The sequence below is a fragment of the Girardinichthys multiradiatus genome, chromosome 1 (assembly GCF_021462225.1).
Source record: "Girardinichthys multiradiatus isolate DD_20200921_A chromosome 1, DD_fGirMul_XY1, whole genome shotgun sequence".
NCBI lineage: Eukaryota > Metazoa > Chordata > Actinopteri > Cyprinodontiformes > Goodeidae > Girardinichthys > Girardinichthys multiradiatus.
In genome coordinates this window covers 7,858,300-7,930,388 of record NC_061794.1, presented here as the reverse complement: position 1 = coordinate 7,930,388, position 72,089 = coordinate 7,858,300, and the positions used below count along the sequence as shown (strand labels likewise).

Below are 72,089 nucleotides of genomic sequence, written 5' to 3'. Positions count from 1 at the left end.
ACAAAGAAACTCACATAAAGAAATAAGAACCACAGGAACAAGGTGAACACACACCTCAAGGAAAGTTATATTTCACAATTAAGCAAGAACTGAGAACTATAATCAAAGCCATAAACTAAAGACTACAACTACATCAGAATATCAAAAACATTTAACTACAATAAAACTACAAAATGAACACAAAACCAAAGTCCAAAGGAATGCTTTCAGTGGGTGCCTTGGCTAGAAACGCCATAGCTAACCCTAACCTGGATTGAGTTGAACCTTGCAGGTATTCAAACCAGAATTCTTCTAATATTTATTTTTGGTGAGACCAGTGTGGTTCATCATGCCTCACTGATCCTGGAGATTTTAGGTATTCATTCAAGGAAAATCAGAAATGACTGTTTTGAAAATCTCTGTAATTATGACCATGTTTTTAAAAACCTGGACTACAAGGAACACAATTTATTCAGTGTATATTTGTGATGCTTACAGTAAACTAACCAGCTTATTAGTAGTTATTGTTTCCTGCTGAATAGCACCTGACTGGCATTATTTAACTTGCCAAGCCTAAGACCGAGACTGTGGGTCAGCAGCAGATATTCTAACTAGATGCAAAACCAAGCTAATCATGTCAGCTCTTGAGAAAAAAGGAAATGTGTTGAACAACACACAGAATGAAAAGCAACATGCATAAATAAATGTCTTTCAACAGAAAACCAAATGCAGAATTAATCAGGAAGAAGCAAAAGGTCATTAGCCAGTTACACAGCAGGGGGCAACTATTCATAACTGATTCCCAGTTATTTGACACCTTTTTAAGATGAGCTAGACCCCATTTACTCATATTTTGTTCACTAAGTTGTTAAGACGTGACCGAAAAGTTTAGTTTGATTTAAAATTTCCAACAGAGGTTTGTAGCATCTTTCAAGGGTGTATTAAGAAAACTAAATCTCTATTTGTTGATTATTTTGTTTGAGAAGAAAGAAGAGAAGGAGATATTGAGAAAGAAAAGAGGAACAGCACAGAACTATCACTCAACTTCCTGTTAACAGGGAAAATGGATTTAAACAGATACCCATGCTGCCAAAGGTACTTCACTTAAGACCAGGAACACTCCATGTGATGAGCAAGTTTATTTTAGAACTATAGCTGCATTTCCCTACAGGTTATCCTCTGATTCTGTTTATCTTTTGAACTAACCAAGAATTATGTTCAACTGATCCCAGTCATCACTTTGGTGGAACTTGCTCCCATTATCATAAATACAAGACGTATAGAAACATGTCACATCACACAAGGTGATGCTATGACCAAAAAGTAGCCACTGTCAGAACTGTGGGAACTCTGAGAATGGCACTGTTGGATGTTGAATCAATTTGAAACAAGAATTCTTCTATGGATTTATGACTTGATTTCAGAGAAAAATATTGACTGCATGTTTTTAATTGAAATTTGGCTCAACACAGAACTAATCATTCAGGCCTTGCTGCCTAACTACAATTTTACATTTTCAGTCTGAGATGAAAGAAAAGTAGGAGGTTCAGCAACCATCCTCCATAGTAAAAGACATTTCTCTTGTTAATTAGACCTCATTTAAATATCACAGTTTTACTTTTACCAATTCTCCTATATGATGTTTTACGGTTTACAGGTTTACAGACCACTCAAATACTGTGCCTCTTTTATTTCTGGCTTCTCTGATTTAGTACCTTTTGTCCACAAAAAATCTTCCTGAATCATCTAAGGTGATTTTAATTTAAACAACAACAACCAGTCACATCCTTTATCATCTGAATTTTTGAACCTGATAAATTTGATAAATTTATGTAAAATGTTTGCCAACCTACTCACAGCAGAAACTAAATCTTAGTAATAACCCATGATTTGTCTCTTTCATATCAGATGCTGGGACATTACTGTGTCTATTTTACCTTCTTGGTTTAACAGTAGAACTAAATTTGCCATTGATTCTGTGGCTCCTGAAAAATAAAAGCAATAAATACAAAACCTAAACCTCCCAGGGACTAGACAATTAAAAAGAAGCTGTGGAAAATTCAGAAAACAAAATAGAGGAAGATTATCAATAAATTACCAATTTTTACTGAATATTTGGGATTATATACAATCAATCAGTAAAGCAAGTGAGGCATAAAACAGTCTAAGAACTTTGTTCTCAGTCTTTGGTGCTCTAACCAAACCAGCTGCCACAGGGTCCACCTGAATGTTCATGAAATCAAACTGGGACAAATCTGAAGCTCACTTTAGTGGTAAGATATGACATGTGATCTATCTCAATGAAAGAAATAGAACTATCATTACCTCAGAGTCATTGTTGGTTGGTGAGGAAACACTTGAGAGTTTTGGCCTGATAAATGTTGAAATGCTAACAGTTACTTCTAAATTAAAACAGAAAGTAGCTTTTTAGATCCAGTACCCGCATCCTTTTTTTAAAATCTATCTCTTTTTAAAATGGTCTTAATGTTGTAAAAATCTTCCTAACTGCTTTTAGGACAGCCTTTATATTTTGGACCAATTTCTAACCAACCTTTTAAATTTAGGAATATATTTACTATGTAGATATAGATATTTTATTCCTTCTATGTCTGACTTTTGAACAGGCATGGCATGCAGCTTTGTGGGTCAGCGACATTCTGGTCCACAGTTTAAGCCAGCTGGTGGTTGTTATGCACCACAACCTTGTATGCCAACCGCCAGAAAACGACAAGGAAAAGGCAATGTGGGGTCCTTGATCGTGGCTTCATAAGTTACTACCTTGGGAGCTCATGCTTGCTCACAGTACAATGACTTTGTGGTGAACAGATGAGTGACTTAAGGAAGATGGCTTCGTCAAAAATACATAAAGTGGACCATATCACACATTTGAAGATGAATGTACAGAAGCACACGCTTTCTGTAGGGTGTAAGGCCAGTCTGCTTTATATGTTCTGAATCAATTTAAAGAGACATTATGAAACTTAACATAGGAACTTCAACCAAAGCCATCCGCTGAGGTCTGACTGTAGGACAAGAAGAATAAATGAACTGATGGGATAGAATGAGCGAGCTACACGGCTGATATCAGTCTCTCACAGTACAATAGTGAGCATACGAGTGTTCACTGCGAGTACAGTGGATTTTGGGAAAACACAAAAGCTTTTCACTGACTGGGAAATGATCAGAGGGCATGGAAGCTATGGCACAAACACTTTTAGATGGAAAAGAAGGACAACAACTTAAGGAAAAGGTTTACCAAATTGCCCTGCCTGCCACAAGCACAACAAGCAGAGCAGAACTGTTCTACCAAGATGTACAGACCCAGCTCGACTGTGTCATTCAAAGTGAGTTTAATATTGGTCCATAAATTGGATTGCAGTTTTCTGTTCAGCAGATGATTTCATGGGCATATGAATAATTGATCAGTAGTTAAAAAACAAAAACTCTAGTGTTACTTAAATGTAAAAAAAAAAAAAAAAGAAAGAAAATATATTTGTCAGTTGATTTAAAATGTTTGGACCCCAAAGTATTTGGATGATGGAGGTAGTGGACCTCCTGTTAGTTTAGTTGGGGACCCCTGACCTAAACTATGGTATGCCACAAGGCTCAATTTCTGGTCCCACACATTTTAATCTTTACATATTACATAAGATGGATATTGGGTCTTTCAAAATTAACATGATACATTATTGAATTAAACACTTGAGTTGTTCTCACTAACCAGAAAGCAGAAGGCAACGGCGTGACAGTAATCTGCTGGAGCCTGGCATCCGTCAGGCCAGGTGTCTGTAGGCTGGTCTGTGTTTGAGGGGGAAAACCGTTTGGATCAAGAGGAGATGTTTGATGGTAAAAGATGAAAGCTTGAATATGTCAGAGGAAATTCTCAGGCTCATCAAGTAGGAGATCTTATATTGATGGATAACTCCACACCACAGCATGGCAGAAGGCTGTGAAGACCGGCACATCTTTTTTTTAATTTTTGTATTGCAATACAAATGTTATAACTAATGCAAACACACTTAATTTATGATTTGTTTCTTCTTAGGAAAGCAAGAATTTTTACCAAACAGTGCCCGTTGAATTTTATCTATGATGTTTAGCCTTGAATTTAGGTAAGGCTTATTGTGTGACTCTCAGGGTAAATTTAAAACTAAAATATGATCCTCAGTTTAAAAGAGTAAACTACTACTTATTCCTGTTGATCTAACATCGGTGGATCATTACAGTTACTGGGATGTCATCTATAAATTTATGTATTGTTATTTAGATTTTCATAAGAACTTCAACAAAAATGTAAAAGAAACACTGGTAGTATGTTGGTGTAGATTCTCAGTCATCCAGGACATGGCGAAACCTGAATGACTCAGAATCTTCACCAACATAATGAGACGCACTTTGGTAAGGATCCCCCAGGAGCACTGTGGGAGTATGAGAAGATGTCATTGAAATTTTCAGACTACAGCAACCACCTATATTTCAGTCTCAAGTCTACAATCAAAGGACATGAAGCAGAATAAATTCTTCGTAAAACGCAGGCCAAGCTGCTTAGAGAGAAAGCACTGGAAGTATAACAAGCTATTTTTAGCTGGCAAGTTAGTCAGGCTATTGGCTCTGGTAGAGCTTGCAGTTGGTTAATTTACAGGCAAGTTGCACATACTGCATCTTGCTAAATAAACTTTCAAAACAGCATTACCTTTGTTGAATAAAATACTGTTTTCTTAAGAACTTTTCTGATAATTATTTTTGGTTTATTACTTCTGTTTGCAAGCGCAATAATGTATAATCTTTCAGTGTTGCATGTGGCAAAGTTCTGCTGCAGGCTCTCAGAGTAAGTCAGTCTAGCCTCCACATACAGAAGAATGTGGGAGGAGCTTCTTTTCTTGAGCAAAAACAACACTGCCTTAAATCAGGTACAGAACCTGCCTTGGTAATGATGATTGCGTATCCTTGATTGACACAGAATAAATGTTATGAACCCACTAAATGACAGAAAGAGACGAAGAGTAAAGACACAATGACGGAAACCTGCTGTTTTAAGTAACAGTGAATATTTTAAAATAAAAACACCTGATATTTCTGCCAAAGAACTGCACTTTACTGCGCACAATGACATTTGTTTCTGTGGAGTCAATTTTACTCTAAAATAGTGAGTTTTTATAAATTAATCCAGGGTCTTTGCACAAATTTAAAAGTACGTCTCTTTTTTACATCTATTTTTGAGTAAAGGCTGTTGGTCCAACTTTTCCTCTTTTTTTATTTTTTGAAAGAGTAGTCTTTCTTGTCTGCTTCTTTGTTTTGAAAACAAAAATAACAATAATAAGACAAAAAAAACATAGCTCACAAAATCTTAGACAAAACAAAATGTGGGAAAACAGAAGAAATATAGGAAGTTAAAAACATAGAAATAGATTAGGAGTTTCTTTGCTTAAAGAAAATACAACTTGATCTATATTTTTTTCAAGACTGCTTTCACAGTCTCTATAATGTGCTAGTTTTGTTCATCCTGGTACTCAGTTTTCTTATTTTTGGGTTTAGAATTTCAGCACAGTTAATCACTTTGAGACACAACATCTTGTTTTCCTTGAGATTTTGGCTTAAGTTTTTTTCCTCTTAGGGGAACTCAGATTAAAAGGTTTGAGAACCACTGCATTAAAATGGCCTTAAACTATAAAGTGGCCTGACGGACAAACAACATTAAACTTTATTACCTTATATTGAAACTACTAAACACTTCATATGTAATTGGAGCCAGGCTGGTTTATTTTTAACAGCTTTCATGGTCAACTGAAATTAACTTGTCATTGTAAAAGGCAGAGGTGAAAGAGATATATGCCAAGTTCATTTTTTAAACCTTAGAATACCTTGATATCGATAACTCAGCCAGTTACATTAAAATGTTCAGTCTGTAACATTTGGGGTTTGAAAACACAGAGTAATTGCGGCTACTTGCCCTGCAGATGAATAGCAGCGGATGTTTATGGCTGGTCTTATGTTGTGCATCCCTTTGACAGGTTCTTTTTCTAAATTAATGCCACAATAATCAAGTTGTAGAATTCAGCATCAAATTATTTTTAATATTTCATATCTGTTGTATAGTTAGGGTCAGACAAACCTCTTTCATTGTAGGATTTTTACATATCTATAAGATTTAAATAACTTAAGAACTTCTTAAAGATCAGGGCCCGTATTCAGAAAGATTCTCCATCCTCTCAGAGAGCTCCTAACTTAGCCTAAAAATTCCTGCCAAGGAGTTTTAGCTTAAGAGTAATTCAGTTCGCTGCTGAGAGCGACTCTGAGCAAGGAGACAATAACAATTCCTATCTTAGTGAGGAGGTGTGGTTGACCCGGTTGCTAGGTATGATGCTGTCCTCTAAGAGTTGTGATTGGTTGTTGAAATGGACACAAACAAAAAACAAATGTGCTGCTAGTAATTACTGCTGAGAAATTAACTGATCATATAATTTAGATTGGATTAAGAAATTTGTAAATCATGATGATGAAACTTAGCTAAATTAAATTAATTGTCACACACCAAAATATTTGAACCTTATTTGCATGCTCATTAGTATTTTGATTTGCTTATTGTTTTGTTTAATCACCATGCTGGTCATTGTCCTAAATTATCTATTTCATATTAGTGTGGACACTCAGATGTCAACATTTTACCATGATCTCTTTCTTGTATAAAGAGGTTTGATTCGGTAAAACGACCAAAACAAAATGGAGACAAAAAGGTGGAGAAAACTGAACTGGACAGAGGAGCAGAGCCTGCTGGTGGAGGAGAATACAGGCGTATTGAAAGGTAGATTTGGTCCCGGGATCACAAAGAAAACACAAACTTCCTTGGGAGCACACTGCTGAGCATATCCATGCATCGCTCCCTCTGCCTTAACGCACCAGCCTGGAATGTGAGGAGCTCTAGTACCTGCTGCAATCAGAAGCTGGAGAGGAGATTGCAGCAGATCAGAGAACTTCTCTGCTGCCCGGTGGGTATTGATGACCAATTAGGCTTAGGTTACTGACATCATGTACAATACACCACTTAATACTTATTTACCTCAATTATATCTTCCTTCTATATATATAGTGTTTAGATTATTGTACTTTATCTTGTCTAGAGAGTGTATTATGTTTATATATACATTTTTCGACAAGCATTTTACAGTCTGTAAATAATATTTAAATGTTTCTGTACTATATTGTTGTAATTTTTTTTCACTCTTCATTCATCATTTTTTTTTTTTATCATTTATTTATCCTTCCTGTTATTAACTTACTAGAGGTGCACCTTTAACCTGTTCTGTTGAAACAACTTAATTTCCTACTAGGGGGATGATAAAGTTAATCTTATCACTATATATATAATTATATGATTGTTATAGAAGTTGCTCATTTATCCGACTATTTATAGGGTGGATCCCTGTGCAATCGAGCCGGTAGTGTCTTATTAATTCGCTGTCATTCATTTGTAACTTTTCTCTTACTGAGGGAAAATTATAAGAAAAATCTTAGGATTTGAGAATTTTTTTAAATGACATCACTATGAGCTACATTTAGTCTTAGCATTCTTTGTGAAAAGGGCTCTAATCATCGTTATTATGTCCTAATAAATAAATCTCTAGGAGTGACAGAGGGGCGTATTTTCTGTTCACCATTACTACCTACTGTCACAGAATTAAAACCGTCACTTATTTATAAGTAGCTTTTGCTCTTCAGCCAATTGGAAAAAAAGAAATGTAAGCCCCTGCATACCTCTGAGAGTTTAAGTGGCTGAAACAAGATTAACAGCTATGACACACTCCATTAGCGCCAAGGGCTGGTGAATTGTGCTGTCATAGATACCATTGTTGTGTGAGTCACAGATGAGTACTACAGATTTGTTTCTATACAGAGTGAGGAACAAAAATTGTACAAACAGATTTTGAATATTCTTAACCAACAGATGATAGCTTTAGAATATTTGTATTCAGATTAAAGATTATATATGATGTAAATCATGAGCAAAGTCCACTATGATTTTATAGATTTGTTGTTGTTTTTTTTTTTTTTTTGTTTGTTTCTTTCTACCGTGTCCTGTCTGGCAGAGTAGCACTCAGAATTGTTGTCTAAGTGCCAAGAAAAAGCCCAACAGATTTACTTTCACAAGTGGAGCATTACAGCTAACGCTTTAAAGCTCTGCTTGATATTCATAAAAATAAACTTTATTAGAAACTGCTTTCGATTATTTCAATTGTTATGGACATGGAGACAGAAATGCAAAGGAAAAAGAAGAAGCACAAAAGAGAGAGAGGGGGCAAAAAGGAAAAGGGGAGAGAAGAAGAATAGAACAAAGAAAGAAGGATGAAGAGAATACAAAACAACACACTGCTTGCTTCTACACCTGCAGAAACGTTCACATTACCAGCTTTTTTACCGAAAGGTGCACAGTACTTATGAATGCAAGGTGTATTTAGTGGTAAATGCAGCTCAGTATAGACCATTTGTGTATCTGTTAACACCTGAATCTAAACAATTCAATTCAATTCAAAGATACTTTATTGATCCCCGAGGGGAAATTAGAATTCCAGTACAACCCATCCAAACATACATCATGACACAAGACAAGGGGGGGACGGGTCACCGAGGCTTTGCTCCCCACTCACAGGCGCTGCCTTGCTAGATGAGAAAAGAGGCCACATTTGGTAAGTAGAGGGAAAAATCATATTTCACACTTTATCCTTAGCAGGATACAGTTTGAGATTGCAAAAAACCTCAGCACAAAGAAGCAACAAGTTTACAACACAACATCATGCCGGGAACGGTGAAGGTGGTGTGAGGAGGTGCATGTGTTTATCTTGAGCATCTGTGTGTGTGCGAGTGAGTGTGTGCAAGTAAGTCCATGAAGCACTGTCACAGAGGCCATTGTCCTTGATGGTATGTTGGAATGTTCATCAACCAGCCACAAAGTTCTGAGCAGGTCCACAGATGTCCTCAGGGAAGGGAGGGGACAGAGGGAACAGAGCGTCATGTTTACATAACTTCAAGGAGAGGTTGAAGATAGCCAGCCATCAAGGCCGTGCAGGGGAGCCAGATTCAGAAAAACAATGATTTGGGTTAAGCTGACTCTTAATTTTCCGTCAGCCTTGAGAGTCTTGCTGGTGCTTCTCAAAGGCGAATCCAAACAGCCAAATTCCTGGTGCTTTCCGCCAGATCCGAGCGAACAACTTCCTCCAAGATTTATCCCATTTCACCCCTGAGTCCAGGAACCACAACCTGCCTGTGATCCTGTATAAGGATCACATCCAGTCTGCGATTCAGCTCACGTAACATCTCAGTCTGAGTGCTGATCGCCCTGAAGATCCCATCACACATGCCAGGCAGCCTCACAATTGCCAGAACAGCTGCTGACGTTTTCCGAATTTCTCAATATGCCAGGTAACCGCTGACTCCAAAAAGCAGAAATCCTGATATCAAACATCCAATTATATACACATCTTCCACATCCTCGACTGACATTATCGACAGACACACAATCCTCCACTTCTGTCAGGAGTCCATCGTGTATCCAGAGGAAAACATCCCGCCCGGACATGTTGGGCTCTCCTTCACCCCTGTCTCCTCGTCGAGAAAATTTGGTCAATTGCATTGAGAGACCAGCTGAGCAAATCCATAACTCAGAATTTGGAAGATATGCAAAAAGAGGTTCCAAAAAGAAGACAAGACACAGAGCTGAAGCAGTGGGTCTGAGTGTGAGCACGCATGTGCATACAAGGTCTCTCCATAAAAATATGCAATAGTGAGTGTGAAGAGCCACATACCCGCCTCACTGGACCAAGGACAGATACGGAGGAGATCCGAGCCACAGACATCCAAAGGCCTCCCAGAGCACAGGAACCACAGGAGAACCACCGCCGGGACTACAGTAACCCCGAAAGAGAGGAGCAGGGGAGAATCCCAGAGGAACCATCCATCAGCCACAATGCAGAAGCCCCAGGGAGCTGCAGCGACGAACCCACAGGCCCCGCCGGCAGCCGTCTACGCCCGAGCAGATCCAGCCATGGACCCAGAGACCCTAGACACCAGGACATATCACTCCCCAAGCAGAGGCCCGACCGAGCCCAGGGGTCCAGTGCCCAGGCAAGCAGCCATCAGGAGTGAGCCAGCACACACCAAAGCACCCAGCCCCGGATACCGAGAACCACAAGTACACCGGCGGGCAGAGATACCAACCATCGGCAGGTAGTGTGGCGGGAGGGAATAGGCCCCACATTCGATGGGGGCCTAAACTGATCCAGGAGAGGGAGCAGCCCAAGACCCAACCTGACGCAAAAAACAGGCACACAATCACAATCACACATTCCCCCCCTCATGCGTACACATAAAAACACTTACACCCACGCACCCAAAGTAAAACAACAATGGACATCGCACACTCACTCACACTCCCCATACATACTCTATACTCCCAGGTCCAGATGCCAATACCCCCACCTGAGCGACCCCAGCCCGAAACCCCGAACCCCCGCCCCGAACCCAGTCCCCAACCATCCCATCCTCATCCGGGGAGGGGGCCATATACAAAAGAGGGGTCTACATGGTCCAAACAAGCCCGCCAACCAGAGCCACCAAAGAATAAAATAATCCCAACCCTCAATGAATTCCGATCCCAACCCCATGAGCCCTCCACCTCCAATGAACCCAACATGAATCTTCCCACTGGGCCACCCCCAACGAGGACACATATATCAAACACATGTCCCCAAACCCAAACGCCATGAGTCACCCCGCCACAGCACATGGGCACAGTCCCACAGGAGAGCTTCATCCCCGAAAAGCCGACGAAGCAACACCCACACAGTGCAAGCTCCACACACAGCCCCACTCCAGGCACCCCACTGCCCCCACCACACAGCGCGCCGCGACAGCAAGGCAAGGGCACTGCGCAATGCCGCCCCAGCCCCCGCCCACAGGCGCAACAGGGCAGACACCGAGCTCACAACGGAGCCCCCAACCCCACACCAAGACAGGACAAACTCACCCGGCAAAAGGTCCCCAGCCAGCGTCAAGCACTTGGGGCAGACGTCCCCCACCGTGCCCCTGCAACCACACAGACACACCATATCACTGCCACTGAAACCATAGCCCAGGTAGAAACATTATCCAGCTCAGTTCTACCATCGCTGCTAACCTGATCCAGATGCCGGTGACCCCACATCCCATAAGAGGACACAACCCCCTCACCCCACACGCTACATTTGGGTTTAAACAGATGAAAGAGCAGCATAATAATCCACAACACCCCAAATTTAACAATTTGCTCATTATATCGGCTCAGGCCCTACATACATTTTCTAAATAGATTTTATTGGGTCTTACAAGGAATCATTTCAGTAAAACAACTCAATATAACCCAAGTTCCTCGTACTCGTCGTCTTCCGCTTATCCGGGACTGGGTCGCGGGGGCAGCAGATTCAGCAGAGACACCCAGGCGTCCCTCTCCCCAGACACCTCCTCCAGCTCCTCCGGGAGGAGCCCAAGTCATTCCCAGGCCAGTCGAGAGACATGGTCCCTCCAGTGTGTCCTGGGCCTCTTCCCAGAGGGAGGTGCCTGAAACACCTCCCGAGGAAGGCGTCCAGGAGGCATCCGGTAAAGATGCCCGAGCCACCTCAACTGGCTCCTCTCGATGTGGAGGAGCAGCGGCACTACTCCGAGCCCCTCCCGGATGGCCGAGCTCCTCAATCTATCTCTAAGGGAGTGCCCGGCCACCCTACGAAGGAAGCTCATTTCAGCCGCTTGTATCCGGGATCTTGTTCTTTCGGTCATGACCCAAAGTTCATGGCCATAGGTGAGGGTAGGAACGTAGACCGACCGGTAAATCGAGAGCTTCGCTTTTCGGCTCAGCTCTCTCTTCACCACAACGGACCGGCACAGTGCCCCCATTACTGCAGCAGCCGCACCGATCCGTCTGTCAATCTCCCGCTCCATTTTTCCCTCACTCGTGCACAAGACCCCGAGATACATTACAGAAGTTTGGACACACCTTTTCATTCAAAGAGTTTTCTTTATTTTCATGACTATGAATATTGTAGCTTCACACTGAAGGCATCAAAACTATGAATTAACACATGTGGAATTATATACTGAACAAAAAAGTGTGAAACAACTGAAAATATGTCTTATATTCTAGGTTCATCAAAGTAGCCACCTTTTGCACCCCAGCGCATGCTGTAGGTCTTGGGTAGAGGGGACCAGCAGGACCACGTCATCTGCAAAAGAAGAGACGAAATCCACTGGTCCCCAAACTAGATATCCTCCGGCCCTTGGCTGCATCTAGAAATCCTGTCCATAAAAGTTATGAACAGGACCGGTGACAAAGGGCGGCCCTGCCGGAGTCCAACATGCAACGGGAACAGGTCCGACTTAGTGCCGGCAATGCGGACCAAACTCCTGCTCCACTTGTACAGGGACCGGATGGCCCCTAATAAAGGGCCCCCGATTCCATACTCCTGGAGCAACCCCTCAGGGCATCACGAGGGACACAGTCGAATGCTTTCTCCAGGTCCATAAAACACATGTGGACCAGTTGGGCAAACTCCCATGAACCCTCGAGTATCCTGTAGAGAGTATAGAGCTGGTCCAGTGTTCCACGGCCGTACTCTCCTCTCCAATACCCTGGTGTAGGTCTTACCAGGGAGGCTGAGGAGTGTGATCTCCCTGTCATTGGAACACACCCTCCGGTCACCCTTCTTATGAATGAGGACCACCACCCCAGTCTGCCAGTCCAAAGGCACTGTCCCCGACCGCCTTGCAATGTTGAAGAGGCGTGTCAACCATGACAGCCCCACAACACAAACAGAGATTTGAGGTACTCATCCACCCCCGAAGCCCTGCCACCACGGAGCTTTTTAACCACCTCGGTGACGTCAGCCTGGGTGATGAAAGAGTCCAACCCTGAGTCCCCAGCCTCTGTTTCCACCAGGGAATGCGTGATACCCTGGCGTAGGCCTTACCAGCGAGGCTGAGGAGTGTGATCCCCCTGTAGTTGGAACACACCCTCCGGACCACCACCCCAGTCTGCCAGTCCAGAGGCACTGTCCCCGACCGCCACGCAATGTTGAAGAGGTCTGTCAACCATGACAGCCCTACAACATCCAGAGACTTGAGGTACTCAGGGCGGATCTCATCCACCCCCGAAGCCTTGCCACCGCGGTGCTTTTTAACCACCTTGGTGACTTCAGCCTGGGTGATGAAAGAGTCCAACCCCGAGTCCCCAGCCTCTGTTTCCACCAGGGAATGCGTGATGGCAGGATTGAGGAGATCCTCGAAGTACTCCTTCCACCACCAGATAATGTCCTCGGTCGAGATCAGCAGCCTCCCACATCCACTGTAAACAGTGTTGGCAAAGCACTGCTTCCCCCTCCTGAGGCGCCGGACGGTTTGCCAGAATCGCTTCAAGGCCAACCAGTAGTCCTTCTCCATGGCCTCACCGAACTCCTCTCAGGCCCGAGGGTTTGCCTCTGCCACAGCCCGGGCCATGGCACGCTTGGGCTCACGATACCCGTCAGCCACCTCAGGAGTCCCACAAGCCAACCACAGCCGATAGGACTCCTTCTTCAGCTTGACAGCGTCCCTTACTGCCGGTGTCCACCACCGGGTTCTGGGATTGCCGCCGCGACAGACACCACAGACCTTACAGTTCCCAATGCAGGTGGTGGGCCCACTAGGGGATGGCCCCGCGTCTCTTGTTTGGGCCTGGCCCGGCCGGGTCCCGCAAGGAGCAACCTGGCCACCAGGTTCTCTCTGGCGAGTCCCGACCCCAGGCCTGGCTCCAGGGTGGAACCCCGGCTCCGCCGTACCGGGCGACATCATGTCCCTTGATCTATTTGTCCTCATGAAGGATTCTTGCATTATCATTGTGTAACTTCCACACTCAAGGCGCTGGCTGGCTGGCTGAACTTTTAGACAATAAAAGGAAATAAAATCTGAAAGTACAAATACTTTCCCATATTTTTCAAGATTTGTCCAGATTGTAAAATAATCATGTATAAAAGTTTGTTGACAAAATGTATTCATGCCAGCTGTAATTCTGCTGAATCCATACAGGAAGTACTCTGCTTGCCAGGAAATTACTCTAAAACAGGGTTGGTAAAAAGATTAATCACTGTAGAAGAACTGTGATCATTTGGGTTCAGCAAATGTATTACAGTAAAGAGCCCCAGAGTATCATATGAAACAGGTACTTATTAAAGAATGCTCAATGAAAACCTTTATTGATTAAGCAGGGTATTTACTGAACTATGACAATTCCTTCTACTGTAGAGATGCATCTGTGATGCTGTTGTTGCTGTGTGAGCACTGAGTAACCATTTACATTTTGCACATGCACTGCACCAAGGTAAAATCAGCATGTGGTTAAAGTGGTTGTGATTACCTGCAAAATGCGCAGCATCCCTGCATAGCAGTATAAATAAATGAAGAATGCATAGGGGAAGGAAAAAAAAAATTAAATTGCAATGGAATAGCAATTGTAAGATATAAAAAGAGAATTTATTTACATATAATGCCTAAAAAGCAATTTTATTTGTTATTGATAGCCCCTAAAAACGCATCACTAGGTGATTTGCTAATACAGAGAGCCACAGTTACAAAGGCAAAAAAGAAAACGACTTGTTCAACTTATAATGCATTGCACTGCAGGGAAAGCCTGGGGCCTTTGGCTGCCAGAACACTGGAGATAATGGGTTGTTGATTCAAACACAATTGCTTGCTGGGTACTACTTCCTGCTGAAAGATGTACTGCAAATGCGGGCCATTAAGAGTGCTAGCAGAATTAGCAGAGGGTCTCTGAGGATAAGCATTTGGTGATTTAAAACTGGTCTGTTTCTCTGCTTTTTGTCTGTTTTACTGAAAGAATAATGGGAATGGTTGTGAACCTTCAGTCTGTATGGTTTTTAATTTGATTTGTCAAAGTCTCTTTTCTGCATCACAAACATCTGACATTTCTTACACGGGTGTGTATATTTTTCAGAGCCCATGTAAACGGAGGTCTGTACAGAATTTGGAGCCTGGGACTGTTAAGTCAACTATTCTGGGTGCCACTCCTCTCCATTAAAGCATATGATAGGAAAAGGAGGCATGAAATAGATTTACTATAGAATAATGCACCTGTTAGGTCAGACCTCTGTTTTCCTCAAAGACATTACTCAGATACAGTTCGTTTCCTGCAGATAGTTTTCAGCCCTACTTCTTTCACCCTCGTCCTCCAATTGTCCCCTGTGACAGTTTCCTGTAAGGACACAAGGAGTGTGTCCTTACTGTGCTGAAATATAACACGTTTTCAGCTTCGGCCTTCAGTTGGGAGCCTATTTTGTGCTTGAATGATTCATATGTTTGAGTTAATTGACTTAAGAAAGAAAATATTCAGAAAATGTTTATGGTGAAGCACTAGATGAAAATAAAAAAGAAACTAAAATTTAAAGCGCTTAAGAAGCTTGCTGAAAAAACATTTAAAGGGTACATATCAGGCAAAATCAAATTTCTTTTTGCCCCTACTTGACGTCTGTAGGAGTTTTCTCATTTGGGTTGTATGTTTTAATCCATTCAGTTATGTTAGGTTTTTTGAACTGTTACGTCACAATATTTCCTGCAGAACTGCTAAACAAGGTCATGGACCTCCAGCAGATCAATTTCACGTACCCAACATTTTTATTTCCCGCTCTGATTTTGCACTCCAAGCTCAAGTATGCTGAAGCTGCAAAAGGATAAGTCTAACTGTTTGGTTTTTGGGTGTATTAACCTACAATTCATTACACCAGCCCCAGCATCAGAACCTCTTAGAAGTGCCTGGTTAAATTCTATTTTTCATTGAAATGTTCCCATATCAATGGGGAAAATCCTCTTTATCTGCATGAAGAACTTCAAGGACGAGTTCTTCAGCAACCTCTGCCAGTATCAAGTATCATTTGCTGAAAGACTTCCTCAGATTAAGCGGTCAGTTCCTTATGCCGGTGAAAACGACAGACACAAAAAAGCATGAAGCTGCAAATAACGCTAACATGACAACAAACTTTATTTTAGGCATGAATTGATTGTGTGTAGATATCACATCCTGGCCATTGTGCTGATAGCAGTAGCATCGTACCTTCTGCTTATGTTAGAGCTGTTTGCTGCTTTTAGCTCCTTGAGGACATAGCTTTACTACGTGTTTTGAATAGTATTATTACATAAACAGTTTAGTATTGTTTTTGCAATTTTTGTCTTGTTTCTGCACCGCTACATAATCATATCTCCGTTATCAAACTACAAAGATGGCCAAACAGGCTGGTGTGGAACACTGTTTGACCTACAGGAGGACAGGGTGTTCCTCAGTAGCATTTAAAGAGACACCACAAAAATGGGTTGCTCTTAGACGCACCTCAGAACAGGTGTGAAAGAGGAGCCTGTGTAGCCACAATAACAAGGAATTCAGAACAAAGCATTGCAGTTCTTTAGTACTTTATATAGACCACAACTGAAGGATTTAAGTGTGAAAAGAAAGGATTTAAAAGCATGATGTGTGCCCTTTAAAAATTACAGGAATGTATGCATCCTAAAAAACAAAAGCAATTTGGCACTAGTTTTATTCCATTTGGTTTTAACTTTATTTTTTTATTTTTGTCAAATCATGATTTTCACGTTTATCGGATTTGCTTATTCAATGAAAAAGATTAATCTTGTTTTTTAACATTTCATCAATCTTCTACACAAGTGACAGTAAAGTAATCATTTATATGACTGCATTGTCATTAACAAGGTAGCTTGAGCTGTTTTATTGACTGGGGTTTAGCATTTAGCTCTTTTTAAAACCAAAGCTTACATTCGTTAGATAGATCTGAAAAAGAACACAAGCAGACTGCAAACACATTGTTTTTAGTTTTAACTTAAAACCAATCTTTTAGATAAACTGTGTGTCCTACTGGGTCAAAGAGTGTGACATCTAAGTGTTCATTTCACATACATTGAGACATACATTGTGCAAAAGTATTTTCACCCATTTACATTTTCCACATATTTTGTCCCATTGCAACCATAAACAATGTGTTTTATTGGGATAGACCAACACAATTAGTGCATAATTATTTAAGGAAAATAGCTGCGCTGCATTAAGCTGCATCAATTTTCCCATTACTTCTGACCAGCCTCCTTGTTCCTGCTCAAGAAAAGCATTCCCACTTAGTGTGTTTTGAATGTAGGCCCATGTAGCTCCACTTTAGCTTTGTTCCATGCACGGCTTGTGGCAAACTGCAAACAGAAGCCCTGCTATAAACGTTCTCCATAACTTTCCTCCTGACTTTCTGCTGTTTCTTGATCTTCATGATGCTGTTTGTTCACTACTGTTGTCTAACAAATGCACACAGATAGAATTATCAGGTGGCTTCTTAAGGCAAATACTTCTACTGGAATTTCTTTAGGGGTATCAGATCAAATGGGATTAAATATAAAATACATACCATTGTCAGTTTGATGGTAACCTTAGCAGACAGGTTTGAATGAACTCTTCTGATCATGCTTTAAACCTTTTTATTCAGGAAGGTTTGCTGAAAAAATGTCTTATTCGACAAGCATCATATTGATACAGGCAGAGCTGCCAAGTATCTTCTTAAAAGTTGTACATAATTTCCCTCTGCATGAATCGTGTGTATGAATGTACAGGTCCTTCTCAAAAAATTAGCATATTGTGATAAAGTTCATTATTTTCCATAATGTCATGATGAAAATTTTACATTCATATATTTTAGATTCATTGCACACTAACGGAAATATTTCAGGTCTTTTATTGTCTTAATACGGATGATTTTGGCATACAGCTCATGAAAACCCAAAATTCCTATCTCACAAAATTAGCATATCATTAAAAGGGTCTCTAAACGAGCTATGAACCTAATCATCTGAATCAACGAGTTAACTCTAAACACCTGCAAAAGATTCCTGAGGCCTTTAAAACTCCCAGCCTGGTTCATCACTCAAAACCCTAATCATGGGTAAGACTGCCGACCTGACTGGTGTCCAGAAGGCCACTATTGACACCCTCAAGCAAGAGGCTAAGACACAGAAATAAATTTCTGAACGAATAGGCTGTTCCCAGAGTGCTGTATCAAGGCACCTCAGTGGGAAGTCTGTGGGAAGGAAAAGGTGTGGCAGAAAACGCTGCACAACGAGAAGAGGTGACCGGATCTTGAGGAAGATTGTGGAGAAGGGCCGATTCTAGACCTTGGGGGACCTGCGGAAGCAGTGGACTGAGTCTGGAGTAGAAACATCCACAGCCACCGTGCACAGGCGTGTGCAGGAAATGGGCTACAGGTGCCGCATTCCCCAGACCTGGGCTACAGAGAAGCAGCACTGGACTGTTGCTCAGTGGTCCAAAGTACTTTTTTCGGATGAAAGCAAATTCTGCATGTCATTCGGAAATCAAGGTGCCAGAGTCTGGAGGAAGACTGGGGAGAAGGAAATGCCAAAATGCCAGAAGTCCAGTGTCAAGTACCCACGGTCAGTGATGGTCTGGGGTGCCGTGTCAGCTGCTGGTGTTGGTCCACTGTGTTTTATCAAGGGCAGGGTCAATGCAGCTAGCTATCAGGAGATTTTGGAGCACTTCATGCTTCCATCTGCTGAAAAGCTTTATGGAGATGAAGATTTCGTTTTTCAGCACGACCTGGCACCTGCTCACAGTGCCAAAACCACTGGTAAATGGTTTACTGACCATGGTATCACTGTGCTCAATTGGCCTGCCAACTCTCCTGACCTGAACCCCATAGAGAATATGTGGGATATTGTGAAGAGAACGTTGAGAGACTCAAGACCCAACACTCTGGATGAGCTAAAGGCCACTATCGAAGCATCCTGGGCCTCCATAAGACCTCAGCAGTGCCACAGGCTGATTGCCTCCATGCCACGCCGCATTGAAGCAGTCATTTCTGCAAAAGGATTCCCGACCAAGTATTGAGTGCATAACTGTACATGATTATTTGAAGGTTGAAGTTTTTTGTATTAAAAACACTTTTCTTTTATTGGTCGGATGAAATATGCTAATTTTGTGAGATAGGAATTTTGGGTTTTCATGAGCTGTATGCCACAATCATCCTTATTAAGACAATAAAAGACCTGAAATATTTCAGTTAGTGTGCAATGAATCTAAAATATATGAATGTTAAATTTTCATCATTACATTATAGAAAATAATGAACTTTATCACAATATGCTAATTTTTTGAGAAGGACCTGTACAGTATTTTCCGAAGAACACTTCTCTGTGGCATACTTTCTCATTCAGGCACAAACATTCTAGTCCATAGCTGTGCAAATCGAGTTTATTTCTTATCCCTGGAGACTGTTTCTTGAAGCCTAATGAATCACTACTTGCAGACACAAGTTTACAGGTACGCTCAACTGGAAGTGAAGGTGATATGTTCACAAAGGTATTCTGGACATGATGTTATTTCAGCATTATATTTGTACTTTTGCCATGGATCTGCTCTTCTTTCCCACCAAGCCTCCCTGCACAGGGACCACAGATGAAAAAAAAAAAACTGGTGGTGAAGTCTAGACCGATGCATCAAGTCTCCTGTGAAATTTGTGTTTTTGTGCATGGTTGCTGTAAGATGAATAAACAGGATCACCTAAACCGTGGTGCAGAGAGTGACATAAAATGTATTTGTGTCATCCATGGTATGTATTTCTGGCATGCATGAAACATATATTACGATGGTGAAATTGTATCCTGTGATAGAGTACAATGAAATAGATAGATTGTGATAGATGTCAATGAAATCAAAACACGATCCAACGTCAGTAATATATTTGAAACTTCAATTTAAAAAAGCATATTTACGTACTGTTTCATCATTGCTCTTTCTTCTGTTTCATGGCTTTGTCAACAGCAATAAAGAAAGTAAAAATCAACAGAAATAAATGTAAATATATTCTTTGTTTCTGTTGAATAATGAGGACATAACTGCCACAGCAGCACAATAAAGCTATCCTACTGGGAGAAATAACAATAAGCCAAATCAATAAGCAATAAGAAAAACTATTAGGTAAGGCTTAATTGAGAAAGTGAATCAAAACCACAGCTGTGAGTTGACAATATTGGTAATTTATAAACTATAGGGGGTTTTCTTTTAAAAAAAGAAATGCAGCAACATTTGCAGCATCTTAAATAGGATGCTGCAAATGTTTTATTCATAGAAGTTTAGTTTGAATCCAAAAAGGCCCAAAACTTGAAACTACATTGTTGTGAAAAAAAAAACACAGAGAAATAAACACACAGAAAATATATTTGCCTGTTTAAGGTTTTAATTTTTTGTCACATTTAAATGTTTCAGATTATGAAATTAATTTTAACATCAGACAAAGAGAATCTGAGTAAATACAAAAAGCAGTTCAGAAGTGATGATTTTATTTTTAAAGCGAAAGAGCTACCCCAACCAGCCTGGCCTTGTGTGAAAAAGTAATTGTCCCTTAACTTGATGGCAAACTGCTCCCTTCAAGCTTTTGCAAAAGGTGGCAATCAGTATTTTCCATCTCTGCTTGTGTTTTGAGTTCTTGAGTTTGTGTTTTGTTATATTACCTGGTCTAGTCCTTTGTTTTCTGTCTCCCTGCACCCCGACCCCTCACCTGTTCTGTTTTCCCCTGATTGTCTGGTCACGTGTATCATTGGTTCCCCTTGCTGTCCAGTTATGTATTTAAGCCTGTTTGTTTCCTTTGTTCCCCGCTGGTTCCTTATGTGTTGTTTGCGTTTTGTGGCTCGCCTGGTACCCTGTCCATGTCCAGCCATGAACAATAAAGTGTCGCCTTACCTGCAAACTTCAAGCTTCAGGAGTTCTTCCCCGCATATTGGTCCAACAGAAACCCACATTATGACACCTCATAGAAGTGGTCTATTTCAGGTAATTCAACAGCGTCTTAATTCAGGTCCAAACTTTAACTAGGCCACTTCAAAACCTTTTTTTAGCTATTCAGAGGTTGATTTTTCCGGTGGGTTTTGGTTCATGGACCCACCAATAACGACAAGTTGTCTGGGTTGTGAAGCAGCAAAGCAGGCCACCACCATGTTTGACTGTAGACATGGTGGGTTTTATTTTTTATTTTTTCCAGAGTCCCACTTTATTCTAATTTATCTAAAGAATATTTTAAGGTCTAAAGGATTATCCAGACAGTTTTTTTGGCAAATGTGAAACAGACATTTATTGTTTTGGTCTGGAGGCTTTTGACCTTGGAACTTTCTATCCAGTCCCTTTCTCATTGTTGAATCATAAACATTGACTGTAATTGAGTCAATTGAGGCCTGATGTGCTTTAGATATTGTTCTGGGTACTTTTGTGACCTCCTGGATGTGTCTTGTATGCACTCTTCGGGTAATTCTGGTAGGGAAGTTACTCCTGAGAAGTATTTCCGCATGTGCACTCGATTTGTAGATAGTGACTCTCAATGTGGTTTACAGGAGTCTCAAAGCTTAAAAAATTGTCTTGCTACCGTTTCCAGACCGATAGACGTCAGTTTGAATGTTTCTCATCTGTTCTGGATTTTTTTTAGATCAGGTAATGCTGTTTTGTTTTTTGAGATCTTTCAGTTTATTTCACGTTGTGAGACAGGTTCGATTTTAGTGATTTCTTGATTCTACAGGTGAGGCAAAGATCAATTCTGGGGGTAGCCTCTAAAACTGAACCAAATAGTGTGGTTAACAGTTAAGTCGTGATTCAACAAGGGAACCGCTATCAGTGTTTTGAACACAGCATTTTGTATTTACTCAGTATATCTTTCTTTGATAAATTTGTTTCATGGGCTGAACATTTTAGTGTGACAAACCGCAAAAGCAGAAGAAATCTCTAAAGTGGGAAATACGTTTTCACTGTACTGTAAGCAAATTCTGATGATTAAATCAGAAGTGACCTTTTGAGATCCAATACGGTGGGACTTAAAGAAAACTACAGGTTTGTCATGCTGGTAACAATGAGTTTTGAGATTTTTTTATATCTACCAGTACAGTCTCCCCCTAACTAAATACATTTTTTGTCTATATGTCTTAAACTTACAAACTTTTAAGTTACAGAAAGGTCCACCTTGAGATGCGGATCAATAACTGGAATTTATTTTTGTAGTTGATATTTATGATTTAGTTTCTAATTAGCCAGCTTTGGCCTTTAATATATACAGATATATAGACACTTCCATAAGGACATGATGCAGCCACTTGACAGGAAATATTAGTCAGTGGTACAATAGTTAGTAATTCAAGTCCTCAGGCATATTGCTAAACTATTTTGTAAAAAGTTCATCTTTTCATCTTTAGAAGTAGCACTCATACATAATTTAGTTCAAGTGTCAATCTATGCCACCCCATGTAAACTGAGAGGAATGATTAATTTCTCAACAATGACTAAGGTGCATTAAAATTCATAACGGTTGTATTTTGTAATTAAAAATAATGAAACCCAGAAGTCGCAGATTGAAGTGCCTAATGGAGTTGAGATAAACGTGAATGGACCTCCTATTTCTCTACACTGAAATGATGCTGGTCAGACCTGCTAGTCTGGAGACCTCTGTTGCCACTGATTTGACCACTACACTCATACTTTTATCTAAAAGATCACATTAGCTCCATTTCAACTGCAGGAACCAAGTAAAATGTTGGGTTTATGCTGTCAGGGGAGAAGCTGAGTAGATTTAGCAAAATCTTGGGTCATAAATTGTGACCCAATTTGTTGGTTTAGAAAAGAGAAAAGAAGGCAGCTCATGATTCCCAGACCACCATTTTAACCTACACAATTACCTGATCAGACCTGTTACGGAAATTTTTAGTGTCTTGTTTGATTTGCTCCTTGATACTCTACAGGAACTGACAAAAGTATTAGAACCCCTCAGTGTTGTTCCATTCTTCTCTTATTTAGTCTTAGAGTAATGGTTTCTCAGCCTTCTCCTTGCACATGTGTGAGATAATATGTATGCCACACAGTTAAGATTATGTCTGGGACCTCGTCTTTCTGGGTCTCAGGAGAGTTACCTTGAAAACTGTTGTAGCTTATAAGGAGAACCTTTGCTTTGTCTAGGCAGAACAATTTGGCAGCACTACTGAGCGCATCTCCAATGCAGTAAAAAATCCTTCTCTCTTACAAGATTATAATAAAGCTGATTCTGAGTGACAATCATCAATCTTGGTAAAAACTAATTTTTCTACAACAAATGGCGACGAGGTGGGATTCCTTGACTGGGTTCTTCTGAGGACATCGCCAGGAGTGTCTGATCAACCTGGGAAGAGCTTCCCTGCCTCAAACCCTTTTAGTGTTAAGGGGAGGAGGACTGCTGACTCGGTGTTCTTGGAGACTCAGCACTGGAATCCAAAAGGACCAATTTTTTTTTCTTCCAGAGACGGTGAGAAACAATGAATCAGCATAATTTAATTAATTATCATCAATATTAATTTGCTTAATAGTTTGACAATTATAACCAAAGGAAAATAAATTAAATTGCAAAATATTTTTTAAGAAAAAGCAGAAATAGAGAAAATAATAAAAGATTAAAAAATAATGACTTCTTAAATTTTAACTAAAAGGTTAAAACTAACAGTTTTCTACTGGGGACAAAGGGGATCTGGGATATTTCCCGCCTTGGAACAGGAGCGAGGTGTACGGACCTCACTGGCGCGGTTGATGCCACGCTGCGCACTGGTGTACAGTACTTCACCAGTAAAGTTCCCTCCCTGTATGGTTGAGTGAGGCTCCCTTAACCAGTAAGTTGGGGGGAAGGCGATTAGGGTGACAGAAAGCTCTAAACTCTTGTGGAGACGTCTGCAGGTTTTAAAGGACTATTCCCCCCATTACCAGTAAGTAAAGGGTGTGGCAAGGCTGTCAGTATGGAACAGTGGTTCAGTTCTAAGGGATCACCTCCTCCTCCCCAGGGAGAAACGTGTGAATAAAATATGGACCACAACGCACCAAGTGCATCAATATATGGGTTAAAACTTTTGCAGCTCTACAATATTAAAAGGACCGAGGAAGCGACAAAAGAGAAAAATAGGAAAAAAAAGACAATGGATGACAGGTATGTGAAAAACTAACTGACTGACTGACAATACTTCTGTTTGTGCAAAATCTGAACCATGTACTAAACTTTTTTCTCTGCCTCTTACACAGATACACACACACATACACATTGGGATTTGAGCGTTCCCTGGACATTAGACATCTGCCCTCCCCACGGCTTCACTCCACCAGCATGACCTGAAAGAGAGAGGTCCTGGCTGCTGCAGATGACAGCGTGAGAGATATTCCACCCGGACCAAAACTCAGAAGAAGTCTGGTAAAAAGCCCAAAACCCACTGAGATGGGCAACAATCCATGCTGTTTGCCAGAGCCAGAAGAGCGATACACTGGACTCATCTTGAGAGAACATCTTATGCAGGCAGAGGAGAAACAGGCTGGAGTAAAGTTTTCCCTCCCTCCTGAAGAAGTTAAAGTGGACAAGGAAAGAGCAAATGTCCACCAACAGGCCAGGGGAGGGCCTGGGTTTTCGGACTGATAGGGCACTGTATGCCACAATAGTCTGACTCTGGAGCGGTCAAGAAACTGAGGGGGGTAACATACAAACACACACACATTTGCAAATATCTTTTCTGTTTTTCTGCAATGAAGAAAGCTTATTAACTGCAGCTGATGTGGTTTTGACGATGACAGACGTGACAAGAGGTTAAATATTATTCCTGTGTTGAATAGATTTTTTTTTTCCAAAAGGGTCATAAAATAATTGTTTTAGAGAAACAAGTTCTCTCTCTCATCATGGTAGATTCAGGGTCAAATATTCCTACTTAAAGTCCTTAAAAGGCAGAGGAATTTTTAAACACCTCCAAAACTCAGCACTAACCATGTGTTTTCTATGTCAGCCTCAGGACAGATCCCACGGAGGAGCATTTTAAAGTCCATCGCATGTGTAACACCTGATGAACTCTCCTTCAGGCATTGTTTCCTGTTGTCAGAATGTACCCCGTAAATCAAACGGGTAGAGACCTCTGAGAATAGGGTTAGTTGTACTGCAGAGGGTCTCCATACAGTCTGACACAGTACTTCCAGTGGGGTAGAGCTTTGGCCACAAGCGTTAACTGAAGCTTGAATGGAAGGTGCAAATTCATTGTTTTCACAGCAGCTGCTGGGAAGAGGTTAGATTAGCTGATTTTCCCACTCTTCTGATTTTATGAAGCCTGCTGACTTATACTGTACCTCATATCTGGTCCTGACAAAACTATGAAAAGCTTGGTTGTGCATTTTCTCCTCTGGGAAAAGAAAGAAAATCTAATCATTTCTGTGTAAAACACACTTGTTATTTTCTCTAACACCCCAACAGCAAAATGTTTCAGAGTAATGGGTTCAGTTAAACACATCATCCCTGGCAAAATCCTCTCAAACGAGAATGGAAAGACGTAGTTTTGGTTCTGAAGGTAAGAAAGAACCTAATTGGACAAGTGGTACCACAAAAACTCTAATATCATGTTCTCTAAAGACTGCTTAGAAAGGCCTTCTTCCAGAAACTGTGGAACTATTTCCCACCACAGTACCAGATTTTCAGCATGCTTTTCCTTTAATCCACAACAGATCTGTGTTGTTTTATTATAACGTCTGAAGCTCCTTATGAACTCTGGGTTAAAATATGACGTGGGGCTAATTTAGAGCTGTGAACTAGTGATTGAAACTCCTAAATCTGTTATTGTTGATGCCAGAAATAATAAACCCTTTAGTCTGAAAATATTTAAGGTATTTAATCCATTTCCTTTAATCTCTGCAGAAAGCTGGCATCAGTGTTTAAAGCAGTGGTCCTCAACCTGTGGTTCCTGGACACCTGAGGCCCGTGAGCCATAGATTGTGGGTCAGTGAAGAAAAGTTAAATAAATCAATAAAGGTTAAAGGGATGCCATTTAACTGAACAGAGTACATTCAAATAAAAAAACAACCCAAAATACTACACTTATTAAATAAAAGATCTAAGCCAATGATGGGTTCTGGCTTTAAAATCTATTAATACTCAAATTAGGTTTCTACTCTGGGGAACAGATTGAGGCTGAAGGTTGTTTTGGAGCCAGGGTTAGGAAATTAAAACTCATAGTGACCAAAGTCCTTTATAACAGAATAAAGGCAGAAGTAATTAGGGTTCAGGAATTAAAATCCTAGGAAAGACCTTTATGGGGCATAAAGGCAGGTAAAGTCCTTTATTTAAGGGATAAATAAAGGCCCCTCTTTTAACATTAAAGAGGAAGAGCGGCTCAAACTCCAGTCCCCTCCGCAGGGAGAAATATTTGATTTCATGACAACTTGGACAAATTTGAAAATGCTCAAATAAAGGTTTCATTTTTAAATCCTTCACTACCTAGGAGTACCAAACAAATTTCAAATTAGTGCAAAAGATATTTTTAAATTAGCACAAAAGATCATTTCAAATTACCAATATTTCAAATAATGGAAAATTTTCTACCATTTGAATTATAACAAAGGGGTCCTGAGAAGAATTTTCTTCCCCAACTTTCAAAACTTTAATAACCCTGATTTAAAGAAAACTAGAAAAATTTGCATTTCCTGCGAAAATGCAGTGTGAATGCTGTAAGTTGAATTTTTTTAGCTGAAAGCTGGCAGAAACAAGCTGAAATTGACTGCTGAAATCTGATAAATTAGTAGAAATAGCAGAAACCGCAAAGACAAACTGTCATCTGGTCTCTTTGAGCAGGAAGACTATTAGCTATAAAACAGCTTAACAATGTAAAGTTACCTCAAAACTACTTGTTGAAAGAGTTGTTGAAATGCAAGAACTGACAAAAACTTTAAAAAAGCAGGAAAGAGCTGCCATAGATGAGCTGAAAAAGCATAGACTGAAGCAAAAATATAGCCTAAGAAGTTGAAGTCAGTGGTAAAAAACATGAAAAATTGCAGAAATTTCAGAAAAAAAGGATCTAACAACAAATACTCTGGAGAAACACAAAAACAAACAAGACATTGCCTAAAAAACACAAGTGTTCTTCAGCTAAGAGACAAGAGAGGAGAAAGAGAAGCTAAAATGATAACATTAGCATATTGGCTATTACTAGCATGGAGGCTGATATTAATTTAAACCACCTACCATGCAAAAATGAGCTAAAATGCTAATGCTTACTACAGCATATATTCAAAAGTCTATAAAATTGCCGTTTAAAATTATTCACTGCATTGCTTCGGCAGTCGCCTATAAATAAAGAGTCCAGTTTAGAGATGTGTAGTAATAGGTGCCACCAGGCAATGGCATGGGAGTCAGGCACAGTGGTTCTCTCTTCATTGCTATGGCAGGCCCCAACTAAGGAATGTTGAGACTTTTATTTTGGAAATATCAGTGAGTTTATTTTGAAAGGATAAAGTAGATCCATTTCCATCACAGAATCCCAGCAATAGTGTTAAGACCAATGCTGCAATTATCGCTGTGTGAAATATGAAGACGTTTATTTTGTAGGGTATGTCTAGGTGTTGTTTTGAAAGTCCAGTATAGTTGTCCTTTTAGGTCTGGCGTACTTCCACTAGATATAAAGAACCTGCTTGCTATTCTTAAATCATTGTGTATGCTATCATCAGCTTAAAAAATCAATACAAACTATGGAACGCTGAGGCTTTTATTTTGAAAGTGTCAGTAAGACTTATTTCAAAGGACTAGCATAGTCCCATTTCCAACAGTGGGTGAACTCCAACAGTAGTGTAATGTCCAATCATGCAATGATATATAGTTTAAAACGTAGAGGCTTTTATTTTGTAGAACATGTTTTGTCTTATTTTGAAAATCCAGCATGGTTGTCCTTTCAGGTCCGGGTTACTTTCATTAGTTACATAGAACCTGCTTGCTATTCTAAAATCATTAAGTATGCTATTATCAGCTTTAATAATCACTAGTAACTATTAAAGATTGAGGCTTTTATTTTGAAAATTTCAGTAATCCTTATTTCAAAGGGCTCCTCTGGTCCTATTTCCGACACTGGATGAGCTCCAACATTGGTCTGAAGCCTAATGCTGCAATTTTCTATATTTTAAAATGTAAAGGCTTTTATTTTGTAGAGCATTTTTGTCTTATTTTGAAAATCTAGCAGGGTTGTACTTTCAAGTCTGGGTTATTTCCATCAGTCATATACAGGTCCTTCTCAAAAAATTAGCATATTGTGATAAAGTTCATTATTTTCCATAATGTCATGATGAAAATTTAACATTCATATATTTTAGATTCATTGCACAATAACTGAAATATTTCAGGTCTTTTATCGTCTTAATACAGATGATTTTGGCATACAGCTCATGAAAACCCAAAATTCCTATCTCACAAAATTAGCATATTATTAAAAGGGTCTCTAAACGAGCTATGAACCTAATCATCTGAATCAACGAGTTAACTCTAAACACCTGCAAAAGATTCCTGAGGCCTTTAAAACTCCCAGCCTGGTTTATCACTCAAAACCCCAATCATGGGTAAGACTGCCGACCTGTCTGCTGTCCAGAAGGCCACTATTGACACCCTCAAGCAAGAGGGTAAGACACAGAAAGACATTTCTGAACAAATAGGCTGTTCCCAGAGTGCTGTATCAAGGCACCTCAGTGGGAAGTCTGTGGGAAGGAAAAAGTGTGGCAGAAAACGCTGCACAACAAGAAGAGGTGACCGGACCCTGAGGAAGATTGTGGAGAAGGGCCGATTCCAGACCTTGGGGGACCTGCGGAAGCAGTGGACTGAGTCTGGAGTAGAAACATCCAGAGCCACCGTGCACAGGCGTGTGCAGGAAATGGGCTACAGGTGCCGCATTCCCCAGACCTGGGCTACAGAGAAGCAGCACTGGACTGTTGCTCAGTGGTCCAAAGTACTTTTTTCGGATGAAAGCAAATTCTGCATGTCATTCGGAAATCAAGGTGCCAGAGTCTGGAGGAAGACTGGGGAGAAGGAAATGCCAAAATGCCAGAAGTCCAGTGTCAAGTACCCACAGTCAGTGATGGTCTGGGGTGCCTTGTCAGCTGCTGGTGTTGGTCCACTGTGTTTTATCAAGGGCAGGGTCAATGCAGCTAGCTATCAGGAGATTTTGGAGCACTTCATGCTTCCATCTGCTGAAAAGCTTTATGGAGATGAAGATTTCATTTTTCAGCACGACCTGGCACCTGCTCACAGTGCCAAAACCACTGGTAAATGGTTTACTGACCATGGTATCACTGTGCTCAATTGGCCTGCCAACTCTCCTGACCTGAACCCCATAGAGAATCTGTGGGATATTGTGAAGAGAACGTTGAGAGACTCAAGACCCAACACTCTGGATGAGCTAAAGGCCGCTATCGAAGCATCCTGGGCCTCCATAAGACCTCAGCAGTGCCACAGGTTGATTGCCTCCATGCCACGCCGCATGGAAGCAGTCATTTCTGCCAAAGGATTCCCGACCAAGTATTGAGTGCATAACTGTGCATGATTATTTGAAGGTTGATATTTTTTGTATTAAAAACACTTTTCATTTATTGGTCGGATGAAATATGCTAATTTTGTGAGATAGGAATTTTGGGTTTTCATGAGTTGTATGCAAAAATCATCCGTATTAAGACAATAAAAGACCTGAAATATTTCAGTTAGTGTGCAATGAATCTAAAATATATGAATGTTAAATTTTCATCATTACATTATAGAAAATAATGAACTTTATCACAATATGCTAATTTTTTGAGAAGGACCTGTACAACCTACTTGCTCGGCTGAAATCATTGTGTATGCTATTATCAGCTTTAAAAAATCATTTGTACATATGGAAGGTTGATGTTCAGTGTAAAAAAAAGGCTTTTATTTTGTAAACTATGTGTAGGTCTTATTTTGAAAATCTATTGTGGTTGTCAGCTATGACTGACTTCTTGTGATCACTTATGGAAGCTTCTGGCCTGAGCTTAGCCTCAGAGCCAGTCTCTGTCAGAGGTTACTTAAGTTCACTGGCAGCTGTGTTCTGTTGCTATGGTAATTAATGAGCGCCCAACAGCTGCTGTTTCTCACTCACACAGCACCACACTTTGTGTCTCATCATGGCCTGGCTTTATAACATGGTGGCACATGCTCCCGAACTACTGCCCATAACTCGGAAACCGTAAGAGCTATCAACGTCATTCTTGGACCGTTTTTCTCAGAACGGAGAAGGGAACAAGAATATTAACACATTTTTGTTGAAAATTTAATAATAAAGGCACAACACTAGGTGAAAAAAAGGGAAAAATGGAGAAAAACACAAAAATGCCTGAACATGCTCTCGAACAACGTCTAATACCTCGGAAACTATAAGGGCTATCAATGTGATTCATGCACTGTATTAATCAGCAGGCCCTGGTGAAAAATCATGGAGCTTCTCAATTTTCTACAAAAATCTGGCTGGGAGGTGTGACCCTGTGAAAAAGTGGATAATTTTGACCATTTTTAACCAGAGTGAAGGTGAATTTTTCTCTCTCAAACAAACCTACTTCACGAGAAAACGATAAGAGGTATCCAAATAATTTGTGGACCGTAGGTATCAGCAGGGACGGGTGAACAATCCTGGATATTTTAATGTGTCTACATAAATCAGTGTAGGAGATGTGACAGTGTAGAAAAGTGGATAATTTTGATATTTTGAAATTTCATGCGATTTTGGGAAGGACAGTTTTGGTACTCCTAAACAAACCTTTTTTATGACAAAATGATAAAATGTATCAAAATAATTCCTTCACTGTGAGTGCCAGCAAGGTCTGAAGATTAATTGGTGCAAAGCTCATGTCTCTAACTTGAACGGTTTAGGAGTGGCGGCGATTCGAAAACATGTGAGTTTAAGGATTTGTTGCTCAGATTTTTTCTGAAATTCCTATAGGTTTTCCATTCAGGCTGTGTTGACTTTGCGTTGCTCCCGGGCGTCGTGCATGAAATCTGTTAGTCCCACATTAATGAGGGTGACATTTTTTGAATCGCAAAAGAGCATCCTACATGTTGATACCTAATTTGTGCCAGTAGAGTGAAAATTGAGCGAGTGAGGAGAGTTTGTTTGTTCTTTCTCAGGTTATTCAAAAACCTAGAGCATACACTCTACCAACTGACGAATTCCGCCATAGGATTATATTATAAAATGAAAACGTCAAAAATCTTGCCTAAAATTTGAATCGCAATTGTAGAAAAATCGTAATAGATATCAAAAAGCTGAATCATTTGAAGATAGCTTAATGTCTTGTGAACATTTTAAAAGTTGAATGGTGTTTCTAGCTGAAAGTATGCAGAAGTAGTAAGCTGTGAAAAAGCACAAAGTTTTAGCTGAATTTTGCGGAATGTTTATGATTTTTCATTCATTTCAATGGGCCAAAAATTGGCACAAAAAGTTGAATATTTTAAAAAGTATAAAAAGTATTAATACCAAAAGTCATAGCCGTAATGTCCTAAATGAGCTGAACATTTTAAAAGTTGAATGGCTGAAATAGCACAAAGTATGAAGGAGGAGATAGGTGCCAAAAAAAGTGTTAGATATAGATAATAATAAAGACAAACAGGATCTCTATACTGTGAATGCCTTCAGCATTCACACAATTATGTCCAGTCCCTTTTGAAGTGCTATAATGAAATAAAATCTAGTTGGGGATTAAACTTAATTGTTCATTTTTCTGTTTAAGCTTAAACCCTGCAGTGTTTGTGTTTGTTTAGTGTCTGGGTATAACCATAAAATGTCAATCCCGGCCTAAAAATAATTGTCTGCATTTAACCTGAGCAGAGAAATTCTGAAATACAGCTGTGATCAAATTAAAACGTAAAAGAGAAATTTAACAGCAACTCTGATGTCATTACAATGTTTAAAGTATGAAGAATTAGCAAAGAGTTTCACCAGCAAAGAATTTGCATTCATATCAGAGAAGACTGCTGCTGTGCTTCTAAATTATTTGAGATCTCTTTGAATTGTGTTCACTTATCTTTAAACAGGATCCTGATGATTATCAATTAAAGCATCTGGAGATATGCAAAGAAAAACATTTTTGAAAAGAGATTCCTGAAGCTTCATTAAGTCACTGAGTAGATTTGACGTCATTAAAACATTTATTAAATTTTATATTTACAATTAGATCGGGAAAAAAACTAAATTTTGGCCAACAGTGTTTCTGTCTGTGAAGTTTGTCTTTGTTTCATAGGAATGAATGTTTGTTCATATGTTGCATGCTTTAATAATTCATGTTTAGACTAATGTTTTCTAACCCCAGACTGATTAAAACCTTCAGTTTTCAGAAAAGCTTCTTAACTCCTAAGAAGCAGCATGTTTTTGATGTAAGTTGATGTTAACATTTCTGCAGTCTAAGGTCCACTAAGATGGGTTGGAAGGACAGAACCGTGGGGACCGCCCACAGCCCACCTACAGACAGCCTATCAGAGGTTGGTTCCGCCTGGCTCCGCCCACCTACCAGGTATGAACACACCTTAACTTCCATGGAAACGCTCACCCCTCCCTTCCTGAGTTCAACACTGTTTGAAAGAAAAGTGAGAATAATAAAGGGGCTTGTTGTGATAACTGCATTAAAATGCATGTTTATAAAATGATTGAGTGAGGATAAAGCATGAAATTTAGATTTATGTGTTTCAGAATTAAAATGTTAATTAAATAGTTTAAACTTCTTCAAATAATTAGTTTTGCTTGCAGAATCATTGGGGATTTAATGGACTGAACACTTTATCCTGGTCCCAATAAATTAAACTAGCTGAAAGTTCAAGATATGCCACAAATAAGGAATATATTTTGATAACAAACCTGAGTCATGATCCTATACTATAATTAATGATTAGGTTCAATTGGTAGGATGTATGCATTAAACCTGCATGATTTAAATTTACTCATCTTAAACCAAGACAAATCAAGATGATGTGATTCATTTATAATTGAAACATTAAAATGAACTTCATAACATTTAATGTTTTATTATTAAAACTGAGGTCACTGCAAATAGAAACAACCACGTTTTTTTTTTCCAAAATTTATTTAGGTAAATTCACAGTGGTGAACTCTGAGACCAATTTAATTAATACTAATTCATTTGAAATACATGATGATAAATTAATTTATTCTTAATGGATAATTCTAATGATGTAAACGGCTAAAACATAGAGCTAACAAAAGCTATAAATATTTTAAATACATCAATCCTATTTGGTTCTAACTAGGTTAAAATTATATGCATGACTTCAAATGAAATTTAAAGGAAAATGCCACATTACCTACACAAACTGAAGCTAACGCATTTATAAAATAAACAGTCTAATAGGGAATAATTTTGTGCATTAATAATATATTAATGCACAAAAGGAACCTTTTGAGGAGCAATCTATTGGCAAGAAGGAAATAGATTTTTAATTTCTTTAAATTATATTTAATGTGGTCTTGGTTGCTAAAACATTTTTTTCAATCATTAAAGACAAAAGACAAATGCTAAATTGAGTAATGGGTTGAACCATGCGTACAAAGAGGGGATGTCAGCCTTAATAAAAAAAAAAAATAATTAAACACTGGGTTACAAAAGTTTTAGTACGTATGGGAGCAGTACTGTAACTATGGGGAAGGTTGCTCATATCTCCAGTGAGGACTTAGTGACATTGTGAGAGAAGATTACACTTTGTGTTTTGTCTATAAAACTGGTGCCCCGCACCCCAAGGCCTCATCCTGAGAACCTGTCTCAATGTACGGGTTTAATTCCACTAAATTAGTAAAAAGATTAATCCTCCTTTGCTGGAATTTTGATGAAGATCCATGTAATTATTAAAAGTAGTTTCTGCTTAATGGAAAAGGTAAAAATACAAACAAAATTATTTTAACCTTCAGTAACTGAACCAACTGTTGGAAATAAAGGAGTTCAGTTTGCAGCAGATCTAAAGTTTGACATCACTAAGTGATGAACTGCATTTTAATTTCATGCAAAATAAGGGTAGACATAAGTTTCATTTTGTTTTGGTGCAATAAAACATAGAATAGTTTATTTATTCTAGAACTGTTGAAGGCCACTGAAAACAGCTATTAATGTAGAAGTTTGTCTCCAACCGTATATCGAGCCTTCTCTCCAGGTGGAGCTGTCTGCCATTAGCAGGATGCAGTCAGATTACACCAACCGCAACAAGGGTTATTGGACCAGCCAAGGAAGAGACATCGAAGGTCCAAACGCAAACAGAGTCCATTCCAAGGTGCTGCTGGTGGCTCGAACAGTGGCTGCTTACCGCAGACGGCTTCCTAATCCACCAGACGACTACACTCCTGAGGGACGTTGGCCCAAGCCAATGGGCTAGAGCACTAGGCCTGCTCCAATCATCACAGGATGTAAAGAAAGGAGATCACCCTATGAAGGACATCGGCCCACCACAAGCCAAAGAACTGTAAGCTAATCACTGGAGAGTGATTGAAGAGGTGGGTGAAGAACACTGTTTTTACAATGGGCATAATAATCCCTTGGGCAGTGTAAATAAGATCACGGATGAGAAGAAGATGTCTTTTATCTACCTCAAGTCTCCCAAATTGAAGATGTACAGAAGATGGGACTTTTTGCATGTTTGTTCTCTGTCTTCATTATTGTTATGATATGTTGATTTATTCTTTCCATGTTTTTTTTTATCAAAGCTTATCAGGTCTGACAGAGCTGACTCCACATCAGAACAACTGAGACAGGTAACCGTAAAGGTAACCCTAGGGGATTGACCTCTGTGATGTGGTCCCCTGCAGAGGTTATGACAGTTGGTTTCAGAATGCAGATGTGTAGATTTGTGTCCGCATACCTTGGAGGCTAGCAATTGGAAAATGGTGTCCAGACTGCACTTATGTGTACTGGAATTCAAATCAAAAAGTTTCTGTCAACCCAAACTCTAACTACAGGTCCTTCTCAAAATATTAGCATATTATGATAAAGTTCATTATTTTCCATAATGTCATGATGAAAATTTAACATTCATATATTTTAGATTCATTGCACACTAACTGAAATATTTCAGGTCTTTTATTGTCTTAATACGGATGATTTTGGCATACAGCTCATGAAAACCCAAAATTCCTATCTCACAAAATTAGCATATTTCATCCGGCCAATAAAAGAAAGGTGTTTTTAATACAAAAAACGTCAACCTTCAAATAATCATGTACAGTTATGCACTCAATACTTGGTCGGGAATCCTTTTGCAGAAATGACTGCTTCAATGCAGCGTGGCATGGAGGCAATCAGCCTGTGGCACTGCTGAGGTGTTATGGAGGCCCAGGATGCTTCAATAGCGGCCTTTAGCTCATCCAGAGTGTTGGGTCTTGAGTCTCTCAACGTTCTCTTCACAATATCCCACAGATTCGCTATGGGGTTCAGGTCAGGAGAGTGTGCAGGCCAATTGAGCACAGTGATACCATGGTCAGTAAACCATTTACCAGTGGTTTTGGCACTGTGAGCAGGTGCCAGGTCGTGCTGCAAAATGAAATCTTCATCTCCAAAAAGCTTTTCAGCAGATGGAAGCATGAAGTGCTCCAAAATCTCCTGATAGCTAGCTGCATTGACCCCGCCCTTGATAAAACACAGTGGACCAACACCAGCAGCTGACACGGCACCCCAGACCATCACTGACTGTGGGTACGTGACACTGGACTTCTGGCATTTTGGCATTTCCTTCTCCCCAGTCTTCCTCCAGACTCTGGCACCTTGATTTCCAAATGACATGCAGAATTTGCTTTCATCCGAAAAAAGTACTTTGGACCACTGAGCAACAGTCCAGTGCTGCTTCTCTGTAGCCCAGGTCTGGGGAATGCGGCACCTGTAGCCCATTTCCTGCACACGCCTGTGCACGGTGGCTCTGGATGTTTCTACTCCAGACTCAGTCCACTGCTTCCGCAGGTCCCCCAAGGTCTGGAATCGGCCCTTCTCCAAAATCTTCCTCAGGGTCCGGTCACCTCTTCTCGTTGTGCAGCGTTTTCTGCCACACTTTTTCCTTCCCACAGACTTCCCACTGAGGTGCCTTGATACAGCACTCTGGGAACAGCCTATTCGTTCAGAAATTCCTTTCTGTGTCTTACCCTCTTGCTTGAGGGTGTCAATAGTGGCCTTCTGGACAGCAGTCAGGTCGGCAGTCTTACCCATGATTGGGGTTTTGAGTGATGAACCAGGCTGGGAGTTTTAAAGGCCTCAGGAATCTTTTGCAGGTGTTTAGAGTTAACTCGTTGATTCAGATGATTAGGTTCATAGCTCGTTTAGAGACCCTTTTAATGATATGCTAATTTTGTGAGATAGGAATTTTGGGTTTTCATGAGCTGTATGCCAAAATCATCCGTATTAAGACAATAAAAGACCTGAAATATTTCAGTTAGTGTGCAATGAATCTAAAATATATGAATGTTGAATTTTCATCATGACATTATGGAAAATAATGAACTTTATCACAATATGCTAATATTTTGAGAAGGACCTGTATATTCCACAGGGCCTGCCGCAACACATCAGTTTGATTAGAGACAAGTCCACCCAACGAGCTGACACCACTAATCATGCAGAACTTAATGAACTTGTTTTGGTTTTAGGAGCTGATGTCTCTGGAAGAGACCCACTGGGATTGTTTCGAATTCAGTTTGTGGATCAACCTGACTTGTGGTACCCTGACTCTGGTGCTGATTCTTTGTCTGATTGGTTTACTGCTAGCTTTGGTAAATGGAAGAGTTTTATTATTTCAGGTATGACTTCTTTTGTCACCTTCACAGGTATTCTCATTTGCTGTGCCCTGCCTGCATACTCTAATTAATAGATTGATTACCTCTAGGTCATATCAGATGCCCCTCCTCACAGGTGAAGGGGAACCCTTGGATTGATCTGATGAGTCTGACAGTGACTCTCATAATGATGATGCTTTCTAATAAATTTACCGATATTCAATTTACATCTATTCAAATAATCCTCCTAATTCTAATGATGTAGATGTGTACCGAACACACACAGGGTGGATGATAACTCATGATTTCATTTTGCTAGTATATTGGTGTACTAATATATTCTACTATATTTTCTTCATTTAATTTTTTTGAATGTTTGAATTCTTTATATTATTTCTGTATTCATTTTACCTGATCATTCCTTAAAAGGTTGTTGATTGGAAAGATGTTTTGTTTCCATCAGAATGACAAATTGTTTCCAACAAAGAGGATGACAGTTATAGTAGATTTGTTGTAGTGTATAGGTTTGTAATAATGTTTCATTATTCATTTTACATTATTTAGTCAATTTCTATTACTACTTGTTTCATATAATCAATTTTCGATTCATTTTTAGTATTCATTTTATTACTAATCAATTCACATTTTGAAATTCATTCTCTTGTACTTTCCTTTGTCATTCAGTAAGAATTTTCTTGGGTTTTCGATAACATATGAAACTTGTTTCATTATAATCGAAGAGGGTGGATTGTTATGGAAATTTGTAGTGCCTTGCGTGATTTGCTCCTTGATACTCTACAGGAATTGACAAAAGTATTAGAACCCCTCAGTGTTGTTCCATTCTTCTCTTATTTAGTGTTAGAGTAATGGTTTCTCAGCCTTCTCCTTGCACATGTGTGTGAGATAATATGTATGCTACACTGTTAAGACTATGTCTGGGACCTCATACTTTCTGGGTTTCATGAGAGTTACCTTGAAAACTGTTGTAGCCTATAAGGAGAACCTTTGCTTTGTATAGGCAGAAAGATTTGGCAGCACTACTGAGCACATCTCCAATGCTGTAAAAAATCCTTCTCTCTTGCAAGATTATAATAAAGCTGATTCTGAGTGACAATCATCGGTCTCTGTCTTGGTAAAAACACATTTTTCTACAACAGACCTCACTGAACCTCTTCCACAGGATGAAATAAAAAGTAAGAAGATGGCATAATTATGCTGTATAATTACATTCAAAATATAGTATAGGTTTTCTGAGGTTAGGTTGTATGAGGTTATCAGTAGTAAATTCTTCACCTGAAGTAGAAAAATGTCATACTGCAGTGAGTTTTTAGAGAAGTGAAGAAATCCTGCCTGGTCCCACATTTTGGATGCTTTTAGCGATTTAAAACCATTCAAACTGAAAATGTTAATATCTGGGAAAATTAGTACATATCTACACTGACTAAACTTACAGGGTCCACTGTTAAGTTTCTGAGTTTCTCACTGTTTTGTCATTGTTAATGTTACTAAGCTAAAATGACGATAATTGACACTGTCAGGAATATTCATCTCCCTCATCAGCTGCGAGGCATCAGTTTATTTAGGTTGATGAATACAGCTGACAGTGTCAACCAGTGTAACTTTAGCATGGCGAAGGGGAACGCATGTCGAGAGCGCCGAACTGCGTCTCATCTATTACCGTGTATTAACTGGTGCCTTAAACACACATTAATTCAATACCATTTAATTCAACTCAGTTTATTTATGTAGCGCTAATTCACAACACATGTCGTCAACACACAGTCCAATCGAATCATACAGACAGATTCCCAGTCAACCACATATTGGTTTACTAGTCAAACCAGTAACAAAATTTTCTAGCTGCTTGTATTGAGTCACTAACTTATAGCATTCACTCTTCCTGGATGAGCAGTAGCACTTGCATTGTGTTGTCGACCTTGCAGCAATTCCTCATACTGAACTTGCATTCAGTCACAGCAGAAAGGAAAACTGCCCTTTAAAAGGAAGAAACCTCCAGCAGAACCAGGTTCAGCGTGAGCAGACATCTGCCACAAGTGACTGGAAAATGTTAGTTTCCGACGTTCAGAGGATTTCTTTCGACCAACTCACTGCGATATCTGTCTACTTCAGGTGAGAGAACTACTGATAATGAAAATTGTCGGAACCTCACTTCAAACGATCCAATCTATTTTTTTTATGTCAGTAGGTTGTGTTAATGATTCACTAGAGAATGAGTCAGCTCACTAAACATTAGCTTTTTGACTGCTTAGTAGTTTGCACAAGCTAGCACTAGCTGTCCTCATTTACACTTTAACCTGGCATATTATAAACTGGATAAACTCAATGCTGACAGGCAATATTTAACAGAGCAAGCATGAATGTTGTTATTACAGTTCAATGGCTTGTTTTATTGAATGTTAGGAGGTTGCTGTTTACTTTATAATTCTGATCATTTTTAAGGCTTTAGCCTTTTACATTTTATTATACATAAAATAAAATAATACATTTTAACCTAAATATAAGCTGTTTTTATGGCATCATATTTAGACATAAATCATTTTAACCAATGAACAACCCAACCCAGTATGCTGATTCAAACCCAGGTGAGCAAAATAATCCAAGCTGGGATGTTTTTACCCAGCCGTTTTGAGAATCAACAGTATTGGATGTGGTTATGTTGAATTAATGCACATTCTTCGAGTCAACGGATGACAGCACTGTGTTCACAACTTTACTGGTAAAAGCAACCAACTTCATGTCTTAAAGCTATGTTTTTATATAGGATTTGTTTTCTGTTTTTGTTGAACAAATACTAAATCATTACAGGAGCCACAGCAGGGTTAAACTCTTAAAAGCAGACTTTCCAGACTGTTTCCAGTCCATAAAGAGCTGGCAGGCTTCATTTACGGTGTGAAAGAATTAGACCACTGCATGTCCACCGCAGCTCCGCCCATTTTTTCCTTATGCTTTGTGTGCTTGACTTCATGTCATTCCTCCTACCCACATCCTTCCTCAATCCCCTGTCAATCACTTCCCACACCTCACAGACTTCCTTTCTTCGCCTCCTGTCTGCTCTGTCTCGTTTTCTCCCTCCCAGAATCAGCCTGGTTCTAAAAGTTTCAGCCTGTCAGAGTGGCAGAGAATTCCATTACTTATCACCAAAAGGACACAGGAAATGCAGTGATATGTCACTCTGGCATACAAAAAAAAACCTCGGCTGCATTAGTTCTGCAACCTGCAAAAACAAAACACAAACAAGGGAATTTTAAATTCTCCTCCTCACATATAAAGCCCTTAATGATCTAGCTCCATCATACATTAGAGATCTGATGGTTCCATATGTTCCTAACAGAGCACTTTGTTCTCAGACTGCAGGTTTACTGGTGGTTCCTAGAGTCTCTAGAAGTAGAATGGGAGGCAGATCCTTTAGTTATCAGGCTCCTCTCCTGTGGAACCAGCTCCCGGTTTTGGTCCGTGAGGCAGACAACCTGTCTACTTTTAAGGCTAGGCTTAAAACTTTCCTTTTTGATAAAGCTTGTAGTTAGAGTGGCTTAGTTTATCAGGGAGGGAGCCTTCCTCCCTCCCTGTTGGATGGAGTAAGGGGGAGTCAGGTTTAGCCTAAACCGGCTCAGTTATGGTTGAGGTGCAAACACACCCTCCATTTATGCTACCTGTATGACCCCTTCTCTTTTCCAATGGTTATAATCAGTCTGACAGAGAGAGGTATCCCAATCCTTGTGGTTTGTAGTATAACAATGACCATCAGCGAGACCCTTTGTGGGTCCCTTGAGACGACATTGTTGTAAATAAGCGCTGTTTAACTAAATAATCTGAACTGAAACTATCTGTGTAGTTATGCTGCTATATATAGGCTTAGGCTGCTGGAGGACATAACAACCACTTTCACCCTCTTCGTTACATTCTCACACTACTCTCCAATTTTGCATTATTTGCTGTTATTTCAGCTTTTAACCTTGTTTTCTCTTTTCTCTTCCTAGAAGCTACACCTGGCCTGTCTCTGAGTCTACCCGTGACACCTTTCTGGAGAGGGGAATCGTCCGAGCTTCTGCTGGCAACAACTTAATGGTCACCCTCTACCGATGATCCACATAGCCCTGTCTTTTAGTGTTTAACCCTTTCTCTCTCCTAGACATGCGATTGACTGAGCTTAACTGTAACTAACTGTATGTGCTCTCTTTCAGACTCTAACCTTGAAAACTGGCTCAGAGTTTATCTGTTCTTTCTTTCTAGGTGAAATGACTAAAGGACCTACATCCATTAACATGTACTTTTCCTTCCCATAGATCGTACTCCTGGATCAGTGCTTCTTTGTTCTCTTTGTGTCTCTGCTCTGTTCTCTCAAACCCCCAGACGGTCGTGGCAGATGACCACTCACACTGAGCCTGGTTCTGCTGGAGGTTTCTTCCTGTTAAAAGGGAGTTTTTCCTCTCCGTTGTCGCTACATGCATGCTCAGTATGAGGGATTGCTGTAAAGTCAACGCCAGCGACTGTCCACTGTCTCTACATGCTCATCCGGGAGGAGTGAATGCTGCAAGTCACTGACTGGATGCAATCTGCTGGGTTTCCTTAGACAGAAATTTTTTTTATCCAATTTGAATAAATAACTAACTCTGACTGCACTGTTCAATGATTAGGATTAATTGGAATGTATGTCCTGACTGTTGTGAAGTGCCTTGAGACAACATGTGTTGTGAATTGGCGCTATATAAATAAAACTGAATTGAATACTTTATGACTTTTAAAGGAAGTTAAAGAGCACCCAATGCCACGTTGCTTCTTTTATTATAAATATTAAGTACTGATAGGTTTCAGATGGAGTCTAACAGAGTTGAGGTCAATTATAGTTTGAAACTGGCATCAAGGGAATTCTGCCAGCATTACTATCTTGACAAAGAACAGGAGCATTATCTCCCTGGCCTCTTTTTGTACTCATATCCTCCTATTCCTATGTTAAGCAGGTAATATTGTGTGTGCGTGTGTGTGTGTGTGTGTGTGTGTGTTCCTGTCTTGGCATCACAGTGAGAACCATTTTCCCGATTTCACCATCAAATTGAGGACCGTTTGCATTGAGGACATTTTGCTGGTCCTCACGACCTATTTTGCTAATGGTTAAGTTTAGGACTAAGGTGTGAATTAGGGTTAGGCATGCACTGGTAAAGGTTAGGTTTAGGGTTATTGTCAGGGTTAGGGCATAGAAAGGGTTGAAAATTATTGAAAATCAATGGGAGTCAACACATGGTTCTCACTACACATAGCCAAACAAGAGTGTGCGTGCGTGCGTGCGTGTCATTATTTTTAGATTTTCACCCATCAGCTCCATTGCCTGGAGTCTACCTTGGTTTGGCACTTTGCTGCTCACGACTGTTGTTTAGCTTCTTCCTCCCAAGAAATTTGCAATTCAGATGAGCGTAGGAAGAGAAGGGCAGTAAGGTAGCACCTGGTGCCTTGCACACCGATGATGAATGTGTAGAACTTTGACCTAAAGGAGGAGTCCAAGCCAAATGGATCGATTTAGTAAGCGCAGCAGAGGAAAAAAAGAGTTCTGTAGGTCAGCAGAGCCACCGGTCTCTGTGTTTTACTGCTGACAGGATGATTGAAAGCTCACTCTCACAAGTTCTAAGGAGAATTTAAGACTGTTTTTACAATCTACCAAAGCATAGTGTCACCCTTTCTTTGCCCCTGGCCTTGGTTCATGCCATTAAGACTTTATGATTTGAATTGTCACTTTACATTTTCTGGATTGAAGTCTTTGCAGGGAAGGCAAAGAGTATTTTTAGCTAGCCACCTTATTTTTAGGTCCTTTCTGTATGTGCAGGGGTAGGTTGCTAAACAATGACGCATTAAAAACATATATTTTTGTAAAAAGTAAATTGCTGAACAAAGTTTAGAGTCATAAACTCCCTGGAGAGTTTTCTCTATTTTATTTAACATTTACCTTTTCTAGAGTATCTGCCGGTTCTTATAAAGTTATAAAAGTCAGTTTTAGGCCTTAGAAAGTTTTAAATATGTCCAGATTTTCCATACTAGATCTCAAAATACTTTAATTATGTTACAAAGTTTTTCGATTTTTATTGTTGGAGAATTGCACTGATTTCTATCAGTGATTCTGCATGTCTTAGTTCTAGGTGAGGTACTGAGGGTTACTGTGCTGTGAGACATATACAAGGCCTGGACATTCAGAACACCCCGCAAACCCTCAGAAGAACGGTTCGCATAGCGACACACAGGGCAGACAATCATTCACACACACTCAGAGAGACAGCAAGCTCAATTTGTGGCAGTGGCAGGCAGAACTGGCAGTTCCAGACTGCCACAGCCTGTACAATCGGTGTGGCACCTTCTGGCATCCTCGCGGCATCCCCTGCCACCCTGTGGCAGGCTGTGGCAGCCCCAGTGGCAGCTCCGGCAGGGCACAGCCTGCCACCGAAACTGCCGGTTCTGCCTGCCACTGCCACAAATTGAGCTCGGCCCTGCTGTACACTCATACCTAAAGGCAAATTAGAGTAACCTTTAACCCAACAGTCATGTTTATGGGCTATGGGAGGAAGCTGGAGAACATGATGAGAACCCATGTGTGTGTAGAACATGCAAACTCCATGCAGAAAGAGACCCCAATCAAGTTTTGAAACCAGGCCTGGGATGCAAGACAACAGTGCTAACTGTTGTGCCACCATGCAGTCCTGCTGGAACATAGACGACATATTTTAACTCTAGCTTTTCTGTCTGCCCACTCCTTGGGTTCAGAAGTAGTTGATATTTGTCAGACTACTTTATAGGGAAATTAGGTTCGACTCTCTATTTACACATTTTAGTTTACAGCTTAGAAATTGAGTGTGACTGCAGTCTTTGGTCCGTTAAACACCTAAAGTAATTTCAACGTATTTTCCTAACAACAAACAAGGCAACATTATTAATTGCAAAAGGCATTTATTTGTCATAGTGATGTGAACAACCAAGAGATGAACATTAAATCCTCTGAATTCCCTGTTCTATGTATAGACTAGGCTTTAAAACAAAACTGGGCCTCACTCCACATTTCCATATTGTACTGAGTTGTCAGAGCATGTGAAGTTTGATTTGCCTGATAAATGTGCTGCAGGGCTCAAATGCAGAATTTCTTCAAAGGCCACTGGAAAACCGTGAAAGCAAGACCAAAAGGGACAAAAGAGCCTGTCAAACTGTCGGCTTGTACGCCAGTCAATTTGTCTTGGCCTCTAATGCTAAATAGGAAAAAGAAAGCGGGCGAGTTTCAGCCAAATCATGTGCGATGAACTGAAGATCCTAGATGAACTCTGTAAAACAAACGCAGCTTCCAGCAGAGGAGGTTTTTTTTTCAAAGAATCACAATTTTATCTTACAAAGAATAGGATTGTGACACAGATGACTGGAAATAGACTTTTCCTTAAAAAAAAAACACATTTTTCAATCTTTATTCAGACATAAGTGGATCACAGTATTAAAGTGAATACTCTTGTTAAACACTCAAGCATTAAAAATGGAAAGTTAAACAGGCAAATCTCACTGTTTTAATCATGTAAATCTGACCAGATCTGTGAGTCTTTCCTTGGAAAGCTTCTACAATATTGCAGCAAATGTTCTGCACCACTCATTTCATTCCAACTTTAATTAAGTTGCTCATACTGAGTGTCCCTGCTTTCTCAAAAGTAAATGCTATGAGTTGCTTCACAATTTTTTTCAACTTTCATTGTTCTAGTATAATTTATCATGACCCTTGTTGACTGAAATGTTGATTACTCCATATTCTAACGTGCCTTGTTAAGATCACATTACGACATTAAATTTCAGTGTATTTCACTTTGATATTATGTGATAGTGCAAGTTTCTGCTTTCAAATCTGAAAAGTGTGGTGTGCATTTATATTTAGCTGCCCTGAGTCAATATTTCTCTTCAATCATTTTGTGACAGATTAGAAGTTGGTCTGGACTTTGACTGGGCCATTCCAACACATTATTATGCTTTGATCTCCGGCTGGAAAGTGAACCCCCACCCACTGCATGATGCTGCCTCCATTTTACCTAAAGGCCAAAACATTCCGTTTTAGTTTCATCCTCACAAAGCCTATTCTTTCAAACGTTTTGCTGTGACCCCTAAATGCCTTGTAAAAAGATGGAAATGAGACATCATTCTTTTAACAGTGACTTTCTTCTTGTCACTCCTCCATAAAGGCCAGATTTGTAGACTGAACTGTGAATTTCTGCTACTCCTCCAGTGCTACAATCGGCCTCTTGGTGGCTTCTCTGATTAATGCTCTCCTTCCCAGCCTGTCATTTCTTTAAATTTCACAATTATGAACCGCTTGTGGGAAAACCTGCAAAATCAGCAGTGAATCAAATACTTGTTCTCCTCACAAATATTACCATGCAAATAAAAACAGGAAAAACAAAAAAAAACATGTTAAAACCAGGCCGAGTTAAATAAGTCTAAGATTATCTTCTTAAAAAATAAAAATAAATGAATAAAGAAGGCCTGTACCATGGTATATTTCATTAAAGGGGAAAGTGTCTCTACATCTTGCTCAATAATAGCTGCAGGAACAAAGCTGTTTTTATAGCATTGTGTTCTACATTTCAGGACATTACTCTGAAGTGAAATTGATGAAACTCACTGTGTAAAGAATGGGAGTCATTTAAAAAAAAAAATTCTCCTGCTGGTAAATATCCTTTATTGGAGTCATAAAACCACATTTCTCAACAGTAGGCTATGAGTAGATTAAAAAAATTACTCAAAATCATCGGCTGTCTATGTAGTACAAAACACCTCCAAGGCAGGTAGTCGCATGATTGGAACAAAACAACCCGTGGTAAACGATTACATTTCATACCTTGATTTTTCAGGCATGAAATGAGCAAAACTACAAAGGTCTGGAACAGTGATGGGGTGAAACAATAAGCACCAGTAAAATGAGCTAAAACAAGTTCATCAATAGGACAAATCAATGATTTAAAAACTAAATTTTTTCTAGACTAACAATCAAACCTACCAGTTGTTTTTTACTACCTGAGAGTTTTTCTGTTACTTTGTGACCAAGTTGACAAATTGTGAATTTGCTCGTGTCTGTGAACTTGGTTTAGCCTAAGAACAAACACTACAGTATCAAGTGTGTAGAAAGGCAACGATGGATCATTATGTAGTCTGAGTTGCATAGTGTCATGCTTCATTGAAAACAAGGTGATGAGTGTTAACATGGTCTTCACAACAATATGCACAATACTACTCTTAGGCCAGTTAAGAGGCTTGAACACTGATAACTAGAGCATCATGCTAACATGAATGAGTGCTTTAGGATTTAAGCCAGACTAGTGAAATTTAAGTTGTACAGAGTTATTGATTCTGATTAACATTAGTTAGGTTCACAAATGTTTTTCTCTAGTTAAATGCTTTCGTTTCCATAGTTTTAAGTACTCATCCCACAACAAGTTAGAGGCATGTAAAATACTTAAACCTGTGTACTCAGGTTATTTAGCAAAGTATGAACCTACTAACTGTTACGGAAACAGTAAATTAACATGATGTGATCACATCTTGTGATTACAGTATGTTGAATACAGCAGCAGGGGGGAGGGGGTATTGTTATTGTAATGGTAGTGTTTTCTTTCTCATTCCTACTGTAAGCACTGGTCTCCTCAATAATAGAGGCTGGAGAGGGCCTACCAGTTTGGTTGCTGTTGGTCTAATACATACTTTCAGTTTTGTCTGCCTCTTAACCAATTAAATTTTCGTTCCATCAACCTGACATAGTAAACAGCTGTGAAACTGACATAAGATAGAGGGTAGACGGTTAGCCAACATTGGATAAAATGACACAATTATGGCAAACATTTGAGAAGTAAATATAAAGATGTTGCCCCTAAAATACTAAAAATGTAAAATGACAAACTTTCCGGGTGTGCTGCTCTGAGCTGGCATTGTGTTCCTCTGTAAGATGCAGCTGATGTGAAATGCTTTCAAAATGGGATGAAGCACCTGTGTCTCCCTACAGCTGTATACCTGACCCTGTCATCTGTTCATCCAGCTGCTTCTCATGAACACTCTGGTGTGGTGTACATCAGAAAACCCCCATCAGTCACACCACACCAGATCATTCATGCTGCCTGAGAAGGGCCGCCTATTATTCTGCTCTTGCCTTCTTTACTAGGTCTGAGCACCATCTGCTCCCCTCCTACGACGTTTTCCCTTGTCTAACCACCTTTCGACCTGCAACATCCTGTTTTAAGGAGCTGCATTAGGAGGCCAGATCTGATATCTGTTGCAACAAATACCCCTCAAACTATATTTTAGGGGAAGTGTAAAGAAGCGATTTAATACTGAATAGAATAAAATAAATGTTTCCTTTGTTGCATAAGCAATGATAACAGAAAAACATGGCTGCATTTTTTGTCCTTCCTACTCTTACTATTACTATTCTTTAAACTGTTCCCTGTTGTTTTATTAGGAGACTGTATGAAGATCTAATTCCAATTAATAAACAGTCTAGGACTATTTTCTAACTTTAACAGTCTTTTTTATTTATGCAGTGAGCTGTGTTGGGAGTTGTAGAATGCTTGACATTCAAATGCTGATGTCTGTTTCAATATAACAAGCAGCAGAAGTGCCAGCAGAATTAAGGACATGTTGATGAAGGACACCATCAGGTCCATGGAGATGAAGGGCGTGGTCTAATCAGACAGACACAGTGAGTTTTAGCAGCACTTTTAACTGATTTGATTTCATGCCTAACTTAAGTGCCTTATTCCCACACTAAAACCCTTTTAACCACTGCAAGATTCTTCAACTTATTCCCCAGTTCAAATGCTTTAGTTCTTAAGATGTAGGATGGTTTAAGCTGTTCCACTATAATGAATGTATTGAATATGATTAAAATTGGTATTAAAACAGTAGTTGAATAAAGTTAAAATACATACATGTGCAGGTAGAGGATGCCACATAATACACCACTGTATCTTACCACAATTTTTAAATTATCAACTAGAAATGTAAATATACATCCAGCTCACAAGATTAGGAAAAACGTGAAGCAAGACATGATGAGATTTTAATGAAATTTCTGGGAAAACAAAAAAAAAATTTATTTTTCATTTTTACAAATATGGTCCACTTGCACTATAGGGACCATTTCCAGAAACTAGGGCAGATACATAAGATAATTAGATATATGAAAAATAACTTGAAATCATCAGTTGTCAGTATAGAATGAACAAACAAATAGAACAAACCAACACATGGTTGCTACATAACATCCTTCTCACACCAGAAAAAGTTAGGTAAAAAAAATAACTAAAGTGCTAAGGAACGAAAGGGTACAAGGCAAAATGAGCAGCACCTGCTGGAGATTTCTTCTGGACCTTGACCAAGTGTTGTTAGCCAGGTGGCAAAGAGGTTTTAATTAACCAAATTTGACCATAATATGCATGTGTTGGGGGGTTTTGAGTTTGAGTTCTGTCTGCTTTCTCTGCACTGCCGTGTTCTACCGTTGCTATTATTTCGGTTCATCAATGCTGTTTAGATTCATCATTTCATCCTTGTGTTTAGATTACTTTTTGTATTCCTCTGTTAGATATGTTATGTCCTTGTAAATCTGGTTCTTCCCTGTTTATGTTCTTTAGTCAGTTTCATTATTACCCATTTCTGTTCGGTTCACACGGCAGGATTTTTATGCCGATTTGTGACCCGATCTTCCCCTTCCGATCTGCCCCAATTACCATGATAGCTCTTATCTTAGATAATCTTAGGAGACATTCCTGCTGTGTGTGGTGTGTTAAAAGTGATCTAGTCTGCTCAAAAGCACGTCAGGAACGTTCCGACCTCAAATTAGGGATATTCAACATGTAGGATTGTCTTGGCCTGATATCCTACCATGTGGGGTGTTTTCAATATAGCCAATCAGAAAGCAAGGAAGCACGCATTAGATGTTTTGTTGTTCCCTTGGATTCCCTGCTGATTAGCCTTCCCCCTAATTAGCTCCTGTGTTCAGTGGTCCATTCTCCACCTTTCCTCAGCATTTATACTTTCTGGTTTTCATTGTTTTCCACTGGTTCCTCCTGTTTGCCTGCTCATGTCCGTTTATTCCAAGATCCTGTTAACCTCCTGCCCATGTTTCACACCTGCCTGTGTTTCATTGCCTGGTCATCCCAGTAAGTTTATTTATTATTAAACCTGTCATCTCCTAATATAATCTGCATTTGGGTCCTTCCTTGGCTAAATATGACCCAATTCTATCAGAACAACAGAAGGACTCAAAATACATTTCCTTTCATACTTCAAAATAAGAGTCTCAATCAAAGATCTGACAAGTGATATAAATTTGAAGCAGTCACCTTGATATTCAGGTTCCATATTAAAAGCTGACAGCAACTAAATAACACTTTGTAACACAGATTTAACTTTGGGGAGAAATATTTTGGCATTCTCATATTGCAAAATCTACACCTTATTCCTAGATAAAACAGTTAAACTGGATATCATAAAACCCTATACTTTTCAGCCTTTGCTGATATACTGAGAGAACTAGCATTTTCTGGTGTATCAGACAGTATAAGAACTTGATTTGTTTTGCTTGGCATGTCCCTGGACTGATCATGTTTCCCCATCAGGTCCAACATCTGGCTTTGTCTGCTGCAGCAAGAAGCAGCCAAATTAAGCATATGTCATCCAAGCAGTTCAGAAGATGGAGCAAAATTAAATAAAACATGGGAAGAAAACAAATGTGTATAAGAAAAGAGTGTATCTATGTTTAATACAGTATATGTGTTGGTTGGTCAGCCTGATATAATAATCATTTATTTGAGAATTTCCAAACAAGTTAAAAACCATCCCTGTCAAAAACAAAAAGAAAAAAATATGATGTCAGAGTCGTGTTTCTAAAAAACTTTTCTGCATCCCAAAAAGGTCACTGACATTTCTCCAGACTAGGTCTGGGAAAACTGTTTTTAAATTTTTTGACAAGAGTGAGTCCGACACCATGACAGAAGACTTGAGTGTCTCAGCATATCAGAAACTAACTTTGAGTCGAGAGCAGCTGTCTGGTTACACCTTAAATCTCTCAGGGCTGATGCCACATCGACACTATAGAAAACACACTATTAAGGCTTAAACAGATATCCTCAACATTTTACTTCAAACTAATAAGGTCATCTAGTCTGAATATTTTATTCTTATTCTTTGAGACTTTTTCCACATCCACCATTCAGTCAGTCTTCTTGAGCTAGGCTCACAGGCTAAAAATAAGTTAAGAATAAGATACCATTCTGCTTTTTGACATTGCAGCAGCTCAGGGATACTCAAAAGTACTAAACAAGAACAAGTTTTTTAGCAACCTGATTATCTCAATGGCTTTGCTGATCTTTTGATCATTCTGTTCTAATTTCTGCATTCTTCAAGCCTCCAAAAGAAAATCTATTACTCATATTAGCTTTTAGGTTATGCAGAACATTATGCATTTTTCATTGGCTATGCGAACCTGTGCTTAAATCCCTCTGGGAGATCCCTGACTTTTTTTTTCCATAAGAGGAGCTGCTTCAGGTTGATGGGCTTTGTACATTAGTTCCTCTGTTTTTCACTGCTTTTATCAATGCAGTTAGGTTCACAGAAGAAACCACTAACATAGCAATGTTATGACTGAACAATGCTGTGCAACAGGGTTATGACTTTATGAAGTTATCTTGATACCGCACCACATTTTTTTTATTTGTTATTGTTTTTTGGAAACATACCAACTGTGGAATCCAAACCAGGACCATTGATAGTAAGTGGGTAACTCCTTCCACTAGGCGGCAGTGTCCACCGAGATCTTACTCAGTGTGGCAGGATGCACCCGTCACAAACATTTTCAGTAAAAAAAACATAACCAAGAATTCTGGCACAGCAGCTACACTTGTGTGGAGTCACTCAAAGTCCATCGAAAGGTATAACTGCAACTAATTTCAACAGATTCTGCTGGTGCCGATATTTGAGTTTTTTTTTTTTTTACTTTTAAAGCAACAGTAGGGAAGAGAAGAAAACCAGCTGAATTTAAAGTAAAACATCTCTGTGTTCTAGCCATACACTTGTGATCATTTCACATGCTTTATACTGTGAAAGTAAATTTAATCATATCAAAATCATATGAAGCTTGACACATATTTGAGATATTTTAAGCGTAGCAGGCCGCTACGCTGAAAATTGTCACCACTACGCTTAAATTAGGCTAATTTTTTATGAGCATCAGTGTTGCCAGGTGAGAAAAGTAGGATTATCGTAATAGAGACATAAAATTATCGTATTTTGAGGGAAATTATCGTACACTCGTCATAACCAAAATAACAAGTCTGTTGATGTGTTGAATAGCGTCTAACAGGCACTCGCAGCTCTGTGGCATCAACAGCTGCAGTTCCACAGTGCCGGGCTCTGCTTCTTCTTCTTTTCATTCCTCAATCATGGGTGGGCGCAGTGGACTATTCAGCCAATCATGGCCGTTGTTCTGAGGGCAACGCATTCACATCACTCGTAGGTCACATTTAGAAAAGCACGATTGGCTGTAATTTCCAGCATCTGTTTCCGAATCCGGACACAGATGCCTTCAGGGTTCACAAAAATCTCCGACAGACTTTTGGCAATAGGCTGATTACAACCACACATTCACGGAAAGGTCAAATTATCGTACATTTGGCCTTTTTTTAGGAATATTGATCGTACATCGTACAGAGAGCAAAATTATTGTACAAATACGATAATTATCGTACACCTGGCAACACTGATGAGCATAGCGGTGGTTTTTATGTCAGCTGTAGCGCATGCGCTGAGTCTGCTCCCACTTCCTTTCACCTTATGCAACCTCTCACGGTAAAGCTTTCTAAAATAATGTCAGCTTCGAAGTGTGGGTATAAATGGCATCGTATCATGACGGGCCTGCAGAAGAAACCCCCGCCACACTCATAAAAATTCCTGGTGAGAACCTTGAACAGCAGCAGTTTGTAATTTAGCATCTGCTGCTTAACAAAGCTGGCACAGAACCTCAATAAAGGTAGCCATCCCTGTTGTAGAAATGGGTATGCCAGAATAATTCAGCGGTGGTACAAGTTAGTAGGATTGTTGCTAGACAAAATCACATTTAAAAGACAGCTAACTCTGTAAAAGTCCTTTCTGTTTAAGTAGACTACAGTGAAAGCAGTGTGTTGCCCAAGAACATGTCCCCACATGGTGGGGCTGACCTTCCAACCAGAGGATAACATCTTAATGACTTACAGGATCCATCAAATATGCCATTAAATCACCTCCAGAGCTCCGTTGCTTGCTTCCTAATGTGGAGTTATTTTAAAATATGTAACAGCCATCGCTAAAGACAGAATTTATACTGTCTGCTCAGTCAGCTGGTAAGAGGACCCTTACAAATGACGAAATTTGAGTTGTTCTTTTAAAAAGGTAGTTTAGTTTACGTAAGATACAACTTTAGCATCAAGAAAGAGGAACGTGGTGACAGATGAGTATTAAGAGTGGTATACTCTTATAAAACATGAAGCAACCAGCAGAGAACAAGACTAATCAAAATATTCTGAGGACCACAGCATGCTGCTGTATATTGTGTATATGGGACTTTTTTTTAAACATGTCCTGTCCGGCATAGTAGAACTCTGAATTGTTGTCTGAGTGCCAAGAAGAAGCCCAAGAGATTTACTTTCACAAGTGAAGCACTATGGCTAATGCTATAATGCTCTGCTTCATATACATATAAAAAAAAACATATTAGAAACTGCTTTGGGGAGATGGAAACGAAAATGGAAAAATAAAGGAAGCAAGAAAGAAACAGAGGTCGGGCAAAAAGGAAAAAGGGAGAGAAGCAGAAAACAACTGAGGAGAGAAAGGGAGGGTATGCAAGATAACACCCTAGAAGACTGCTTCTACACCTGCAGATACGTATATACAACAACAGCAATGTGACCGAAGATTGCACGATACTAATAATTGCAAGATGTATTTAGTGGCAACTGCAGCTCAATATAGAACATCTGCATATATATTAAAACCTGAATCTAAACACCTTTAGGATAAAGTGTGAGCACATTTGTGTATATAAGATTTTTCCATAAAAATATGGGGCAGGCCTGTGTGAGGAGCCACAGACCTACCCCATAGGACCCAAGAGAGACACAGAGGAGATCTGAGCCACAGACATCCAAAGGTCACTCAGAGCACGGGAACCCCGGGAGGACCAATGCTGGGACTACCGCCTCTGCCCACAGTGCAACAGAGCAGACACCAACAAGCACGGTACTCACAACGGACCCCCCTACCCCACAACAAGACGGGTCAAACTCACCCGGCATGCAGTCCCCTGCTGGCGACACACATCCAAGGCTAACAGCCCCCACCATGCCTCTGCAGCCACACAAACACACCACATCACTGCCACTGCAACGACAGCCCAGGGAGAAACACCAACCAGCTCAGCTCCACCGTGACTGCTAAGCCAATCCCAATGCCAGCGACCACACATCCAAAAAGAGAACACAACCCCCCCACCCCACAGGCCGCAACCCCTCCACGCCCACCTGTAGCCCATCGCCTTGACACCCCACCGGACACGACAGCCAGCAGAACAGCACACCGCCATATATGGGTGTTTTTGAGGTGTGTATGTGCGTGTGTGTGCGTGTGTGTGCGTGTGTGTGCGTGCGTGCATGCGTGTGTGTGTGTCACTTACTGTCGTGAAGAGAGTTTGACTGTCACATCAGCTAATAGTTTTATGGGCCAAAAAAAACTGTTGTGCTGATCTAATGCTGATGCATGCAAACATCCTCTAGCATTACACACACACAACCATAGCATAGCAGAAAAGCTAGTTCTTTAATCTTTTCCAGTACAGAGACCAAACGACTCCATCTCTCTTTTTTTTTTTTCTACAAGTGTAGTTGCCCTTTCCATTTCTTCCTGGTACTTTTCTTTTACCTGTTTGAAGATTCAAATCCAAGTAAGATCTTACACACAAGTAAATCATGCAGTCCAGAAATTTTATGCTGACCTGGAAAGCAACATGCTCATTTGAGGGGTGAATGCTGACCAGAGGTTAATTATTAAAAAAGTTTTTATAAAACTGTGCTTTAAATGGTGTAATGTTGCATTCAGCTCAAGAGAAGAGATGATTCAATATACTGGGCTCACAATAATAAGACCCCCTCCTTGAACCGCCACCTTAACGTGGTGGAGGGGTTTGAGTGCTCAAATGATCCTAGAGGCTATGTTGTCTGGGGCCTAAATGCCCCTGGTAGGGTCTCCCATGGCAAACAGGCTCTAGGTGATGGGTCAGACAAAGAGTGGTTCAAGAATCCCTCATGAAGAACAAAATATCGAGGCACGTGACGTCGCCCGGTACGGAGCCGGGGTCCCACCCTGGAGCCAGGCCTGGGGTCAGGACTCGTCGGAGAGCGTCTGGTGGCCGGGTTGCTCCTCTCGGCACCAGGCCGGGCCAAGCCCGAATGAGAGACGCAAGGCCATCCCCCAGTGGGCCCACCACCTGCAGGGGGAACCGTGAGGGACCGGTGCAAAGAGGATTGGGTGGCGGACGAAGGTGGAGACCTCAGCGGCCCGATCCCCGGATGCTTAGGCTGGCTCTAGGGACGTGAAATGTCACCTCGATGGGGGGGAAGGAGCCGGAGCTTGTGCGGGAGGTCGAGAGATATCGACTAGAAATAGTCAGGCTCGCCTCCACGTACAGCGTGGGCTCTGGAACCCATCTCCTTGAGAGGGGTTGGACTCTCTTCTGCTCTGGAGTGACCTACAGGGAGAGGCAGTGGGCTGGTGTGGGTTTGCTTGTTGACCCCCAGCTCAGCCATCTCGTGTTGGGGTTTACCCCAGTGGATGAGAGGGTCGTATCCCTGCGCCTTCGGGTTGGGGAAAGGTCTCTGACTATCATTTCAGCCTACGGGCCGAGTGGTAGTGCAGAGTACCCGGCCTTCTTGGCGTCCCTGTCGGGGGTGCTGGATAGTGCCCCTCCTGGGGACTCCATTATTCTGCTGGGGGACTTCAACGCCCACGTGGGGAACGACAGTGACACCTGGAGAGGCATGATCGGGAGGAATGGCCTCCCCGATCTGAATCTGAGTGGTGTTTTGTTATTGGACTTCTGTGCTAGTCACGGATTGTCCATAACGAACACCATGTTTAAACATAAGGGTGTCCATCAGTGCACTTGGCACCAGGACACCCTAGGCAGGAGGTCAATGATCGACTTTGTTGTCATATCATCAGACCTTCGGCCGCATGTTTTGGACACTCGGGTGAAGAGAGGGGCTGAGCTGTCCACTGATCACCACCTGGTGGTGAGTTGGATCCACTGGAAGAGGAGAAAGCCGGACAGACTTGGCAGGCCCAAGCGCATAGTGAGGGTCTGCTGGGAACGCCTGGCGGAGCCCTCGGCCAGGGATGAATTCAACTCCCACCAGCTTCGACCAGATCCCGGGGGATGTAGGAGACATAGAGTCCGAGTGGACCATGTTCTCCGCATCTATTGTCGATGCTGCTGCCCGTAGCTGCGGCTGTAAGGTCTGCGGTGCCTGTCGCGGCGGCAATCCCAGAACCCGGTGGTGGACACCGGCAGTAAGGGATGCTGTTAAGCTGAAGAAGGAGTCCTATCGGCTGTGGTTGGCTTGTGGGACTCCTGAGGCGGCTGACGGGTATCGTGAGGCCAAGCGTGCTGCGGCCCGGGCTGTGGCAGAGGCAAAATCTCGGGCCTGGGAGGAGTTCGGTGAGGCCATGGAGAAGGACTACCGGTTGGCCTCGAAGCGATTCTGGCAAACCGTCTGGCGCCTCAGGAGGGGGAAGCAGTGCATCGCCAACACTGTTTATAGTGGGGGCGGGAGACTGCTGACCTCGACTGAGGACATTATTGGGCGGTGGAAGGAGTACTTCGAGGATCTCCTCAATCCTGCCATCACGCATTCTGTGGTGGAAACAGAGGCTGGGGACTCGGGGTTGAACCTCGGTTTCAGGAGGAGCAGTGTGGTTTTCGTCCCGGCCGTGGAACACTGGACCAGCTCTATACCCTCTACAGGGTGCTCGAGGGTTCATTGGAGTTTGCCCAACCGGTTCACATGTGTTTTGTAGACCTGGAGAAGGCATTCGACTGTGTCCCTCGTGATGCCCTGTGGGGGTGCTCCAGGAGTATGGGATCGGGGGCCCTTTATTAGGGGCCATCCGGTTCCTGTACGAGCGGAGCAGGAGTTTGGTCCGCATTGCCGGCACTATGTCGGACCTGTTCCCAGTGCATGTTGGACTCCGGCAGGGCTGCCCTTTGTCACCAGTCCTGTTCATAACTTTTATGGACAGGATTTCTAGACGCAGCCAAGGGCCGGAGGGGGTATGGTTTGGGGACCAGTGGATTTCATCTCTTCTTTTTGCGGATGACGTGGTCCTGCTGGCCCCCTCTAGCCAAGACCTACAGCATGCGCTGTGGCGGTTCGCAGCCGAGTGTGAAGCGGCTGGGATGAGGATCAGCTCCTCCAAGTCCGAGACCATGGTACTCGACCGGAAAAGGGTGGCTTGTCCTCTTCAGGTTGGAGGGGAGTTCCTGCCTCAAGTGGAGGAGTTTAAGTATCTCGGGGTCTTGTTCACGAGTGAGGGAAGAATGGAGCAGGAGATCGACAGACGGATCAGTACGGCTGCCACAGTAATGGGGGCGCTGTGCCGGTCCGTTGTGGTGAAGACAGAGCTGAGCCGAAAAGCAAAGCTCTCAATTTATCGGTCGGTCTACGTTCCTACCCTCACCTATGGCCATGAACTTTGGGTCATGATCGAAAGAACGAGATCCCGGATACAAGCGGCTGAAATGAGCTTCCTCCATAGGGTGGCCGGGCACTCCCTTAGAGATAGGGTGAGGAGCTCGGCCTTCAGGGAGGTGCTCGGAGTAGAGCCGCTGCTCCCCCACATCGAGAGGAGCCAGTTGAGGTGGCTCGGGCATCTATACCGGATGCCTCCTGGACGCCTTCCTCGGGAGGAGTTCCAGGCATGTCCCACCGGGAGGAGGCCCTGGGGACGGCCCAGGACACGCTGGAGGGACTATGTCTCTCGGCTGGCCTGGGAACGCCTTGGGATCCCCCTGGAGGAACTGGAGGAGGTGTCTGGAGAGAGGGACGTCTGGGCGTCTCTGCTGAGTCTGCTGCCCCTGCGACCCGGTCCCGGATAAGCGGAAGACGACGAGTACGAGCACAATAATAAGACAAAATAAAATTGTAATATTATTTAATTACCAAATAACCCAGGCTGCCACAGATTTTTTTGAACATGAACACCATAGTTCCCAAAAATCATGTTTACCGCACACACTTCTGCCAGAGAATCAACACAAAGCAGTGAGGGATGCGTTGAACAAAAAGGATGAGGAGAAGCAGCCATGTATGAGATCAGAAGTGCCAAGTTTCAACATTAAAAACAAAACTTCATAGTTATAATCTTGAAGCAGCGTGGAATTACATGGAAACCATGAATGGACTAAACAACGAGAGAAGCAGATGTATACATGTTGGGGATTCTGAGAATCAGCTGGGGCTTGCAAATGCAATGAATGATTTTTAATTATGTTTCAGTGGGAAATTGAAGTCTACAAACATATATGAGGATGTTTTTGGAGCACTGAAAAGTTTTCAGCTGGTGGCATTGACCCTGTTTTGTTATGAAATGCTTTGAGAAACTGGTCAAGACATTTTGACTGATAAAGTAAGGGGCTAGCTTGAGCCATTGCAGTTGTTTATCAGGCAAACAGAGTGAAGGGCACTACTGTTACTCTTTTTAATTATCTGCTCAAGGATCTTGGGGGCACGGAAACACATGCAAGGCTTTTATTTATGGATTTTACTTGAGCTTTCAACACAATTCAACCCCACATCTTGGTGAACAAACTCATGTACCCTATTAAGCTTGATGTTGGTTTGGTGAAACTTGGTGACATTTTAACATTTAGTCTGCAGGCAGTAAGGGCGAATGGTGTCATCCACAGCTGTCATCCACAGGGTCATCTCAGGGATGTGGCCCCCCCACCTCGTTTTTGTACATTCTATGCACAAATACCTACAAGAGTGCCTATAAAAACAAGCACCTCCTCAAGTTTGCAGATGATACTGTTATAGTCAGCCTGCTGCAGGACAGAGAGATTCAACATGAACCTATTATTGACTGCTTTGTGAAGTGGTGTGACATACATTACTTAAAGTTGAATATCAGCAAAACAAAGGACATGGTCAGAGACTTCAGGAAATCTCCCCACCCTGCTGTACCAACAACAATCAAGGGATCTCCAGTGGAGACTGCGGACATTAACATGTACCTGGGAGCAATCGTGGACAATTCTCTCAACTTTGACCAACACGAGGCAGCAATTTGCAAGAAAGGCCTGCATAGTCTTTATTTTGTTAAGATGAAACTTTTCAGCCCTGATAAATGTTAATAATTTTATTCTAGAAAACTCTTATTGAGTAAGTTTTACCATTTGGTTTTATTTCTTGGTATAGCAACTTGTCGCTGAAAAATAAGAACCGTCTGTTCAGGTTTGTTAAAACAGCCATCAAACTAGTTGGCATTCAACAGTGCCCTGATATCTGGAAAAGACATATGCAAATCAGCTGTCAGTTCATCAGGCTGTCAGGTTCTTTATACTATATATTACTTAAACACTGAAAGTCTTGATAAACAGTGGGATATTTTAAATCTTAAAGTGCATGTGATACGCTTTTCCCACAAATGCAAAAATTTTAAAATTTTAATACTGAAGAAATTGGGCAATAATTGACGTTTTATTAGGATTGTGATAAAAGACAATTGTGACACAAAATCTGTGGAATAACGTCTAAGGGGAAGTCTCCGGCCATTCATCGTGTGAGCGTCAATGATAAACTGTTCAGATAGAAGCCAAGTTGCATAAAAAAGTGTTTTAAATATGGTTGAAACGGTGCATTGCTGGTTGTCGCAACAATACTACGACAGCAGCCGTTAGTCTTCACTATTTTCATGAAGTGAAGATCAGAGGTGGAAAACTGACAAGGAACAGATGGGTTGGTCCCACCAAGCACAAACAGTTGTGATCAAAGGACTTTTCAGCAAACTGCCCTGAACACGAAAAACCGTAAGAGAAATGATGTTAGAAGTCAAGATATCTTCCAGACGGAGGAGAATGCTGAAGCAGATGCTATAGCCACGCTGTTCGGTGTATCTGATGGGAAAAGACTGCCAAATAAAAAGTCGTTGCTGCTGTTGCTAAACGGATCAAAGCTCAGCAGGTGAGAATACTTCCTTGTTGCAAAAGTACATTTAGATATCGGTAGTTATCGTTGATAATAAAAAATCCGAAATTATTATTACTATTAATAATAAAAAGCTGAAATTATGGTTATTTAAATAAGATAAATTACCCATGCATATGATATATTTAATAAATGTTTCTCTAAAGATTCTAATGTAAAGTTTATTAGCAATGCTACTGTGTCATGCTGCTCAGCTTCGCCTCCGGTTGTTTCACTGCCCTGTGGCAGTCGGCTCTGGTAGCGGCTCTGCTAGCGGCTCTAACATAAAAGGAGCTTCGCCCATTCCATGTGCCATGCCATCTGATGACAGCTGACTTTCTTCTTCTGACCCTACTTTCTCTCTCTCTCTCTTAAGTTACTGAAATATATCTAAAGAAACATAAGATTTTTTGCTACTGTCTGTGTTGTCAGCCATTGCAGCCACAGTCAGTTTACATGCCAGGGTTTCCCTTTGACATCATAACAGAGCAAATCAAAATACCAAAGGAGTAGTGTGGAAGTGCCTACTATTTTAATTTATGTTCATTTCAGCGGCCTGAAATGACTTTTTAAAATATTTTATCAATGCTTCCTTTCCATAGATGTAATTGGATTTATCATAATAATTTTTATGTCACAGGCACATTAATGCAACAAAAAAAAAAACTCCTTTGGCAAGACAAAGCAGTGTATTCATTGTTCCCAACAAAAGGCGTTTATTGCAAATGAATTTGTTTTTCTTGTTCTGAAACACTCCTTATAGGGTACAGAAAGCATTTTTCACCAAATTATGCACCTTCTTTGTTTATATAGACTCTCACAAAGCTTTAATAGTTATTTTTAACTCCAAATTGGGTTCATCTTTGGTCTTTTTGCTTATTGCTGTCTGGATTGGTTTATAGCAGTGAGGCTTTCTGGGACTCAAAAGTAAATATATACAGGGGTTGGACAATGAAACTGAAACACTTGTCATTTTAGTGTGGGAGGTTTCATGGCTAAATTGGACCAGCCTGGTAGCCAGTCTTCATTGATTGCACATTGCACCAGTAAGAGCAGAGTGTGAAGGTTCAATTAGCAGGGTAAGAGCACAGTTTTGCTCAAAATATTGAAATGCACACAAGATTATGGGTGACATACCAGAGTTCAAAAGAGGACAAATTGTTGGTGCACGTCTTGCTGGCGCATCTGTGACCAAGACAGCAAGTCTTTGTGATGTATCAAGAGCCACGGTATCCAGGGTAATGTCAGCATACCACCAAGAAGGACGAACCACATCCAACAGGATTAACTCTGGATGCAAGAGGAAGCTGTCTGAAAGGGATGTTCGGGTGCTAACCCGGATTGTATCCAAAAAACATAAAATCACGGCTGCCCAAATCACGGCAGAATTAAATGTGCACCTCAACTCTCCTGTTTCCACCCGAACTGTCCGTCAGGAGCTCCACAGGGTCAATATACACGGCCGGGCTGCTATAGCCAAACCTTTGGTCACTCATGCCAATGCCAAACGTTGGTTTCAATGGTGCAAGGAGTGCAAATCTTGGGCTGTGGACAATGTGAAACATGTATTGTTCTCTGATGAGTCCACCTTTACTGTTTTCCCCACATCCGGGAGACTTACGGTGTGGAGAAGACCCAAAGAAGCGTACCACCCAGACTGTTGCATGCCCAGGGTGAAGCATGGGGGTGGATCAGTGATGGTTTGGGCTGCCATATCATGGCATTCCCTTGGCCCAATACTTGTGCTAGATGGGCGCGTCACTGCCAAGGACTACCGAACAATTCTTGAGGACCATGTGGATCCAATGGTTCAAACATTGTATCCTGAAGGCGTTGCCATGTATCAGGATGACAATGCACCAATACACACAGCAAGACTGGTGAAAGATTGGTTTGATGAACATGGAAGTGAAGTTGAACATCTCCCATGGCCTGCACAGTTACCAGATCTAAATATTATTGAGCCACTTTGGGGTGTTTTGGAAGAGCGAGTCAGGAAATGTTTTCCTCCACCAGTATCAGGTAGTGACCTGGCCACTATCCTGCAAGAAGAATGGCTTAAAATCCCTCTGACCACTGTGCAGGACTTGTATATGTCATTCCCAAGACGAATTGACGCTATATTGGCCGCAAAAGGAGGCCCTACACCATACTAATAAATTATTGTGGTCTAAAACCAGGTGTTTCAGTTTCATTGTCCAACCCCTGTATATCACAGATGAAAGCAGGTTCACACTGAGCACATGTGACAGACGTGACAGAGTCTGGAGACACCATGGAGAGCGATCTGCTGCCTGCAACATCCTTCAGCATGACCGGTTTGGCAGTGGGTCAGTAATGGTGTGGGGTGGCATTTCTTTGGAGGGCAGCACGGCCCTCCATGTGCTTGCCAGAGGTAGCCTGACTGCCATTAGGTACCGAGATGAGATCCTCAGACCCCTTGTGAGACCATATGCTGGTGCGGTTGGCCCTGGGTTCCTCCTAATGCAGGACAATGCTAGACCTCATGTGGCTGGAGTGTGTCAGCAGTTCCTTCAAGATGAATACATTGAAGCTATGGACTGGCCCGCCCGTTCCCCAGACCTGAATCCGATTGAGCACATCTGGGACAACATGTCTCGCTCCATCCACCAACGTCACGTTGCACCACAGACTGTCCAGGAGTTGGATGCTTCAGTCCAGGTCTGGGAGGAGATCCCTAAGGAGACTATCCGCCGTCTCATCAGGAGCATGCCCAGGCGTTGTAAGGAGGTCATACAGGCACGTGGAGGCCACACACAATACTGAGCTTCATTTTGATTTGTTTTAAGGACATTATATCAAAGTTGGATCAGTCTGTAGTGTGTTTTTCCTCTTTAATTTTGTATGTGACTCCAAATCCAGGCCTCCATTGGTTAATACATTTGATTTCCATTGATGATGTGTGTGTGATTTTGATGTCAGCACATTCAACTTTGTACAGAGCAAAGTATTCAATGAGAATACTTCATTAATTCACATCTAGGATGTGTTATTTGAGTGTTCCGTTTATTTTTTTAAGCAGTGTATATATATATATATATATATATATATATATATATATATATATATATATATATATATATATATATACACAGGTGCTTCTCAAAATATTAGCATATTGTGATAAAGTTCATTATTTTCCATAATGTCATGATGAAAATTTAACATTCATATATTTTAGATTCATTGCACACTAACTGAAATATTTCAAGTCTTTTATTGTCTAAATACGGATGATTTTGGCATACAGCTCATGAAAACCTGGCTGCATGGTGGCGCAGTTGGTAGCACTGTTGCCTTGCAGCAAGAAGGTCCTGGGTTCAATTCCCAGCCTGGGGTCTTTCTGCATGGAGTTTGCATGTTCTCCCCATGCATGTGTGGGTTCTCACCGGGTACTCCGGCTTCCTCCCACAGTCCAAAAACATGCCTGTTAGGTTAATTGGTCTCTCTAAATTGCCCTTAGGTGTATGAATGAGTGTGTGTATGGTTGTATGTGTGTTGCCCTGTGATGGACTGGCGACCTGTCCAGGGTGTACTCTGCCTTTCGCCCATAGACTGCTGGAGATAGGCACCAGCTCCCCCGTGACCCACTATGGAATAGGCGGAAGAAAATGACTGACTGACTCATGAAAACCCAAAATTCCTATCTCACAAAATTAGCATATTTCATCCGACCAATAAAAGAAAAGTGTTTTATATACAAAAAATGTCAACCTTCAAATAATCATGTACAGTTATGCACTCAATACTTGGTCGGGAATCCTTTTGCAGAAATGACTACTTCAATGCGGCATGGCATGGAGGCAATCAGCCTGTGGCACTGCTGAGGTCTTATGGAGGCCCAGGATGCTTCGATAGCAGCCTTTAGCTCATCCAGAGTGTTGGGTCTTGAGTCTCTCAATGTTCTCTTCACAATATCCCACAGATTCTCTATGGGGTTCAGGTCAGGAGAGTTGGCAAGCCAATTGAGCACAGTGATACCATGGTCAGTAAACCATTTACCAGTGGTTTTGGCACTGTGAACAGGTGCCAGGTCGTGCTGAAAAATGAAATCTTCATCTCCATAAAGCTTTTCAGCAGATGGAAGCATGAAGTGCTCCAAAATCTCCTGATAGCTAGCTGCATTGACCCTGCCCTTGATAAAACACAGTGGACCAACACCAGCAGCTGACACGGCACCCCAGACCATCACTGACCGTGGGTACTTGACACTGGACTTCTGGCATCTTGGCATTTCCTTCTCCCCAGTCTTCCTCCAGACACTGGCACCTTGATTTCCGAATGACATGCAGAATTTGCTTTCATCCGAAAAAAGTACTTTGGACCACTGAGCAACAGTCCAGTGCTGCTTCTCTGTAGCCCAGGTAAGGCACTTCTGCCGCTGTTTCTGGTTCAAAAGTGGTTTGACCTGGGGAATGCGGCACCTGTAGCCCATTTCCTGCACACGCCTGTGCACGGTGGCTCTGGATGTTTCTACTCCAGACAAAGGTCTGGAATCGGCCCTTCTCCACAATCTTCCTCAGGGTCCGGTCACCTCTTCTCGTTGTGCAGCATTTTCTGCCACATTTTTTCCTTCCCACAGACTTCCCATTGAGGTGCCTTGATACAGCACTCTGGGAACAGCCTATTCGTTCAGAAATTTCTTTCTGTGTCTTACCCTCTTGCTTGAGGGTGTCAATGTGGCCTTCTGGACAGCAGTCAGGTCGGCAGTCTTACCCATGATTGGGGTTTTGAGTGATGAACCAGGCTGGGAGTTTTAAAGGCCTCTGGAATCTTTTGCAGGTGTTTAGAGTTAACTCGTTGATTCAGATGATTAGGTTCATAGCTCGTTTGGAGACCCTTTTAATGATATGCTAATTTTGTGAGATAGGAATTTTGGGTTTTCATGAGCTGTATGCCAAAATCATCCGTATTAAGACAATAAAAGACCTGAAATATTTCAGTTAGTGTGCAATGAATCTAAAATATATGAATGTTAAATTTTCATCATGACATTATGGAAAATAATGAACTTTATCACAATATGCTAATATTTTGAGAAGGACCTGTATATATATATATATATATATATATATCTTAATCTTCTCAGAAAGGTAATATATATATATATAGATCTTAATCTTTTCAGAAAGGTAAAATAAAACGTTTGTCAGGAATATATATATTATATATATCCACATTCACATACAAACATCCTGGGGGCTGGAGCAAGTGGGTTCACGACCAAAAATAACCTTTACTATCTCAAAACAATAGTGGTTCACGCAAATACTAATTTATAAACCTTTAAGTGGAGATCGTATTTGTATTAGGTGGATATTTACTTTGAACTGGAGACCCAGCAAGCAGTCCCAAATCTTAGAGCTCTGTAGTTGTGCTCGACTTTGTGGTTACGTGGCAAGAACAAAATTATTACACAAGCTAGTAGTGAGGGAAATGATTTATATGAAGCTGAGACCAAAGTTATTTAGGGGAGAACCAAAGTGAAGCAAAGATGAAGTTAGGCCATTAGTGAAATTAAAAGGTGTTTGATTAAGCTGGACTGACTCTTTGAAACAGCAAAGGTCAGACTATGGAAGAGAGACAGAATAGGAACAAAGTAGTGTGCAGAAAGGTTAAAGAAGACACCATCAGGCAGGTAATGGGAATGTAATTAAGCAAAGGAACAGGACAAGCTGATGGGATCATTGCTCAGGAGGATGTAAAAAACGGAAGAGGCATGATAAGGTTGTAAAAGGACAAAAATCCCATCAAGATATTCAGCTGTATAGAGCTTGGCCCAGCTATGAAGCAAGGATTTAACTACACACAGAACAAAAGAGATTGGTAAAAACTCTGAATTCCAGAATGCACAGTATTAACCTATTTTCATAACAGCTCCAGTAGTCACAGCTGAAATCCCCATGAAGTCATAGTGCTACATAACTCTGCTCCCACCAACCTTTCTTGCTCTCTGCCCACAGCTCTCCACAGGTTGCTTTGGAGAGGACACACCCAGGAAGGTCTTGATCTTGCAGTTTTCCTTTCACTGCCCTGAAGAAGAAGGCATTTGAAACCACAGCTCCACAAGCCTGACACATGTGCCAGTACGAGCAGGCGCTCACCCAAGTCTCTAGGCCGAGAGCAACCATCATGTCTTCTCTGGTCATCGGACCTGCAGAACTCAAGGTGCTCTTCTGTTCACCAGAACAGTTCACAGTCATTATGTTGTGTCTGTGCAAAGAAAGTAGGTTTAGGATAAAATAATATAAATATTGTTCACTTCATTGTGTTTTGCTTTATTTTTAGGCTTAAACTGTGTCGGGCCAGAGCAAGCTGGAGTTGAGGCTATAGTTTCTCATGAGTTTTGGCCAGTGGGGAGAATTAATAAAAACCCAAGTGTGAGTTTCTTCTCCAGAAGAATGCGTGCCTCCGTTGCGTGTTAACCGGTCTCGGTTTCCAGCTGGAAAAAGCAAGGGGGAGAGGCCTCATATTACTTATATCGTCCACTGTGACATCAGAGCTGCGAAGCCCCTTCCTATCAGCTGCAATTCCTGCTGGGAGTTGTGGTAGCACACCATACTGCGGTATATAGTAACAAACAAATGGTCCAACACTGGTTATCTTAGCACATGCAAACTCCTGGTTTCTCTGTAAAGGTAATATTTTAAAAATAAATTATTTGTTGTCAACAAAAAAACGCCATCATATTTTGGCCATCTGAGGTGCATTCCACATATTCACACTGAATTGTAATATCACTGCATCATTTTATTGGTTATTGGAGTTTCATTTTTATTCTTAAATTATATGTTCCTTTTTATTTTTTCTCCCATAGTCTGTTAGTTTTCCTTATTCTATTTATTTTTACTTAGTAGTTTAGTTAAATGTCACTAGCCTAGGTAAAGAGTTTCTTGAATTAAGTATTTTAACTGAAAGTTGAGGGTTTTTGTTAATAAAATCTTTATTTTAGAGATACGTTGTGTTTATTCTGTATATGTGTGGAGTGCTTTGCTTCTTGAAAACACCAGTGCTTTAATTAACACTTTCATCTATACCTTAGCAGGCAGGTATTCATAGAACAATAACTGACAGAGACTGAGAGCTATTATTATTTCCAGTTAATCAGGTGGTGCCCTGACTTGGCAATCAGGATGATCAATCCTCGCAGTGTTCCATAAATCAGCTTTTCACACCGAGGCCCAGCAGGGGTCCTTTCTCTTTATCCACAGCCAATGACTGCCCTTCTCGGCTGCCTCTGACATAACTCTGATGGTTTGGCTTTGACTCCCCACCTCCTATATTTTTCAGCAATCTGATGGTAGTCATGGCTGAAAACCCTCTGCAGCCCACTTCCAAAAGGTGGACTTTAGTGTTCCAACCAGGCTGTTAAGCCTCTGCTGCAAGTTCGGTATAGCACAGGTCTTTACATTCATAGGCTTTATCCACGGAGTCCTCCCAGATTATTAGCGGCTTCTGGCAACTTTTGCCCCCTCCTGGACAAACATTGTTTGCACAGGCTTCTATTCTGTTTGTAAAAGAGACAAGTTGGTAGCAGCTTGCATCTCTTCCAGAGTGATGGCAAGGCTTTTGAGGACCTGGTTCTGGTGCAAGGTGTAATGTCATTGGGTAGAGCTGAACTTACACCCTGCCATGATGTGTTTGAGGGACACTGGCCTAGAAGATAAGGGACATGCCGAATCTTCACCCAGTCACTGGTGAAGATTTGTTGGTGTTGAAAGGATGTCATATGTTGTTCTATTGTAAATTTATTTTCATTTTGTTTTTTTGTTTTTTTAAATTGAGGAGACAGGAAATAGGGTGGGAGGAAATGCAGTAAACATCAACAGGCCTGGACTCAAACCCACGACAGCCTGCGTCAATGACTAAGGCCTCAATACATGGGTCACACGCTTAACCACTGCTTAACCACCATGCAGACCGCCAAAGGTCGCCCTCTCGGTCAATAGGACTGAGGCTGAGATGTTGACGCTGCATGTTTAGGGGGGAAAGACAATACAGTGACCAAGGAATGAAGAAAAGAAAGACTGAAATAAAAAAAAGAAATCTGTTGGTTAAAAAAAATACAACTGGGATATATTAGAGGAGAAAATATATCCATGCTTAAGAAATAAAATAAAATAAAATGTGATATGTGTGTGTATATTTTTGATGAAATAAAATTATTAAATATATTTGGGTGGTAATAAATATGAATGAAATAAAAAAGATAGCAAAAATAAAACAGCAGAAAATGCATATATTAAATTAACAAAGGAAAACTATATAGTTCAAGAAAAAAGTACAAGTGAAAATTAGTGGTTTAAATAAAAAAAATAAGCATAATAGCAAAGAGATAAATTATAATAGTAAAAAGATTAACATAGAAATGTATATCTGAATCAGATCAATTATTAAATAAAATCTCTTCTTTTTATTATTTTGTTGCATTTAATGGCACTCTAATTTATATGTTTAGCTACTTTTTGGCCCAGTAATTATTTTATTGAGTCATTTATTTATTTATGTAGCCTAAGTATTCTTAATTATGGCGGGATTGGTCCTCCATACAAGACCTGCAGCTGTGACTGCAGCAAAAGCTGGTTCTACAAAGTATTGACTCAGGGGGTTATAAACACAAATGCAAGCCATACTTTTCATTTTTTTGTATAACATGTATCCTTTTTCTTCTATCTTGCAACAATGCATTACATTATTCTCTACTGTATGGTTTATCACATACATTCCCTAATAAAACACACAGATGTTTGTGGTTGTAACTTGGCATATGCAAGACCACCATCCATTTAAATTCCCAATCCATATGACATTATGTTTTTATGAAATACAGAAACCAGTTATCACACAGCAGACTACCTGATATTCAGTTTAGTTACTGTAAATTAAACTAATGTAGAGATGAATTAACATTTGTTTTAATAATCAGCTTCTGTTCTTTCATACTGAATGCTGTATCAATATGTTGCTAAAAGTATTAACAGGGTGAATGTCTTAAGTAAGAAGAGGAGACCCAGGCACTTCAGGCAACCAGCTTGAGATCTTTGTTAGCATCCTTCTCCACAGATCTTACTACAGACAATACATTCATAAATATCTGATCAGCAGTCATTTTTTGACTGATGATAAGCAGTAGTTTTTGCTATTTTACAGTCATGCCATAGGATTTTTGCACTAAACATATTCTTAAAACTGCCACTTGTATTAAACATCTTAAGTTTAAACATTTTAAAGAAGACAGATTTAGTCAGTTTTTCAGAATAAGACCAAAAATGCATGACGCTAAAGTTGCTTTCTGATTTATTTCAGTAAAGAGTTGTTTCATTTTCTAATTTGGAAGAAACACATCAGAACCTAAATCAAGTAAACAGAAGCAATTTGTCATCCACAAACATCAAAAAAGAGAAAGAATTACAAGATTCATGACTTAGTTGATCACTTTAGCTTTTTTGTTTGGTTTTTGAAGCTGTTGATTTATTATGGAGTTCAGGGCTCTGCCATTGTTCCCAATCCAAACAAAAATAATGCACACTTTGTTTCAACTGTATTAATGATTTAATGGAACTCTACAGCCTATTCCTGTGATGAAAGCCCTATATTTTAACATTTAATGCAGGAAAACTCCAATATTATATTTACATGACAGTTCTAAAGTATGTACCAGCTGGCCCACAACATGCCTGTCTAGTTCAAAATAGATTCAGTGCAACAAGTTTCAAAGTACAATAAAATACAGCTACTTTATTAGAAGTAGGCACACTGTCCCATTAACTCCAATAGTACCAACTCTGTTTGTAGTTTAATGTAATAATAACCTAGGATGGCAAAGCAACTCACATGCTGCGCAATGGCATATTGTTTTTAAAAGGAATATTCCCCCATTTTCGAAATGGATAATGGGTCAGAACATTATCCATCTCGAGTTGCCTCCTCTCCAGGGAGAAACATTTGATTTTGTGTTAAGAAAATATGGGCCTAAAAACATTGAGTGCATTCAATAACTTCAGTCTCTAGTCCACTTTTTTCTTTACTTTTCTTTAATTACCTTTATCATGCCACTGCAATGTACTTTTTATGTTGTTTGTCACTGCAGTGTCCTTTTTTCATCACATAAAGCACTTTGAATTGTCTGAAATGTGCTATATAAATAAACTTGCCTTGCCTAGTTTCTGTATTCTGTTATGTTACGTAACATTAGAATTTCACTCAGTTGTATTTATGTAGCGCAAATTTACAACTAATACTTCTCCAGGCACACTAAACAAACAAATCCAATTCATATCAAAGTATATAGAATCCAATTTGGTCCAAATCAAACTCATCAATCCAGTTCCTTAGTTCCATAAAATTCAGTCATATACTATGGTCAGATTGACATCTAATGACATGCATTCCAGGTCAATCTTAATTACAATAAAGTGGTTCGGGTCAGGTTCAGGTGATCATATGAATCAGATCTCTGATATATGGAGAGGCTTGAATATTAAGGGTTTTATATGTGAGAAGGAGATTTTTTAATTATTTTGTGGATTTAACAGGAAGTCAATGAAGGAAAGCTAAAACAGTGGAAACATATTCTCTATTTTTAATTTTCATCAGAACTCCTGCTGCAACGTTTTGCATAAGCTGAAGGCTTTTAATTGCATTTTATGTGACTAGATACAAATTGGATCTGTCTGTCTTGTAAAGGGTCTTAAGATGACATTTCCCATCAAATGGTGCAGTAAAACACTCTAAACTGAAATTAGAGTTTAGAGTTTGAAATTAGAGCTCTGTGATACCTGTTTATATTGTCCACTCTACTGAGATGACTTCTAGTGATGAGCTTCTTTTGTCTCCATATACAACCTTTCTTCTAGTTTTACTTCGGATAATTTCCTCCTTCTGTCTCACACATGGTCTGGTTGCTAATTGTCGCTCCTCTGTTGTTCAATTATCATTAGTGTCATCAGTGTACACAGTGCCCTCCACAATTACTGGCACCCCTGATAGAATATCTGTAGAAAAGTCTATAATAAATGGCTGACATCAGTTTTAAGAGGCAAGACGTTTTTTTAACCACCCATACCATCCAGCTTACTGTGAAGGGTGGTAAAATTAATATGCATCCTGATCCAGCCATGTTTATAGCTTATAATTATTGATCTAATTGTAGATAAAGACAAATTTAGACAAAACAAAATGGCCATTGGCCATTTCCTTAAAACAAAGATCAACATACACCTGCCTTCTGTGAACTGCATGTTCCCCTGTCTTTCCCATTTCTCTGAATGGTTAAGAGAAATTGGCCCTTGTGTCACATTTTTATTCCTCAGGGAAACAGGATGTCATGGTTTCCCAATCCAAAGCTCTCACATCCTCTAAGAACCTAAACGGCATCAAATATTTTAAAAGGTCTCAGCAATATATATTTTAGAGGAAACATTAAGAGTGTCTTACAGAACTTTTTCTCGGTTTAGTTCAGATTTTTTATTTTAATAAATTTTTTAGCGATTGTCTTGCTGCTACTTTAAGTCCTACATTTAAGGCCTCAACACAATCTTATTTCACTTTTTCTGGTACAAAACCCAATACTTGGACCAAAAGAAACCATTTATGAAGCAGAGACAACTTGTAATAATTTACACTCTGATATAAAGCTGATGTATGGTAAACCATTAGTGGCTTCCTACTGATAGACTGAAATAAGAGGAGTGGGTGTAATTTCACGCAATCCTTTGAGGTTAATGTTTTCTGTTAAAAGTAAATTTTTTGTAAGCTTTTTCTTACTGCTTTACATGCACACAAACAATTGTCAGTTTTACTAATCTATATTTAGGTAAAAAGTCCTTTTTGCTACTCTTGTATTCAGGGGTTGCCACAACAACTCAGTACAACTTTCACATAGACTAGGCAAGGTTTTACACCGGCTGTCCTTCCTGACTGAACCGGGATTCATGCCCGGGTCCCCCATATCAAAGACGTAGACTTATGCTGCTGCAGCACAAGGAGACTACTACATCTACATTTGGGTATTTGCTGTAAAGTGAGTATGCTGTAGTGTAATTTAGTGATGCATTAATAAAGCTATGTTTAGTAAAAAGGTTAGGTAAAAGATAACCTACCATTGATGAAAAAAAAAAAACCTTTGTTTGGGTTCCAAACCACCTAAACAACCAATAGGAGCAACTAAGTTTTTCAGTAAGTAAATTATAGATTTTAGGCTGGGCGTCTGTAGTGACAAGCAACCAGTATTGTGGGGGCAAATCATTCTAACAAATGTTTAAAATACTTTGGAAATCAATCCCACATAGATACAGGCTCAGCAGAATTAAATACATTGTGTCTATAGCACATAAACTGCAAAGCATCAAGTGTGAAACATTGCTGATCTTAGTCCTTAAAACGCATTTGCAGGAAAATACTTGGATTCTGAATTCACACCAATGATAATTAAACACCTGCCAGCAAAGGCAGATAAACCTTTTACATCTAGCACACAGAAACAACACTTCATTAGGTTACCAAAACCTCCATGACCTTTTGAATTTGGCTGGATCAGGGCAAAATGTGGAAAACCTAATTTCAGCTAGAAGGTGAAAAGGTACTGCACTCTAAGTAACTGTGATATTACTAAAGGGTTCACATCTGCACATCAAAATTACCTATATAAAAGTGATGTTTCTCTACCCTCTCTACCGCCACCATGAGATTCAGTTTTCTTGTAGAGTAGCACTCACCAGCAGGATTTCCACCTGCTTGTCAGCAGCACGAGAGGATGTAGGTGAGGGACGTTTTTGTACAGAGAGCTGTGCACTGCCAAGTGTGCCATCTGGCGCAGCGCTCTCTCTGCTTTCCTGACCAGTGCAATCATATGATCATGCACACAAAAGTAAAAATCAGTTTTAACTTATAATTTTGACCAATTACTTCAAGAGACTGAAATATAACATTTTATGTAACAATTTCAGCTATTATATCTTAATCCTCATAAACCACCGCTCACGCCTTTCTCTTTCACTTATGATAAATATCTGGGCTTTCCTTGGAGAGAGTGGCAGGTAAATTTTGAATTTGAACTTTCAGCTCGAAATCCTCTGGCAGTTAACCAGCCTATGTGCAATTTGGAGGTGTATGCACTTTCCCACAGCAGGAAGCCCTATTCCA

The 72,089-nt window shown here is 40.5% G+C and overlaps 1 long non-coding RNA gene across 3 annotated transcripts; it reads left to right on the top strand.

The window, feature by feature from the left end:
* Positions 1–38,109: 38,109 nt before the first annotated feature.
* Positions 38,110–67,077, top strand: LOC124867529. Of its 3 annotated transcripts, none has more exons than XR_007038088.1 (3): positions 38,110–38,772; positions 64,910–65,114; positions 65,235–67,077. It is a non-coding gene; the product is annotated as an uncharacterized LOC124867529 (long non-coding RNA). The 3 variants fall into 3 exon arrangements; XR_007038091.1 differs by lacking the exon at positions 38,110–38,772 and adding an exon at positions 47,232–47,356; XR_007038086.1 differs by lacking the exon at positions 38,110–38,772 and having other exon boundaries at positions 64,078–65,114.
* Positions 67,078–72,089: the final 5,012 nt, after the last annotated feature.